Source organism: Gossypium arboreum, chromosome 4 (genome assembly GCF_025698485.1).
Source record: "Gossypium arboreum isolate Shixiya-1 chromosome 4, ASM2569848v2, whole genome shotgun sequence".
Lineage (NCBI taxonomy): Eukaryota > Viridiplantae > Streptophyta > Magnoliopsida > Malvales > Malvaceae > Gossypium > Gossypium arboreum.
In genome coordinates this window covers 116877264-116949352 of record NC_069073.1, presented here as the reverse complement: position 1 = coordinate 116949352, position 72089 = coordinate 116877264, and the positions used below count along the sequence as shown (strand labels likewise).

The 72089-nt window shown below is 31.7% G+C and overlaps 2 protein-coding genes and 2 long non-coding RNA genes across 6 annotated transcripts; all 4 read left to right on the top strand.

Annotated features, from left to right (window-relative positions):
• The first annotated feature begins 26110 nt into the window (after positions 1-26110).
• On the top strand, positions 26111-26889 carry LOC108472769 (uncharacterized). Its single transcript, XR_001869597.2, has 2 exons — positions 26111-26268; positions 26680-26889. It is a non-coding gene; the product is annotated as an uncharacterized LOC108472769 (long non-coding RNA).
• Positions 26890-44402: 17513 nt separating this feature from the next.
• On the top strand, positions 44403-46939 carry LOC108472665 (3-hydroxy-3-methylglutaryl-coenzyme A reductase 1-like). The gene is made up of 4 exons (XM_017774217.2): positions 44403-45510; positions 45589-45770; positions 45858-46204; positions 46449-46939. Exons 1-4 carry the CDS (start codon positions 44534-44536, stop codon positions 46689-46691), a joined length of 1749 nt encoding a protein of 582 aa, XP_017629706.1. The 5' UTR covers positions 44403-44533; the 3' UTR covers positions 46692-46939.
• A 14431-nt stretch (positions 46940-61370) lies between these two features.
• Positions 61371-63471, top strand: LOC108472608 (AT-hook motif nuclear-localized protein 25-like). 3 transcript variants are annotated; one of them, XM_053026546.1, is made up of 3 exons: positions 61371-61582; positions 62055-62861; positions 62980-63471. In XM_053026546.1, exons 2-3 carry the CDS (start codon positions 62057-62059, stop codon positions 62985-62987), a joined length of 813 nt encoding a protein of 270 aa, XP_052882506.1. In that variant the 5' UTR covers positions 61371-61582; positions 62055-62056; the 3' UTR covers positions 62988-63471. The 3 variants fall into 3 exon arrangements, with proteins under 3 accessions (XP_052882506.1, XP_017629642.1, XP_017629643.1); XM_017774153.2 differs by having other exon boundaries at positions 62055-63471; XM_017774154.2 differs by having other exon boundaries at positions 61988-63471.
• A 4769-nt stretch (positions 63472-68240) lies between these two features.
• On the top strand, positions 68241-69735 carry LOC128291489 (uncharacterized). The gene is made up of 2 exons (XR_008281290.1): positions 68241-68518; positions 69534-69735. It is a non-coding gene; the product is annotated as an uncharacterized LOC128291489 (long non-coding RNA).
• Positions 69736-72089: the final 2354 nt, after the last annotated feature.

The window sequence follows — 72089 nt, the reverse complement described above, 5'->3', positions numbered from 1 at the left end:
GCCAAAATTGCCCGGCCCAAGCCCAAAGTAGACAACCCAAAGTGCTTAAAATGAATAACAGTCTAAAGTTATTACAGTCCAAATCCGGGCCCTAAACAACCTAAACAAATGACCTACTACCCAACTACAACCTAGCAGGCCCTATTTGCAAATGGCCCAAACACAACCCAAAATCCCTAACCCAATTTCTATCAGCCCAATTGGCCTAAAACATTAAACCAACTCAGAAATCCTAGGGTTTCTGAACCTCCCTCACGCCGCAGCCACCACCCACATGCCTCAGCGCGCACTCTGCCCAAAGGTCCACTCTCCTTGCAAGGAAGTGGAAACTTCCTCGTCCGTTGACCCTCCATGGACCTGCAAACATGCAAAAAAGGAGCAAAAACAAAACAACACGCAAAGGCAATAGAGAAATGGATATGTATTCGACTATATAGCCAGAGACAAAATGTAAATTTTGAACACATGAATATTGAGCAACCAAAAAGCGAAAAGACAAGAAAAAAGGTTGACTGTTTATTTATATTTCTTGTTTTCATTTCATTTCATTTCATTTCGTTTTTTATTTTTATTTTTTATCTTTTCTATTTTATTACGAATCTATTTTAAACAAAAAATATAAGAGAAGAAACCTCACTGATAATCCTGAGTCACGTCGTCGGACATGTTCTTCATCGTCAAAATTGGACTTAAAAGGAAGGGGGAGGGACCTTTTCATTCGCATTTTTTGAGTTTGGAGGGCTTTGCTTTCGGACCCTCTTAAAAAGGGCCAAAAATCTGGTCTTTGCGTGGCTCCAACCACCGTCCACGGTGGAGCCACGACGATCAAGGCGACGACGATGATGGGTTAAGAAACCCTAGCACAGAAAAATTATAAAAGGAGGGGCTGCTCTCTGTTTTTTGTAGAAGAAAATGGAAGAAATGAAAAAAAAAAGTAAAAAAATTTAGTTTAAATAGCAGTGCAAAACGGTGCCGTTTTGCACCAAAGGACCAGCACTAAAACAGCATTGTATGAGCAAACCCATGCTCGACCGGACCCGATGCAAAGGGGATCCGCGCGTTTCTGAAGTTTAAATGGTATATTTTTTTATTTTAATCCTTCTTTCTTCTTGAACTTTTCAATCAAACCCTCAAATGTTCTTGTATATTTTAAATTGACCCCTATAATTTTATTCGCATGTCATTTAGGCCCTCGGCTAAAACGGTGCGCATTGCGACCTGGGATATTCTCCCATCTAGCCCTCGCGAGTTTACGCGTTTGTTGCTTTAGCCCATGGCAGCTTTTGGTATTTATGGTTATGCCCCATTATCTTTGTACTGATTTGCAATGCATTCTCTAACCTTTTAACTTCATTTTTATTTTTAAATTACTTCTGTTTATTATTATTAATTTTTTGTTTGTTTGTTTTTTTTATTTGCTCTTTAAACCGTTTAGATTTTTTCTTTTTTACATATTATTTCACTTAAACTGTTCTATGTTTATCCATTTTAAGTTTTTATATATTAGTTATATTAAAACTGCTTTTGCCTTTTATTATTCATTTTAAAATTCTTTTTACACATCATATATCTAAAGCTTTCAGTATGTTATTTTAAAAGGTGTATAAATTATTTATTTTAATTACTTTATATATTATTTTATTTTATTGTATTTTATTTTATTTTTTAAATGAATTATATGTGTTAACTCTTTTAAATCATTTTATACTATTTAGTTCAAATTGCCGTTCATGGTATTTATTTAAAAAAGAAAAAGAAAAACGTTATTATATATTATTTATTTAAAATTGTTTTGATTACTTATTTTAAATTGTTTTATATACCTTATTTTGAACTCTATTTATTTATTTTAAAATGTTTTATTATTATTATTTACTTTAATTTTTACATTATTTATTTCATACTTCGTATATATATATATTATCTATTTTAAAGTTTTTCATATATATATATCATTCCTTTTTAAAAAAAATCGTTTGGTATATTGTTGATTTTAATTTTCTTTTTTTCACATTATTTATTTTAAATTCATTCATTGTCCTTTTAAAATTTATTTTGCAATTATTTGATTTTAGTTTGCTTTCAACTATTTATTTATTTACTTTTTTAAAAAAATTTGTGTCGCTTAGTTCACTTGTCTTTAATTATTAATACTAGTGTTTAAATAATATATGTTGTGTGATTATTGCCATTGCATGTACTTTAATTCGCTTATACGTGTTCATATTATTATCATTCGTTTGTGTAATGTTTCATTCATGTATCATCGTTCTATGTCGCACTATATTTTTATTTCATATCATCACCTCATGAATCAAGCCTTGTTACATTTTTCAAATAAATCGTTTTATTTTAATCCAAACAAATAACGCACGTTGTTTAAATATTATACTCGTTATCATTCAAAAACAAAAATATTCAAAGCAAGGCAATATTTCGCGTTTCGGAAATTCAAGAAAACATGCCCTAACTTACTGGGTTTTGATTTTCTTGTTAAGCCTAAAAAGCTAAATATCCTTTTAGATTTCAAAATACACAAAGTTTCGATAAAGATTAAAGGCAAACTTGCTCCCGAAGATTTAAACGTCGCGTCCTAACTTACTGGAAGTGACACCTTACTATCTCGAGACGAGTAAGCCTGTGATGCTCGTTTCAACGTAATTCAGGCATTTTGAAATTAGCATCCATGAGAAAGGATCGTATTTTAAAATTTATTTTAGAATCTTTTCAACTTTCTACATTAAGACGTTAATTAATTGATTATGTACCAATTTTAGGCGTGACGAGGGTGCTAATCCTTCCTCTCACGTAACCGACTCCCGGGTCCGTTTTCTCAAGTTTTTGTAGACCAAAATCATTTGTTTTAATAAATCGAAATATTTTATTGAAACGACTAAATTTCTAAGTGAACCGATCACACCTAAATAAAAAGGATTGGTGGTGACTCCATTTTTGTTTTTAAATAAGTCGACGCTCGTTTTCAAAAAAATAGTTTTGACGTGTTTATTTTATGTTTTATTAACCTTTATTAATTATTATTTTAATTAATATCTTTTAAATATCAACTTATATTTTACATTTGTTTCCATATTTTTGTTGCACATGTTTATAACCATCACCATACATGTGTTTTATTCTAATTTATTTAACATTAATAATAATAATAATAATAATAATAATAATAATAATATCTTTTACTTATAATTTAAGTAAATTATTTATTAATTTACATTTGTATTCATTTTCATTATTACACTTGTATTTAATTATTTCCTTACACTTGTCACTCCTATGGTTTATTTACTAATTTAGTCCCTTGTCTTTTCTCTACTTTATAATTAAACTTTTATACTCTATTCAATTTAATCCTTTTACTAATTACTCTAAATTAAACTAAATTCACTTAATCAAATTTTAATTACACATACCACTAAACTCATTATTACTCCTAATAATTATTTTTAAACCTGGTTCACTATGTCAAAGGCCCGATAATAAACTTTTTCGGTGCCCACGAATTTTGGGTCGCTACATATAAGTACTCTTGAGGCATTTTTTTTGTAAAATTTATATTTCTGATATTGTTGTAGCTTAATTTAGCTAATCTGGGTACTAAATCTTAAAACTTTTAAAGTTTTAAAATGTTGCCACTGATGGTTTTTTATGTCAAATAACTTGATTGTAAGCTTAGATTTGATTAAAGACTAATTTGTAAAGAAAAATTTGTTAATTTTGAGTTTAGGGACTAAAATGAAAATATTTTGAATTTGACATGAAATTTCTGTAATTACTGAAATCAAAGGGCTTAAATTTCTGTAATTACTGAAATCAGAGGGCTTTAGAAGAGTGTATTTGAAATTGGATTGTTAAAACAAGGTAGAAATGTGAAAGATATGATAGTTTTGGTTTTAGGGACGGAATTGAATAAAATTCAAAACTTTATAGAAATTGTGTAAAATGAAATTAAGTTTTCATACGCCTTAAATAAGATGTTATAAGGTAATTGGCATTGACATTTTGAAATGAATTACCGTATAGATTAAGAATTGAATCAACAGTAGATAATCGAAGAAAAAGAGAAATTACAAATTAGTCCCTGACCCTTTTAACTTTATTGTTTCTGGTAAGTTCATATGGTGTAATTGTGTTTATAAATGTATTGACTATGCTTAAATCATGAGTTTTTATTTATAAATTGTATTTTGAAATGTATTCAAAATGGTACAAAAAGGATGAGAAATTACTGAATTGTAAAGAGTTGTTCTGATATGTGTATTAAGTCTGAATGAACATAGGATAGGATACAATTGGCATGTCAATAGGGTTAGTCGCCTGCTTGTACAGGATTGCACTTCGGTGCCACTGTTTGCACTTCGGTGGCTACTGATTTGCACTATGGTGCCTATTGTTCAACACTCCGGTGCTTACTGCTCAGCACTTTGGTGCCTAGTGATATGGTGTAGTTACCTACATATCCGTATTTATTTATTTGGTTCATTGGGCTAATTTTTTAAAAGAGAATATATTGACTGATTTTATGAGATGAATGGAAATTGATGTGTTTATATGAATGATGTACATGTTTAACAGTTCTGATGAAATGATACTAAATTGAATTGTACTGAATGAATTGATAGCTATATAGTTGTATAAGAAATACACACCTTGTGAATGTGAATTATTGTGATAGGAACTCAGTTAAACTAGTTGTTTTGGTTTGTCTAATTATAAAATGAGGTGAGTTTACCGTTTAAATACCTGTGAACTTACTAAGCGTGTAAATGCTTACTCTGTTTCATTTTCTGTTTCTGTAGTTGACGTTTTGTAGAACTTGACAATCGAATCACCCTTTAGCTCACACTATCCAGCTTCAATTTCGGCAGACTTTTAATTGTTTGAAACTTGATTTTTTGGCATGTATATAGGCTTGATATGTATAAGTGTCATCTTGGATGTTAATGGTTATGATATGCATGTAATACTTGTTCTTGATGGTTACATGATATGTATATATGTCTTTTTAAGTGTTTGAAGCTGTTGAATGGTCAATTTTGAATGTGAAAAAGGTTGAGTATTGTGATGTGAATGGTAGGAATGATTGGTATGAACATGTGAGGGTAACATATGTTAAATTGCATATTTGATTTGGATGAATGGTATGAATAGTACCAATTGAGTTGAACGACTTGTAATGTTATTATATTCTTATTGTTGTAATAGTGCCATTGTGGCATATTGGTTAGTTACTGTAGCGACGTAAAAATTTTAGTTTGGGGTCGCTAATTGTATGCGATTAAAACTTGAAATTGAAATTTGATTTAAAATAAACCGAGTCGCCACCGATCTTTTTATAGGTGTGATCGGACACCTTATAAATTTAATTTTAAAATGAAAAGGAATGAATTTAAGTCCACGTTAAAATCCGAAAAAAATAGGGTTCGAGTCGATTCTGCGCGAGGAAGGTATTAGCACCTCGCGACGCCCAAAATTGGTATCTCATAAACAAGTGTTGTCTTGATTTTCAAAATATGAGTTCAAAGTAATATTCAATTGTGATCCAATTCAAAAGACGAAAACTTTCAATTTTTATTTTGAGAAGGATATACCGTGTTAACACGGGCCTAAAATTCCATCCAACATAGCGATGAAACTTACGGCCTAATGTCACATCGATATATTGCCTCACTTATTTAAAAACAAGAATAAGATTTTCAAATAATGCTAAGCAAATTGATGCGAAATAAAGATAACTAAAGGATCTAGAAATATATTGAGGCGAATAACGAGTGTGACAAGAATATAAGAAAACAACAATAATACATGCAAGATTAAATGTAATAATAGTATAAGATACGAGAAAACAATAAATATACGTATATATAAAAAATGATATTAAAAGTATGTACGTAACGTGCGTGAGAAATATACATATATACATAATATATTTAATATGAACATATACAATATACATATATAATAATATACATGAAATAGTAAAGAATACATAACTAATAATATAAAAGATATATACACATACATACAAATGTATGAATAGTAAAGAAGTATACAATAAAGAACATTAAAAAATATATATGTATAATATAAATATAGAAATATACACATACATTAGAAATAATAATATGAAAGAGAAACCATTAGTATATTTCGCAAGTACATACATGCATATATATAAATAATGATTAGAAATATATAATATAATATTAGAAACACACATAAAAATAGGATATAAAATATAACTAATAATATTAAAAAAATATGTATAACATATAATATAGGAAACTTATATACATAACATGTATAAAATATATATAGTATGATATTAAGACATTTACGTAATATACATATTAGGAATAAATAACATCTAATAATATTAATAATAACATAAAAAATAATAATGGAATATATAAAAACAAATACGATATAACAATAATATTAAAATAAAGTAATTGAAATAGTACCATATAAATGTATGAATATATACATATATAATATACATATATTAATATTGATAATGATGCTAAAACTAGAAACAACAACCATTAATAATAATGATACTTAAAAAAACAATTAATATATTAATAAAAATAATAGTAACAATATTAGTAATATGTAAAAAGGAAAATAAACGAAAAAGGATTAAATCGAATAAGAATGAATTTTGGTATTAATTTAAAAGGGATAAAGAAATAAAGGACTAAAATGGACACGCGTGAAAACAACGAGGACTAAAAATGCAATATTCTCTATTACCAAAACGCGCAAGCGACGGAGGACTAAATTGATGAACGGGCAAAAACTTTGGGGCCAAATTAAAATATTAAAACCCGATCGTAAAATAGCAAAAAATGCGGAAGGGCCGATCGCGCAATTAGCCCTTCCGCTTCAAAAACACGCGACCTGGCGGATGGGTCGGTCGACCCGACCCGCATCAAAACGGCGCCGTTCTTTTGTTTAAATCTGGTACCAAAGCGGTGCTTTTTTCTTGGGCTATAAATAGCCTAAAACCCGAAAAAAAAATCATTTAAAGGGAAGAAAGAAAAAAAAGAGAGAAAGGAGGGAGAAAGGAGAGAGGAGAGGGAGAGGAGAGGGCTCCGCCGTGGGGGGCGGTCACGGACGGCCACGGACCACCGTCTGTCGTTGGCGCCGACCACTGCACGCATGTGGCGGAAAAATAAAAATCTAATTTTTTTATTATTTTTATATATTTTAGTATGTATATACATGGGAAAATAGAATGTAAATCAAAACACGAATAGATTCACAATCACCTTAGGTTTAGGTTCGATTTTCGTGTTTTGGCTTTGCCCTATTTGATATTATTCTTGCTTCTTTTGACTTCCCTTATCTCACTACTTGTATTTTTTGTAAAAAATCTATCTTTGTATTTATTTAAAAAAATGGCCGACCCTTTTTACATCAGTTTGAATGGCCTTTTATAGCCGAATGTTCAAAACTATTGTTTCTTCTATTGGCTACTGCTCTATTGCTGTTGTTGTTTTATTCTCTTCTTGCAGTTACAGAGCATGCCGAGCATGCGCATTGCAGTGTGGCGTACGAGGACTGTGGCGGTATGGGGTTGTTGCAGTGGGGGTATGGGGCTTGTTGTAGTGGGGGTATGGGGCTGGTTGTAGTGGTTGCGGCACAGAACCAAATAGGGGGGACTTAGGGTTTTTTTTTTTTATATTATTTGGGTCTTTTAGTTTTAGGTTTGGGCCTGGGGTAGTTGGGCTTCGGGTTTAGGGGTTTTTAAGGGGTTTAGTATTTTGTAAATGGGGTTTTAAATTGTAAATGGGATTGGGCTGAAATTGGCCTAGTACAGCTGCCCCTCTTTGCTCATTGTCGTGTAACGGGAATAGAGCAAAGACTAAGTGAAAGGCCAATTTTGCCTGGTCTTGCTGGGTCTTGATTTCATTGGTAATAATCTTCCTCCAGTCCGCTGTATCTTGTAGCTTTGGTTCAATCTACTGTATCTTCTGACATATGCCTTGTAACTTCAATCTACTCTTATGTAACTTCCAGGATATGAGATTTGTATCTTCGATCTGCTCTTTTATCACTTCCGTTAGATAAGATTAGTGATCTTCTCTTCTGTAACTCTAGCGAGGCAAGATCTGATATCCTCGATCAGCTCTACTGCAACTTCAAGGTATCCAAATCTGGTGTTTTCCATCAGCTTCAATCTTTAATCTTTGCTTGGCGTGTGATCTTGTGTTCAACTCATTTCCCGCAATATTAATTGACTCTTTAAAAACGGACATCAAAAACAAAAGTTGAAAATACCTCATCAAGTGAACTGAGGCTCAACTCATTTCTCGCAATATGGGTTGATTTTTGAAACGTAGAAATTAAAAGAAGAAATTAGAAGGCTCAACTCACCTCTCGCAACATGAGTTAATACTTTGAAAAGTAGATTTTGAAAAACGAAAATTAAAGGCTCAACTCACCTCTCGCAATATGAGTTGATCTTTGAAAAAAAAAAAACAAAAAATTGAAAATAGAAATTAAAAAGACTCAACTCATCTCTCGCAATATGAATTGACTTTTGAAAATAGAATTTGAAAATACCTTAGCGTGTCGTGAAGGCTCAACTCACCTCTCGCAATATGAGTTGATAAAAACAGAATTGAAAATAGAAACTAAAAGACTCAACTCACCTCTCGCAATATGAGTCGATTTTAGATTTAATAGGAATTGAAATTAACTCAACGTGCCCCGAGGTTCAACTCACTTCTCAAAAGTAGATTTTGAAAATACCTCGACATGTGAACCCAAGGCTCAACTCACATCTCGCAATATGAGTTGATTTTGAAAAGTAGAAATTAAAAGGTTCAACCCACCTCTCGTAATATGAGTTGATTCTTTGAACAACGTAAATTGAAAATGAAATTGAAAATACCTCAACGTGACCTGAGGCTCAACTCACCTTTCGCAATATGAGCTGATTTTGAAAAAGTAGAAATTAAAAGGTTCAACCCACCTCTCGTAATATGAGTTGATTTTTGAAACATAAATTGAAATTACCTCAACGTGTCTTGAGGCTCAACTCACCTCTCGCAATATGAGTTGATGAACTAAAAAGCAGAAATTGAAAATACCTCAGCGTGCCCTGAGGCTCAACTCACTTCTCGCAATATGAGTTGATTTTTGAAACATAAATTGAAATTACCTCAACGTGTCTTGAGGCTCAACTCACCTCTCGCAATATGAATTGATGAACTAAAAAGCAGAAATTGAAAATACCTCAGCGTGCCCTGAGGCTCAACTCACTTCTCGCGATATGAGTTGATTTTTGGAAAAAACAAAATTGGAGGACAGAAATTGAACATCAAAAATATCAAAACCTGTCATTTGGTAGAATTCAAGTGTCTTTTCCTTTGATTCAATGTGACTCTCATTCCAGATTTCTTGCTCTGCTGGAGTACCTGTATATGCCATGCATGATGCACATGTTTGTCTTAAATACCTTTATGCCTACATGATTATGCAGTGCTCTTTAAGTATGTTTGTCGTATGTCTTTTTTCGTCTCGATTCTTGTGATGGTCTGCATTCATTACTTGACTCTTTGCCATGTACATGTCTTCAAGCTTCACGGGTGTCGACGTTTCTCGGTGTCACTTTTTGTCCCCAATTGAACTTTGTTCCTACTTTGAGGCTCTTGCGCTTATTAAATTTTCATCCGGTAATGCTTAACATTTCTTTTGTTTAGAGCATGTCATTTCACCATTTATCATGTAAATAAACACATAATGATATGCATGAAAATGGTCAGCAGGACAAAAGGATATCTCATTTCCTTTATTTCAAATGTGGCAAACAAAGAAAGTTAACTAATGATAGTACAAATGTGCAAAGAAAAGATCGTATTCAATGAATACAAATGCTTTAGATATTCGACACATGAACACTTCACGCTCCTCAATCAAGAATCTTTTAGAGTATGGCTCATTGCGTAGAAGATTTGAGCTTTCAGAGATGCTTCAAATCTCGTAGTCTCACCGTTTGTCGTCTGATTTTAGAACGCCTTGCCTTGTAAGCGAATATTTGCTTCATTAGAACGCCTTCTTGGGTTTTCATCCTAATCTTTTATGTTTAACCAAAGCGCCCTTTTCGGGTTTTCGCTCTGATCCCTTTTTTTTTTTTTTTTTTTAGATGCCCTTTTCGGGTTTTCATCTCAAGCATAATATTTCTTCACTGCATCTGAGTTTACTGGATTCGGTAGCTCCTTCCCATCCATCTCAGTAAGGATCAAAGCTCCGCCTGAGAATGTCTTTTTTACAACGTATGGTCCCTCCCAATTTGGTGCCCATTTTCCTCGCAGGTCTTTTTGTATTGGGAGAATCTTTCTCAGCACGAGTTCTCCTTCATGGAATTCTCTTGGTCGTACCTTCTTGTTATGGGCTGCGATCATTCTCTTTTGGTACATTTGCCCGTGACAAATTGCCCTTAGACGTTTTTCTTCAATGAGGTTCAACTGATCATATCGAGCTCGAACCCATTCCGCTTCCTCTAACTTTGATTCCATCAATACTCACAGAGAGGGGATCTCGACCTCGATAGGTAGCACAGCTTCCATTCCATAGACTAGAGAGAAAGGAGTTGCTCCCGTAGATGTTCGTACAGATGTGCGATATGCAAACAAAGCAAATGGAAGTTTCTCGTGCCAATCTTCATATGTCTCACCATTTTCCCAATGATCCTCTTAATGTTCTTGTTAGTCGCTTCAATGACCCGTTCATCCTTAGGCGATAGGGCGAGGAATTATGATGCTTTATTTGGAACCGCTTTTACTTCTTTCATCATTTTATTGTTCAAATTGTGGCATTATCTGAAATGATTCTTTCGGACAAACCATACCGCAAATGATTTCCTTTTTCAAAAACTTGCAAACTGCGATCCTCGTCACATTGGCAAATGAAGCGCTTTCTATCCATTTTGTGAAGTAATCGATAACCACAAAATGAATCGATGTCCATTGGATGCTTTTGGAGAAATTGGCCCTATAACATCCATGCCCCACATAGAAAAAGGCCAAGGAGAAGTCATGACGTGAAGGGCGAAGGGCTACATGAATTTTGTCGCCATAGATTTGACATTTGTGACATTTTCCGCAAAACTAATACGCCGCTTTCCATCGTCAACCAAGAGTAACCGAGTCTCATAATCTTTCCGCCATACTGAAGCCGTTGGCATGTGTCCCACAGATTCCTTCATGGACATCTTCAAGTATCTTTCTGGCTTCGACATTATCCACGCATCTCAAGAGTATTTGATCCTTTCCCCTTTTATATAGGATATCCCCATCAAGAACGAATCCTGCTGCCATTCTTCTGATCGTTCTTTTGTCGTTCTCATTTGCTTGTTCGGGATAGCTTTGATTCTTGATATATTCTAAGATATCGTAGAACCATGGTCGTCCGTCTGCCTCTTTCTCAATGCTACAACAGTGTGCAGGGACCTCGTATATGCTCATTTTGAGGGGCATTATTTACGCTTTTTACTTGCTTTGAACATTGAAGCCAAAGTGGCCAAGGCATCCGCCAGTTGGTTCTCTTCTCGTGGGAAGTAATGAAAAGTTATTTCTTTGAATTCCTTGATTAATCCAGCCACTAAATTGCTGTACTTAATCAATTTTGGGTCCCTCACTTCCCACTCTCCACGAATTTGGTAAATCACTAGGGCTGAGTCTCCATACACCTCCAAGATCTCGATGTTTCGTTCGATAGCTGCACGAAGCCCCATGATACAGGCCTCATATTCTGCGATATTATTGGTACAGAAGAAGTTCAGTCTTGCGGTGAAAGGATAATGATTCCCGTCTGGTGATACCAGGATTACTCCAATTCCATGCCCTAACGCATTCGACGCACCATCAAAGCACATCTTCCATGACCTCTCTTTTGATAACTCGGATTCTATTTCTGAGATGCACAATAAGTCTTCGTCTGGGAAATCGAATCTTAAAGGCTCATATTCTTCTGTTGTTCGAGTTGCTAGAAAATCAGCTATTGCGCTTCCTTTTATCGACTTCTGACTTACATAGGCAATGTCATATTCTGAGAGGAGAATCTGCCATCGCGCCATTCTTCCCGATAGTGCGGCGATTCCATCATGTATTTTATCGGGTCCAGCTTTGAAATCAACCATATCGTATAGTACAACATGTATTGTCTAAGTCTCCGAGCTACCCAAACCAAGGCACAACAATATTTCTCAATGGACGAATACTTTGCCTCATAATCAGTGAACTTTTGCCGAGGTAGTAGATCGCTTTTCTTTCTTTCTCGACTCGTCGTGTTGCCCCGAAGATGCAACCCATTGAACTTTCGAACACAACAAATACAATATCAAAGGTCTTCCGGGGTTGGCGGTACTAACACCGGAGGACTAGACAAATATTGTTTTATCTTATCAAAGGCCACCTGGCATTCCTCGTTCCATTCTCCCGGGTTATGTTTTCGAAGAAGCCGAAAGATTGGGTCGCATTGGTTGGTAAGTTGAGCGATAAATCGGGCAATGTAGTTTAATCTCCCTAAAAATCCTCTAACTTCCTTTTGCGTGCGCGGAGGTGGTAATTCTTGGATGGCTTTTATTTTATCTGGATCAATCTCAATACCTTTTTTACTGACAATGAAGCCTAACAACTTTCCCGAGGTAGCCCCGAATGTACATTTGGCCGGATTGAGCTTTAGCTGGAACTTTCTCAGTCTGTCGAACAACTTCTTCAAGTTCGCTACATGCTCTTCTTCCCCTCGGGACTTAGCAATCATGTCGTCGACGTAGACCTCTATTTCTTTGTGCATCATGTCATGGAATAACGTTACCATAGCCCTCTGATATGTTGCCCCAGTATTCTTTAACCCGAATGGCATCACCTTGTAGCAAAACGTTCCCCATATTGTTATGAAAGTAGTTTTCTCCATATCCTCAGGGGCCATCTTGATCTGATTATACCCCGAGAATCCGTCCATGAAAGAAAACAATGAATGTTTTGCCGTGTTGTCCACCAACGTGTCAATATGTGGCAAGGGAAAATTATCTTTTGGGCTTGCTCGATTCAGTCATGATAATCCACGCACATTCGTACTTTTCCATCTTTCTTTGGTACCGGACTATGTTAGCCACCCATTCGGATATTTGGAGGATTGTAGGAAGCCAGCGTCAAACTGCTTTTGACTTCCTCTTTTATCTTCAACAGCATTTCGGGTCTCATCCGTCTTAATTTTTGCTAGATGGGCTTGCATTCTGGCTTTAATGGGAGCTTATGGACCACTAAATCTTCATCTAGCCCTGGCATGTCCTGGTATGACCATGCGAAAACATCTTTGTATTCACGGAGTAAAGTGATCAAACTATGCCTGGTACTCTCTGAAATAGAAGTCCCAATCTTCACTTCTTGGTTCCTCTCTTCAGTGCCCAAATTTATTGTTTCCACAGATTCTTCATGAGACAGAATCTGTTTATCGTCTTGCTCCACCATTCTTAACAATTCAGGAGACGAGACATAATCTTCAGCATTTTCTTCGGCTTCAAATTCTCCTAAGCAAACAGCCTTCTCAAAATCGATTTCAGGATTCGTAACGAGCTTATTCATGTCGTCAATATCTGAGTACCTAAAAGTTGAAATGGAAAAGGAAGCTATAGGGGGACATCCAAGTATTGGAAATAACAAACAAAATGTTATGTCATGGTAATGAGGCAAATGTAAAGATAGGCTATGAAATGAGAAAATGATCATGAAATTAGTGATAACGCGAAAAATCGTGACAAAATGCATCTTCATCGATATTCATTTAAATGATAAAGAGCGAATGAAAGCTCTTACAAAAGAATTCTATTATATCTAAGGACACAATAGAAGGTTAATGTTTAGCATTACTCTGAAGACTTATAAACTACAAGAAGTTCCTTAGTAGTCCAATTGTTCAACATAAAACCAGGAGGGCAAAGGCGTATCCTCGAGACATCTTTACTTGCACCAGCTTCTTTGTCGATGACACTTATACTGACATTCTGAAAACCCCTTTCAATTAACCCCAGCATGTTTCGTGGATCATCTTGTCCAGGGTACCACATTCCCGCAGATGTAAATATTTTTGACAAATGAGGGTACTCTATCGGTTCCCATTCTGGTTCTCGGCCTAAAGTTCTTGCAATTCTTCTCTCTTGATCCTTCTTCCACTGTCTTCTTCTTTGACTCATGTCAGGTTGAAACCCCAAACCGTATCGGGCCTTGTGGTGCACTGGCCTTAAAGCCCTAACTATTCCTTGTAGATGTCTCCCTAAACCTCTTCTCGCACGAGCTCCTCTTCCTACAGTCAACTTGACACCCATTCTGGTATTTTTCGACGGTTTGGCATCGAATTTTGTTTCCTTCAACGATGAAAGTGGCATTGACGAATTCGAGGATCGAAGGAACATTCCATCGCGTCCTTACTTACTTCCGGTATGGCGCATCAGCGAGATAGATGCGACAATGTCTTCTTCACCTCGATTGTGACCAAACAGCCATCCATGATAAATTTCAACTTTTGATGGAGGATGATGGAACTGCTCCAGCAGAATGGATCCAAGGTCTTCCCAAAAGGCGCTTATAAGAGGTGTAATGTCCATGACTTGGAACTCGACCTCATAGATGTAAGGGCCCACTTCCAAAGGGATTTCGATCTTTCCTATGACTTCGCGCCTCGTCCCGTCGAATGCCCTTACCATGGAATGACAGGGCCTTAAGTAGGACAAATCCATCGGTATTCTGGAAAGCGTGGCCAATGGCATGACGTTTAATCTTGACCCATTATCGATGAGTACGTTCGGTATTATGTAGCCCTTGCAATGAAGTCGTGATATGCAGCGGTTTCACCGATCCTCTACCATTTGGCGGTATCTCATCATCACTAAAGAGATGAAATTGTCCGCATTCGATTGTTTACCCATCTATCAAGCTTTTCGACAGATATGTTGTTGGCCACGTAAGCTTGATTTAACACCTTCAATAAAGCATTCCGATGTGGCTCAATTTAACAAAGAGAGATAGAACGAGATTCGTCTTGGTTGCTTGCTCAATTGTTCCACCACACTATACTCATTGTGCTTAATAAATTTCAAGAATTCTTGAGCTTCTTCCTCATTCACAGGTTTTTAGTTTCTTGGGCGGTGGAATTTCTTGCTCGACCTCGACTTCGTGCATCACCGCTTTCCTTTTTGTTTCAAGTCATTGCTTTTCTTTATCGGTTCAACTTCTTTAGAATAACACCGTCCCATCGGGTAAAATGACCTACTTCCCCAATGTCTTCGCCAGTGGCTTCAAGCTTTTCACCTTCGTGTAACGATGTTGACATCGTACTTCCACTAATCTTGTTTTATTGTCCTTATAAGGAAAGGAGATGGTACTTCAATTATCATTTTGGTTTCACGGCTCCTTCTTCGCGTCATAATAGATTATTAACGGTCGGTCGGCGCTATATGGGAAACCTGATGATTGATTGTCAGAGGCACATATTTCTCCACTGTCGGCCTCTTCGGCTTTACAAAAGATCCCAATCTCCTTATTGTCCATCATACTTTGCAGTAAACTTCTGAATTTCTTACAGGACTGAATGTTATGCTCCCCAATACCATGGAGCTTGCAAAAACTGTGACCTTTTGCATCTTCTCCTTTGGATACTCCGTTAAAACGACAGAGCAACCCTTTCTCACTTAGTATCTCCCAGATTCTCTGCAGAGGTGTTCGTACTTCAGAAACCCATCTTCTATTTTGTTGTTTATCCTCCTCTCCTACTGCGCTCACATTCCCTTCGGTGTGGTTTGGAAATGGATTTCCTATCTTACTGCCAGTACCATCGAATCGCAAAATGCCCGCATCGATGAGCCCTTGAACTCTCCTTTTGAAAGCAAGACAATTCTCAGTAGAATGCCCCTGGTTCCCCGCATGGTAGGCGCAACTAGCATTTGGATCGTACCATTTCGGGTATGGAGGTTTAAGGGAGGCCATGTAATGGGGAGATATCAATTGTTTCTCTAGAAGTTTTGGGTACAGTTCCCCATATGACACAGGAATAGGGGTGAATTGCTGTCTCTCAGGATTAGGCCTTGTTGGTCTTGGTTCATTTCTGGGTTGGCTTTGAGTGGGCAGAGTATTTTGTGGAAATGTGGTGACGGGCCTTTGGTTATTCATGGCGTATACAGGGTAGGACGGATGTGATGCTTGGTAGTAAGGTGTTTGAGGAGGGTAATGGAAATTCGGGGGTGGATAATTTCGAGGTCGGGGTTGGTTAGAATACGAATTGGGAATGTAATGACTCCCAGTTCCCACCATGTGGGCTTCTGGCTCTTTCTTCCTTACGGGTGCTGCTTTTCTTGAGCCTTCTGATCTTTCCATTCTGCCGCTCTTGACGGCATTCTCTATGAGTTCACCAGATATTACGATATCCGAAAAATCCTTCGTAGCACTTCCCACCAACTTGTCATAGAACGGTGCTTTCAGAGTATTGATGAAAAGGACTGTTATCTCGGTCTTAGTCAGTGGAGGCTCCACTTGGGCCGAGATATCTCTCCATCTTTGCGCATATTGTCTAAAGGATTCTGCTGGTTTCTTCTCCATCATTTGCAAGGTCATACGGTCTGGCACCATCTCCGATACATGCTTGTACTGATCGCAAAATGCTGACGCCAAGTCTTTCCAGGATCGAATCTTTTCTCTACTAAGTTGATTATACCACCGGAGAGCTGACCCTGTTAGACTATCTTGAAAGCAATGTATGAGTAGTTTATCCTCGTTCACATAACCAGTCATTTTTCGACAAAACATGACCAAATGCGCCTTTGGACATCTTGTCCCATCATACTTCTCAAAATCAGGTACTTTAAACTTTGGGGGCAAAATCAGATCGGGTACCAAACTGAGCTCTTTGGCACCTAGTGCGGAGAAGACTTCAGTGCCTTCTATCGCTTTGAGTCTTTCCTCTAGACTCCTATATTTTGCGTCATGGTTATCCGATTTCAACTTGGCTACCTCTGCTTGGGTCATCCAGATCTGAACTAGTGGATCGGCAGGACTAGCCCCGGGTTTGACGCGAATATTCCTTCCCCCAAATTAGCGGGTGGAGCAGGTGGCATAGGTCGATGTTCCAAGCCAGTGGGTTCCCCTTGAGTGCACCCTCTTTGTGTTGTATATGCGAATGGTAGAGTGAATCCTGGGGGATAGAGTGGATCCTGATCGTGGTGAATTCTTGATCGAGATTCTTCAATGTCAGGGCTCCGCATAGGTCCTTTCCCTTTAACTAGAGCTGACATCATCTCCATCATTTTGGCCATTTGATCTCTTTGCTCGAGTGATTCTTCTCGAGATCTCATTATTAGGTCTCTCGTCTCTTGTTGTGATTTGGCCAGTTGCTCTTGTAATTCTTTTTGAGTCCTTTCCATCCTTTCAATTCTCTCATTGAATTCAGCTTCCATCACTTTAGCTTGTCGGCGCGTTTTATACTGATGACGTGGTTCCAGTCTTGTGGTATTACAACTGCGAATCATATATTTTGTCTTCAGCGACCGAGTATGGGATATGCAATGTATGGATGAATGCATGAATGAATGTACGAATGTCAAAATGTTAACATGTTAATTATGCAAGGAATGCAAAAATTGGTGTTAATTTCAAGGTAGCCCCATATTTAGGCATTTCATTGATCAACATAGCCTATTACACAAAGTTTCCATTTTTCAATGGTTACACAAATTTCCTAGCCACATTGCCTTGTTTCTTTACTTGCTCTAAAAACTCTGATATGTTCGATCTTTGGCTCGGAGGGAATTGGTAACTGAGAACTTCGGCTTCATCTGATAATTGAACAACTTGCATAGCCGCTTTGCGAATTTCATTGATCAAGAAGCCGAGTTGCATTTCCTTTTCCTTGAGAGTTCCTTCATACGCGTGAATGTCCCTATCGTATTGCTCACTCTTTTCTTCTAGAGCCTTCAGAAGGTTATCTAATTGTTGTTGATGAGATTGCAGCATATTTTCTAGATCTCGTGTTTTCCTTTTTAATTCTTGATGTTCAGACTGACTTTTCGCCAATTCTGCAGTCGCTATTTCATACTCGGCGTTCTTCCTTCTTAACTCTATCAAAGCGCGCGCAGCCTTTTCCTCCTCTTTCTTTGCTTTTCCCTTCCAAAACTCCATTCCTCCTTGATATTGCTAATTTCTTCCTTCCATTCTCTGTTGTCGACTTGCCCAACCCGCTATTCTTTATAGTGTTTCTTAATTTCTTATTTTCCAAATGAAGGTCCCTTAAGTCGTTTCTCACAATCTCGGCTTCTCTTTGTACTTTTTCGCTCGGATCTTTCAACTGAATTTCAATCTTCAGTTGATAGTTTTCTTCTTGAAGGGCACTAAGGTCTCGAGACATCTTGGCCTTTTCTCGTCAATTCTTGTCTTGCCATTTCTAGCTCGACGGCATTTCCTTCGAGAAAGGATTCTGGATGGGGTGGTTTGTTGTCGAGATTTGCTGACTATTCACCCGTTGCTTCCTCCATACGTTGTAATCTTGGGTAAGGGTATCAGTATACAAGGCTAATTCCATGAAATGAATTTCCTTCCAAGATTTTGCAGTGTCTCGGACTCTCTTCATATATCTTTCACCCGTGAAAGCGAACTCGAACTGTGCTAATCCTCCAGCTATGGGGAGGAATTGTCGCAAGAGAATTGCCTTTGGACCAATAGCGAGCATATCCAACTCCTCCCCATAACCCAAGTAAAGGTACCCAATCTTGGCTTCCACATTTGTATAGCAAAGACCAAGGACGGATCCGTGGTGCTCTCCATGTTATATCCTCTGCGAAGGTTCCGAAGATCGATACCCAATGTTGCTCAAGAACTTCCTTCTACCATTCTTTCTTGAGGAAAGCTTCTAGCGGGAGAATGTTTTAGAAAACATATGGAATGGAGTGCGCTCTACCTTCCGTAAGTGACTTAAAATCCAAACATTGAGCAATCACACGCATCCGATAAATCGTCCCTCCCTTTTCTTCGACAACTACTCGGGGACCAAGGTCTCGGCTAGGATGGTTGGGACAGGTTGATTCCTTGTTTTAACCTTTCAAGAAATCGACTCATCGCTAGTTCGAGATGTCCGAGAATCTTTGGGAAAATAACCGACCATAAATGGCCAAAGCGAATAGATTTACCCTTTTCAAAGATGTCGGGATGGTTCGAGTCAAATCTCGTAGGAGGACCATGGAATGCAAATGGTTTCGTTCTTCTTCTTCATCTGCTTTTTCAGCCCATGCATCGGTCATGTCTGTCGGTCTTACTAACTTTTTCTTGAAGGTCATCGGCTTAGGCTCCTTCACATATATTTTGCCAATTGTACATTGTCGATGCGGAGTAAAGCAAGATACTCTTCTATGGTTGGAGTCATGTCTTCTTGATTGAAGGTGAAACAACGATAAGTCGGGTCCCGAACCGAACCATAGCTTGAATCAACTGTTCGCTCACACGGATGGTGATCAGTGAGCTATATCTCCATACCTCTCGGTGAAAACGTCTCTAGTGTCTGAATCCCATCGATTCCAAATTCAACCAAGTCCTCAAAGTTATTTTGGCGAACATTTACAGTTATATGTTCGGACAAATTGGCGACACACCCTTTCACTAGACTATCCCCTTTTCTCTCGAGTTTTAGAGACCAGTCCACTACCACGGTATTCTTCTCGGTGATTTGTGTAATTGACTCCTCCATCGAAACCCGTTTTTGGCAACCAACCTTTAATCAACACCTTCCTAATATGATGCCTATGATGCATGATGAAAATAAAACAAACAAACTTGGTTAGTAGACACAACAAATATAATTTAAAAACAAACTAAACTACCCAATCCAATTATTTTGCATGAACAAAGTAAATGAAAGGTAAAAGGCATTTTCCCGTGTACTTATTTTGGTGACTATAAGCGGACAGAGGTTCGACATGGCTCTAATTGGATAGCTCGTATGGTTCATTATATGCGTCTCGGTTCTAGACAGTACTTTCGAATTGCTCGTACTATCATCTGCTAAGATTAGTACGAAGCCTCGATCATAACCCATCACAGCTCACGAGTTCAATTCGAGGATTACATTTACTTATGCCTATGCGGAGGGACAAGTTAACTCACGAAAGCATAAGTCATATGTAACCCGAAAGTATTCACTAGCTCATGTCGGAGGGACGAGTTAACTCACGAAGGCGTAGTGTTTACTTTCACTTAAACGGACGGGCCGGGTAAAGAGCTCATGTTATGCGAAAATGCAAGTGCATGGTGTGTGGGGAAAAACTCATGAACCTTTACGTTTTACTTAAACCAAACCAAAATTAAAACCATAAAAATCGAAAACTAAAAAACAACCAAATAAGCAAGTTAGAAGAAACATTTACGACATGATACAAATGCATGAATTTTGAAAACGAGATTTTCGGATCACGACCAAATATTTACTTTGAACAAAGAAATTTGAAAATTTTGACAAAACGTGTTTGATTCGACTCGACTCGCAAGGCTATGTCCTCAATGAGTCGCCAAATTGTAGCGACGTAAAAATTTTAGTTTGGGGTCGCTAATTGTGGCGATTAAAAACTTGGAAATTGAAATTTGATTTAAAATAAACCGGGAGTCGCCACCGATCTTTTTTATAGGTGTGATCGGACACCTTATAAATTTAATTTTGAAATGAAAAGGAATGAATTTAAGTCCACGTTAAAATCCAGAAAAAAATAGGGTTCGGGAGTCAGTTACGCGCGAGGAAGGTATTAGCACCCTCGCGACGCCCAAAATTGGTATCTCATAAATAAGTGTTGTCTTGATTTTCAAAATATGAGTTCAAAGTAATATTCAATTGTGATCCAATTCAAAAGACGAAAACTTTCAATTTTTTATTTTGAGAAGGATATACCGTGTTAACACGGGCCTAAAAATTCCATCCAACATAGCGATGAAACTTACGGCCTAATGTCACATCGATATATTGCCTCACTTATTTAAAAACAAGAATAAGATTTTCGAAATAATGCTAAGCAAATTGATGCGAAATAAAGATAACTAAAGGATCTAGAAATATATTGAGGCGAATAACGAGTGTGACAAGAATATAAGAAAACAACAATAATACATGCAAGATTAAATGTAATAATAGTATAAGATACGAGAAAACAATAAATATACGTATATATAAAAAATGATATTAAAAGTATGTACGTAACGTGCGTGAGAAAATATACATATATACATAATATATTTAATATGAACATATACAATATACATATATAATAATATACATGAAATAGTAAAGAATACATAACTAATAATATAAAAGATATATACACATACATACAAATGTATGAATAGTAAAGAAGTATACAATAAAGAACATTAAAAAATATATATGTATAATATAAATATAGAAATATACACATACATTAGAAATAATAATATGAAAGAGAAAACCATTAGTATATTTCTTAAGTACATACATGCATATATATAAATAATAAAGATTAGAAATATATAATATAATATTAGAAACACACATAAAAATAGGATATAAAAATATAACTAATAATATTAAAAAATATGTATAACATATAATATAGGAAACTTATATACATAACATGTATAAAAATATATATAGTATGATATTAAGACATTTACGTAATATACATATTAGGAATAAATAACATCTAATAATATTAATAATAACATAAAAATAATAATGGAATATATAAAAACAAATACGATATAACAATAATATTAAAATAAAGTAATTGAAATAGTACCATATAAATGTATGAATATATACATATATAATATACATATATTAATATTGATAATGATGCTAAAACTAGAAACAACAACCATTAATAATAATGATACTTAAAAAAAACAATTAATATATTAATAAAAATAATAGTAACAATATTAGTAATATGTAAAAAAGGAAAATAAACGAAAAAGGATTAAATCAGAATAAGAACAGAATTTCAGGGCGAATTTAAAAAGGGATAAAGAAATAAAGGACTAAAATGGACACGCGTGAAAACAACGAGGACTAAAAATGCAATATTCTCTATTACCAAAACGCTAGCAAAGACGGAGGACTAAATTGATGAACGGGCAAAAACTTTGGGGCCAAATTAAAATATTAAAAACCTGATCGTAAAATAGCAAAAATGCGGAAGGGCCGATCGCGCAATTAGCCCTTCCGCTTCAAAAACACGCGGACCCTGGCCGGATGGGTCGGGTCGACCCGACCCTCATCAAAACGGCGTCGTTCTTTTGTTTAAATCTGGGTACCAAAACGGTACCGTTTTACTGGGCTATAAATAGCCTAAAAACCTGAAAAAAAAAATCATTTAAAGGGGAAGAAAGAAAAAAAAGAAGAGAGAAAAGGAGGGGAGAAAGGAGAGAGGAGGGAGAGGAGAGGCTCGGCCAGTGGGCCACCGACGGCCACGGGACCACCGTCCGTCATGCACCGCCACCGCGTGGTAAAAATCTAATTTTTTTTTATTATTTTTATATATTTTAGTATGTATATACATGGGAAAATAGAACAGAAATCAAAACACGAATAGATTCACAATCACCTTAGGTTTCCGGTTCTGATTTTCGTGTTTTGGCTGCCCTATTTGATATTATTCTTGCTTCTTTTGACTTCCCTTATCTCACTACTTGTATTTTTTGTAAAAAATCTATCTTTGTATTTATTTAAAAAAATGGCCGACCCCTTTTTACATCAGTTTGAATGGCCTTTTATAGCCGAATGTTCAAAACTATTGTTTCTTCTATTGGCTACTGCTCTATTGCTGTTGTTGTTTTATTCTCTTCTTGCAGGTACAGAGCATGCCGAGCATGCGCACGGAGTGTGGCGTACGAGGACTGTGGCGGTATGGGGTTGTTGCAGTGGGGGTATGGGGCTTGTTGTAGTGGGGGTATGGGGCTGGTTGTAGTGGTTGCGGCACAGAACCAAATAGGGGGGACTTAGGGGTTTTTTTTTATATTATTTGGGTCTTTTAGTTTTAGGTTTGGGCCTGGGGTAGTTGGGCTTCGGGTTTAGGGGTTTTTAAGGGGTTTAGTATTTTGTAAATGGGGTTTTAAATTGTAAATGGGATTGGGCTGAAATTGGCCTAGTACAGTTACTTAGTAGGTTGATATATGTATGTTTTGGATTGAAATTGTTATGTTTTTATCAGGTTTACAAGTTGTGAAGATTACTTAGGTTGTTATGTTTAATAAAGTGTCCATTTCAAGTAGAATTACTTGAATGGTCTTATGGTTGGTTAAAAGGATATGTTGGTATATGTTTAAGTTGGCTTTTTGAAGGTTTGAATGGCAAAATATGCACCATTTGAGCAAATGGTTTGGCTTGGCATGAAATAGTTACAAAATGGTCATATTTTACCAAAAATAGAGTCCTTGTCACAATGTAGAATTCTTCTTGTCGCAATGTCAACCAACAGCCTATGACGTCCCAACGTCAAGTAGTCCGACGTCATGATGTAACTCACTGCCTAACAATGTCATAACGTGGGAATGACTCGTCACAGCGTGGAGTTCAAATTTTCCAAACTTTACAATTTGGTCCTAATTCATGCCCGGGTCATCAATAGAGCTTCCGTAAGCTTGATTTAGTCTCGATTTATATTTGAATGACATCATAAGATCACGATTGAGATACAAATTATTATTTCATGATTTATTTTAATGTTTTCAATTTTGATTACAGTAGTAATATTTTGTAGCTCGGGTTTGGTGACCAGACCGAGTAAGGGGTGTTACATGAAGGCCCATCTAAAAAGTGAGAGGGTTTGGGAAAAATATATATGTCTGATGTCGAAACCATTTTTTTATCTTAGGAAAAAACGGGGATAGACTTTAAAATGAAGTATGGAGTCGCCACCAATCTTTTTGTTTAGGTGTGATTGGATCACCTAATAAAACATTTTATTCCATTTAAATCAATTTTGGTCTACATAAATTTAAAAATGAGTTCGGGAGCCGATTACGTATGAGGAAGGGTTAGCACCCTCACTACGCCCAAAAAATGGTATCAGATTGATTAAGTGCTGTCCTCATGTCTAAGATTTTAGAAAGAATTTTTGAAATATGGTTCTTTTTAAAATATTTGAGTGGTTCAAGTTGGTCATCAAAATTCTTTCGTTTCAAAAGCATACAACATCACATCTAGCACGATAGGACACGATTCTTTATACCTTTGAAAACACGATTGATTTTTGACTTCCAAAAGCTTATTCGTTAAAAATTACAAAAGGATGTCTAATGATTTAGTCCAGCGAAGAATCGAAACCCAACACAGTAGGGCACGATTCTTCGAATTTTCAAATATTGAACTTCAAATATTGAACATTGCCTTATTTGAAAATTTTTAAATAAACCATTGTAAACTAGCTCAAATTTGAAAATTTTTAAATAAACCATTGTAAACTAGCTCAAAACGCTTTAATTCTACTTGAAACAAAATGGAACAATTGATTTTAAAAAAAAATTGAAAATTACAAAGCAACATTTGTAAACCAAAAGGAAAAGAAGTAATAAATATGGGATAATATGCATGAATAACGTACAATACTTGATGCATGAAGATAATATAACCTTATTTAGCCAACTTAACAAAACAAACAATTACATATCATTAATCCAAGAAACATAGAACCACACTTTCAAACATGAACCAAGAACAATTGATATAACAATACAAAAACGAAAAAATAATGTGCAACAATAATCCATAACTTAATATAACACAATCAAGACAAAATGTACAAAACAAAATGGAGATTAGAAACCAATGTGGTATAAGACAATTTTAAAATAGTGATGAATTAATGAACACATAATATATATAATAGATGAATTGATGAATTGATGAATTGATGAATTTGAAATAATTTGTATAAAAAACTAGGGATATATACAATCATTAAAATGAATATTGTAGAATGAAGACATCTAAATAACATGCAAAGTGTAAAAACATTCGCTTTAAAACTAACAATACCCACAATAAAAGAGAATTTAAATAATATATAAAATATGAATGGATAGTAAAATACATAATAAGATATATCTTAGGAAATGAATTATACACATAGTAGATTTACAAAACGTATATGTATATAAATAGATTTGGAAGCAATTGTTTGTGAAAATAGCATGGAATTAATAATGCATATAAGATTAAATTAATTTTATCATAAACTGTATATATAATAGATTTAAAAAAACATAATTATGTACACAAATAGATTCAAAAGAAATTATACATATAAAATAATACGGGTTTAATGATGAATATAGATCAAACGTGCGTACCAATATATATCTATACGTAATAATAATTTAAATAATACATTAGATATGTAGGATTTTCCTTTAAATAACAAAGATATATATAAAATATGTGAATAGATTTAAAAGAAATTATATGTATAAAATAACATAAGATTAATAATATACATAAAATTAAATTTATTATAAATCATATGTATGTAATAATGTTTAAGAACATTTATATAAAATATTATACAAAATGTTGAAATGATATGATATAAAAATTTTGCACTAATAAATTTAAAAACAAAATACAATTATCAAGGTAATTCAAAATATACAAATAAGTAAACAAGAATTAAAAATGATTGTGAAATGAATCTAAAAAACAAAAAAACTTAATTAAAATTAAATTAAAACAAAAGGGATAATTTATAAATAAAATAATCGAAAAGAGGACCAACGTGCAATATGCGCAAATGTACAGGGACCAAAGCTGGAAATATTCCAGACCCCAAAATGCAGCACTTAGGCGCAGACTAAAATGAAATAGCACACAGACTTTTGGGGAAAATTTAAAAAAATAGATAAGATGCCAATAAGAGTCAACTGAAATGCGACGCAAAGGGGAGGAATTAACCGCGCAAATTACCCATCTGAAACAAAAGGGCACGGATCCGCTTTCAGATCGGGTCAACGCGTGGATCTTTCCCTTCTTTAAACGGCGTCGTTTTTTAATGGGTTATTAAAACCTCTTTTTCTCCTATTTTCTTCTCTAAACACAGCCAAACTTTTAATTAAAATAACTACAGCCTTGAAATCATTCTGCTAGGGTTTCCTTCTAACAGCCGCCGAACCCACTATTCAGTTTGATGGTCGACGGTGCGCAAGCAGCGACCCGGTCTTGCCAACGAAGGTCACCCATGAAGATTTGGTAAGCTACTATTTCTCCTTTTCTTTGTTTTTTTTATAAAAAAAACCCCAAATCTTATATTATTCTCCCGAAAAACAAAGAAAAAATTCGAAAGAAAAAAAACATTCGACCGTCGCCCCAAATCTCCATACTTCCTAGATACTTGGGCATTCATCAGCGTCAATTCAAGTATCTTTTTCATTTTTTTTATGCTAATGTTGCAAGCAAATTGAAAGAAACAAAAAAGAAATAAACAGATTTTTGGATCACCTTTGTATAACTTTATGATTGCTCCTTTCTGATATTTTGTATGCGTATTTCAGTGTGCACATGGCTTTTTATTGCCGAATTTACAGAATGAATAAAAAATGAAAAATTCTATTTTACTACTTTCATTTGCTGTATATTCTGTTAGCATTTCTGTTCTCGCAGGTTCTATGTTGACATGAAGACGTACAGAGAAGCAAGCTACTCGTGGGGAGGCCGTTCGTGAGAGGCTCGATTTCATGGCTAGCTACTGCACTGTGTATTCCAGAAACCTCTAGGGTTTCTAGTGTTTTCTCATTTTGAGCTCATTTGGGCCGCATGTAAATTGGGTTAGGATTTTAGGTTTTGAACTAGTGTTTTATTTCTATTTCGGGTTATGTTTTGTTATTGCATTTGGGTTAGTGTTTTGGGCCTTTATTTTTTGTAAAAGGACTTGGACTTTTAATTTATTTGGCTCATGGCTTTATTTTTTATTATTATTATTTTTCTATTTTTGGTTCTGGTATAGTTTTTTTACGGGCCCGGGTAAAATGGGGCTATTACATCTGAAAAATGGGCTTGGACAAAAAATAAGATCTATTTTCTAAATGGGTTGGGCCTCAGATAAGTTTTTTTTTTGCTCGAGCCCAACCTAAATTTGTCTAAATTTTTTTCACTGCTGTTTTGTTGTTGTTTCTTGCCATTTTGATGTTGTTTTGCTACCATTTTGCTATTATATTGTTACTATTTTGTTGTTGTTGTTTGGATATTATATAACTCTTATTTTATTATTAATTTTGCTATTATTTTACAGGCATTTGCTTACTAAGTTGCAACTATCTTTGTGTTATTTAAGTATAAAGATTTTTTAATGTACTTTTAATTTGTTGGGAAACATTTATTTTAATGTTTTTAGTGCAATTAATGTATTATATTTTTTACTTTATTTTTATATAAAAATATTAATATAGGCGGACTGGACTAGGCTCGGGTTTAGTATTTTTTATCATGGCTGGTCTTGGACAAAATTTTAGACCCATATTTCGGGTTAAACTTGGACCTAGAAAATGAACTTAAAATTTTTGTATTAACCTAACCCGAACTCGACCCAATCTATGATTAGATCTAATTAATACCCAATGACAATTTCTTTACCAACAATTCAACTACTTTTTATCTTAAAGAATGGCTTTATTTTGTTGTTGAACTTGCAAGGTTTGCATCCACTACCAACAATATTTTAGGTTTTAACCATTATAACATAGATTTTTTTTTTTTTGGGGGGGGGGGGGAAGGGGGGATTCACGTAGTAGGTGGGGAGGATTTTAGGGTTTAACAAGGTTCCTGTTTTTCATTTGAATACCAATACATTAAATAATGTGGCCATCGGAAGAAATTTAGAAGTTAACAGTCAAAAAATTAATTTATTAATTCAAAGTTGAGTAGTTCATCATGAAGGTGTGCTTTAGGGTCTTTCACTCCACAACTTTTCTTAAATGTTCAATATTTGATGGTGATACTCATCCACTTTTGACTAACTTTAATTTGCAACTTTTAAATCACATTAAATAATACTAATGCAAAGTAAACATATAATTATGTCTCCTTCTACCATATATGGTTAATATGGTTAAAATATGTTATAGATTTATGTATTCTTCAAGAATTTAGGGTGAGTTTGGTTGGACGGATGGGGTGTGGTACAGTATTGTTATAGTACGTTTAGCTTACCCTAACTGCAAGTAAACACACCGCCCATCCAAACTCACGCTTAGAATTTAGTCTTTTTATTTTTTAAATTTTAAAACTTAAGTTTGATTCTTAACATTAATAAAATTATTTTGCTAAATTTGTTGGTTTGACATTTTGAAACATATAAAACAAATACTCACTTAGTAGTGATGCACTAAAAATGACATTGTAATTAACCTAAATTTAACAATATAATTTTAACAGTATTAATAGTTATACTTAAATTTTGAAATTTAAAAAAAGCACTAAATTTAAAAAATAAAATAAAAAGACTAAATTTCAAATTTATAAAAAGTACATGAATTTATGACATATTTTAACCTATTAATATATACAAAAGTAAAGAAGTCAACTATCATTTAACAAAGAATGTCATTTGTTATATTTTATTTCTTTAGAGTTGATCAATTCAAAGTGCTAGCTATGGTAACAGTTTTGTTTGCATAAATAGTTGTTTTTTGCAAAAACTAGGTTTTGGAATTTTAAAAATTAAAAATAATTATAAAAATAATGGTATTAAAAAATAAATGATATAAAAATATCCAATAGGGACATAATTAGATTTATAAAAAATATAAATATTTTTATTTTATAGTGAGTCCAACCATGTGTATTAAATAAAATAAAATTACAATTTTTTTAAAAACCATCTTTTTAGATGAAATTGTTTGAGGCGTAAATATCATTAATTTTAAGGATATTTCATGGGTATGTGTATCTCCCAGGATTCAATAAGCACTTCTATTGAATGGTAGGAAAATAGAGAATAAAGAAGAGCGAACCAGTTAAACACTCAACTGAAATTGTAAGACGAAGACTTTTCTAAAGAGAATATAGAGAAAATTTAGAAGGGAACGTGAAAACTAGTAAGTAAATTTGAAGGCGGTCATGGATGGCATTTACGGGTACCATACATACCAAAAATAGAAAATATAACGGTTAAGAAAATATATGATATGTTTAAAACGATTTGATTCTGTTAACAAAATCTTGACCTACGACGTGTTTGATAAATCATTGAAAATTTTTAACATTTAATATTTTAAATGTGTTTGATAATCATTTTAATTTTTATTTAATTTAAAATTTTCAACAAAAAAAGTATTAAATAAGATTAGTAGGTAGGTAGCTACTTACCACTTAATGTAGAGAACATTAAATTGATTTTTATTTATTAAAAACTTGAAAAAGTTATTTACTGAAATGAAATATTCAAATTAATATATTTATCTTTCATCCAAAATCATTTAAAATAATATTTTTTATATTAGTAACATTAAAATTTAAAATAAATAATATTTTAAAATTAATATTTATTTTATCAAATAATATTAAGCATTTATAAAATTTAACAATAAAAATTCAGTACTTAATTTTCCAGTTTATCAAGCATATCTTTAATTACGAAACCAAGTGATTTTTTTAACTAAAACAGTAAAATTAAAATAAAATGTTGGGCCTTTTATCATGAATACATGCCCATCTTTTTATTTGGACTCTTCTAAGCTCATACTAAACAAAAATTATATAAAATTATTTAATATGTGTATCTAAAGAATGTGGGATATGTGTAATTTTTGAAATACATAAAAGAATCCAACAATTTAAAAAATATGAAATTGAGTTACTTAAATCTGTTCTTAAAATTTCTCGAAAATTTGAAATTCTTATTTTACCTCAAATAAGTAAATTTATTTTGGAAAATTTGAAAACCTTATACAAATGAAATTCTTTCCCAAATCTATCATATTCAAACACAATTCTCTTCTTTTATTCAATAATTATTTTTATATTTTTATTTGGTTTTCTTAGATTTTATAATTATTATATAAGTTTTAAATTTTATAATATTTTATGTTTAATAATATAATTTATTCCAAAGTTTTGTATTTATATTCAAAGCCATTTGAAACTTTATTTTTATCTTATATTTAGTAAATAGTATACCAAATGGATTAGAATTTAAGTTTAACACTTAAATTTTTTTATCAAAATTATATAAAATTTTGATCGGTAAAGTCTTAACAAGAATGTAACTAGTGCGACTCGAATCTAAACCATACTTGAGTCAATAAACATCTTAATCATAATGACAACACACGAGGTTCAACTGTATAATTATTTTGAATTATACAACCAATGATGTGGCAAGAAACTATTAAACACATTTATTATGCATTTAATACAAAGAAGATAAAATTAGAATTTGATTATCTTTTTCCATCCTAAAAGACTATTGAGGATAAGTTGAGTAATTGATGCAACAACATCTTTCACACTAACCTAACATTTTTCAACTTTGATATTTTTGGATTTTTTTTTTCAATAGTGATGCCTTTAGCTTTCATCATTGTATGATTTAAAAAAATCTTTTTAATAAAAATAATATAATAATTTAAAATTAATTTGCTTTTAGAAATATTAGAAAGTTTAGGAACTTAATTTTATTCATTTTCAATTTTCAAACCAATGAAGTATGAACATATGCACATTATGTTAATTCTGAAGAATCATTCAAACATCTTTATCGGATGTATAGAAATTACTTTAAATTGTTGTTCATCTAACTAATTAAAGATTGCATTTAGTGCCTTTGAAATATAGTTGAATGTTGTTTATTCTTTAGGAGTTATGTCAACTTCATTGGTTGTTGTTGGTTGTGTCTAGCCATTAACATTTCTATCTCCATGCTTTTCCATTAATAGATTTCTATTACCATAATTTGCTTCCCAAATCAAGAATGGTATTTATGTATGTAAAGTCTTACTCAGTCAATGAATTGACAATACAAACTCTTAGACACAACACTTGATAATGACTAGAGGTTTTTATAGGTTGAATTGGGTCTAAACATGATATTAATGTATTTTATTTTTGCCGAAGCTTAGTCCAGTCAGAAATATGGGCCTAAAATTTTACCCAAACCTATTCATATTTGTAATAAATTAACCCAAACCCATTTTATACCCGCCCATATTATTTTTTTACAATATTTTAATTTAATATATTTTTTATTTATTAAAATTTTTTATATAGTCATCTTAACATTATTTTAATGTTTACATTAGAGTAGTATTATATAATTAACATAGATTTAATTTTTATGTGTTATAAATTACATAATATAAAATATTATAAACTTAAAAATGGGCCGGCCGAGCTCGGGTTAGGCCTTGAATGTTTAAACTTAAGCCCGAATCATATTTTAAACGAGCTTAATTTTTTTACCCAAATCTTCTCAAATTTCAAACATTCCTTCATGCAAAAGGCAAATAGTACTCTTAGAATGTGAAAGTTAAAATTAAATAAATAAAGGAAGTAAAAATGTTCCTTATTTCGAACTGATAGTACTTCACTCACTGTATCACTGTAAAGAATATAAAATGTGTGTCCAACCAGTTGCCATATCAAATGAAGGATTTGATGAATATTCGATTTTTTTTTCTCATCTTCGTTTAAAGAAAATGATTAACTTTCATCCTAGGGAGTAGGTAAGATGGTAAAGGTTTTTTCTATTTTAATCAATAATCGAGGGTTCGATCTTCATATTAGGTATGAAATAGTTTTAAAATTCGTAGTCAGTGTTTATTCCTTAATAGGCTTAGAGAACGCAAAGAACTGATCACTAGACTTATTTTGGTGGAAACTTTAAGAAATAGAAAAAAAAAATAATTATCTCCAATCAATTGGTATTGTTGTTAATGTAGGAGGACGTGAGTTTGGGTGCGTTGAAACGCATTATCCTCTTATTTATGGGTTGGGAAGGGGTTATAGGCAATTCTATACGTTGTGTTAAAAAAAAGAAGATATGATCAGAATTTATAATGAGATTGTTTCAAATATATATGTTGATATTCGAATACTAATTAATTAATTAAAAGAAATTGTTAATACAATTGTAATACAAAGAAGATAAGTTTATATATTTATGAATTTTGTTTACAGTTAATAAATTTTCTTCAACATCCAACATTACACAACTTTTTTTTCAAAAAAATTTCAAATGGATTTAATTGATTGATTGGATAATATTTTAACAAATTTCAAACTTGGGTTTAAATAAGATTTGGTTGCATGGTATGATAGTAAATTTAATATTTATGATTATTTTTTGATTTATAATTAAAATTGAAAAGCAAAAATCTAAACATGAAATATTTGTATTATACTAAGTGTAGAAGCCCAAATTGCCCGGGCCCGATTTCATCAAAACCCAACCAAACCTCTAAACCCACTAAAACCCTTAACTCATGACCCATTTATATCTACCCAAACCCATTACAAAACCTAAACATTAAACCCAATTCAAAAACCCATTGAGCCCCCCCAAAAAAACCTAACCCAAAAAAAAAAAAAAAAAAAAAACGTAACCCCCAAAAAAAAAAAAGAAGAAAAAGAAAAACCTAACAAAAAAATAAAAAAACCTAGCCACCTAACCACTTTCCCACTTGCCCCATTTTTCCTCCTATTGTCTACCACCACCACCTACAAAATTAAAAAAAAATAGAAAATCATGTAAAAGATGGCTATAAAAAGCCATTCAAAAATCATGTAAAAGGGGAGGAGGGAATTTTGATCAATACAAAGAATTTATCTTCAAAAAATACCTAAAGGTGATTTTATCTTCTTTATTATTTTACTCTTATTTTTATTTTTATTTTTTTCCTTTTTCGAATCTATTAATCTATATATATACATCATAATAAAAATATAATAAATATATATATACAAAACAAATATAAAAAATTTACACACTTGGTGGCGGCGCCGGCGACGACGACGACGACGATTTGTCCATTGACGCCCTTGGCCGATTCCCTTCCCCTCCTTCTCTCTCCCTCTCTCTTCTTTTTCATTTATTTTTCAGATTTACCTTAGATTTCATATTATTTTGTTATTTAATTTAGCTTTAAATATTAATCATGTTATATATGTAATATTGTTATCACTATTATTTTTATATATTGTTATTATTATATTATATTTAGCTATATATATATATATATATATATATATTTTCTTTATGTTCCGTTTCTTACTATTATATGCATATATATCTATTATTATATTTATTATTAATATTGTTAGCATTAGTACTTTTACTTAATGTGTATGTAGATATACATGTACATATTAATAGTTTTTATCATATGTGTATATTGTATATATTATATTTATATTATATATATATTCTTAATGTTATTAGTTATATACTTCTTGTATATTTCCATGTATATATTTTATATTGTCTCATGTACATACTCGAAATATTATTATATATATACGTATTTTTAATACCATATCATGTATATATTATTATATTTATTTTATCCTATTATATTTATTATGAATATTAGTACACATATTTTATTATAGGAGTATATATATTCTTTTCTTTATATAGTATTATTTTCATATATCGTTATATTTATTATTATATTTATCATTTTCTCTATTGTTACTTACTATTTTGTTTTAAATTATTATGTATTATTTGGTATATATCGTCTTTTATTATTACTCTTATTATCATTATTAGTACATGTCCATTATATATGTAGATATTTTAATACATATAAGTACATATTCATGTAGTATCGTTAGCATATATATATATAAAATATATTTTCTATTATTAATATTTCTAATATATGTTGTATATTTTCATTTTGGTATGTCATGTATATATATATATATATGTATATGTATATGTATGTTTTATGTATATATTGTTATTTTCTATTGTCATTATGAATATATTATTTTTCTTATTATATTGGTAGTACATCATTTCTATTTTTTGTAAATATTAATATTGTTGTTTTAATATTCTCGTTTTAACATTTCATTATTAATTGCATCGTTGTTTTGTATTATTTACTAATTCTTATTTTAAATAATGTTTTACTCATAATTTTAATTTCAATAAATAAGGCAACATGCCGATTTAATATTAAGTCATTGATTTCATCGCTATGTTGGGTGAATATCAATCGACTCGTGTTAAAATGGTACGTTCTTCTCAAAAGAAAACGAAACTTGAAATTTCTCGTGTTTTGATCGGATCACGATTCAATGTTACTTTGAACTTGCAATTTTGAAAATTAAGACAATACTTGTTTAATAAGATACCAATTTTGGGCGTCACGAGGGTGCTAATACCTTCCTCACAGAATCGACTCCCGAACCCAACTTTACTTTGGCTTTTGACGTAGACCTAAATTCGGCCTTCATTTTTGTGCAAGAATAAGTTTTCTTTTCTAAAAAAGGGATGATTTATTAGGTGTCCGGTCACACCTGGAAAAAAGATCGGTGGCGACTCCCTTTGTTAATAAAATCGAAAGTTGGTTTTCAAATGTTTAATAAATCACTACAATTAGCGACCAAGCGAAACTAAAAATTTTTTTTACGTCGCTACACTAAGTATTTGATTGAGCTGATGTAATGAGTTAACAAGACATCAATCCAATTAGATAATAACAAAAATAGATCAAAGACAAGATATTGTTGCGAAAATGAGTAAATAAAATTTAAATAACAGTAACCTAGAAAGCAAAATACTAATTCGAAATAAATTAAAGTAAACCAACATCAACTTCAATTTCAAAATTGATTATGGACTTCAAATACTTTCTCACTAGATAATAAGTCGGTTAAAGTGATTAAGAAATAGTTCCAGACTGTCAATCATTCCTTAATTGTAAATTAATTGTGGGAACAATTAGGTAATTAATTATTGTCAATCGAATAATCTTAAGAGTAAATCCTACGATTTATTGCTTGATAGTCTTGTGAATAAGAAAGGACCCAACTCTAATCAATGAACTCATTTGTGCAACTCATTTAAATTAAATAACTTAATTTCATAGCATAACTTGATTGCATAACCAATCGAACCATGCTAATTTATTCTTTGATTAAAATAAGATGACAATTACCTGACAAATTATTTTGATGAACTATATATTATTCCAAGCATCAAATAACGACCCATCTTAGAATGACACCAACAACAATATTAAAAGACGATCTTATCTATCTCAAAATCAGAGAAGTGAATACCAAGGTAAATTGTATTATTTTGAGGACATTTTTACCATTTTATAATTTTTATATGGAAAAACATATACACATAAGAAGATTTGAACACAAGCCTCTATGATTTTTAACATTCACATTTTAACATTCCACCAAAGCTTCATTTGTTAATCATGTCAAATTTTTATAACTATATTTATTACATAATTTTGTTTTTTTACTTAAGAGTGAACGTTCGATTGAATCGAGTCAAATCAAGTGAAGAATTTCAAGTTATTCGGTTAACGAGTCTTATTTTATCATCTTAACTCGAGTTGAAATTTTTTCGAATCAAGTCGAGTTGTAACAACTCGTTTTTCAGTGGTGTTGGAAACTGTGGTTTCGGGGCCACCAAATTCAACGAGTAAGTTCGTAAATATTATTACTTAATATTTACGAGTCAAATATGGTTTTAAAAAGATTTTTGATATGGTAATTTATGCTATTTGAATGATTAATTAAGTTCAAGTGGTAAGACCCTAAGGTCAAGTGGTTCTAGAAAATGAGGTATCGGGATCTCGTTTCTATAAACTGAGCCGTGTAAATATTTACGGAGTGTCATTAAGGTAGTATTAAAGTTTCATTGAAAAATTTTAACGTTTCTATAGTTAATTAATTAAAAAGAACTAAATTGTAAAAAATGTAAATTTTAATCACTATTTAATTTGAGTGATTAAATGGTTAATTGAATAAAGGAAAATGGATTTAAATGGTAATTAAACCATGGTCAAAGTTTCCAAGCGGTGGTGTTATGATTGAATCCACTAGCTTTTGAATTAATTGTTATTTTAGTCCTAATTAGTTTGGGATTAAATTGTAAATAAGTTTATTTAGTTAGAATTTAATTAAATTGAACGACCAATTGTGAAATTAAACCTTCATTTGATGGTAATTATGCCATATATTTATGTAATGGACAAATATGGACATGACTTTCGTGTTTTATTTATTTATTTAACCAAGGGCAAAATAGTAATTTGATAATTAAAATAAAATAAAATCAAATCAAAATGTTTTATATTCATTTTTGGTGTCTTCTTCTTCACGAATTAAAAAGAAAAAAAGAAACCATGGAAGCTTCAAGTTTCGGCCATTTTTTTTATGGTACATGTAAGTTCAATTTAGGCCCGTTTGCAATCATTTTTATATTTTTGACATCGTTGCAACTAGGTCTAATTAGTCCGTACCATCGATTTTGAAACTATTAAAGATTGTAAATGTTGCCATTGTGAGTCTATATGATTTTAGTTATTAAGTGATGAATTTGAGATGTTGGTTGATATTTAAAAGTATTTTGTTAAGTAATTTTGATGAATTTTCCGATTAAGGACTAAATTGTTGAAATAGTAAAAATACAAGGGTTTGTTGTGAAATTATTGAAAAAATGGGCTGTAATGAATGCCATGAATATTCTGCTAGCATGGGTTTGCATTAAAAATAGTTAATTTTCATGTTTTAATCTCAGGGACTAAATTGAATAAAATTAAAATATTAGGGGTAATTTTTTAAAATTATAAAAATACTAAATTTCATAAAATAAATTGTTTTATTGTATGAATTAATAAATGAATGAAATTATTAATTTAGATCAAGGCCGAATGGAAAATCGAGGAGAATAGAAAATTACCAAAATGCCATTGTACTTTGACATTTCTGTAATTTAGCCAGGTAAGTTCGTACAATTAGAATTTAACATCAAAATGAATTTTTGAGTAGATTAATATGGTCAACTTGATGCATGTTTAGAAATAACCAAAGTTGGTATCTGTTGTATCGATCTCAATATGGCCATGACATGATATGTTTTGGAAAAGTCTTGAATAGATGTCCATGATTGAAATATGGTATGCCTAATATGATAAGGTTGGTATGTATCAATTGTGTTATGTATTGGTATGGAAACAAGTCAGCTAGTAAATGGTGTAAATGTAGTAAAATGTAGTGAGATTATTTTTGATATAGCATGGAAATAATATTGAGATTAATTAGATATTGATGGTTAAGGTTTGAACAAATGTGCTCAAGTGTATATATATATATATGTAAGTTGATGCTTGATGATTGAGGTGCCTTTTGGCATATTGGTTGTATGAACATTTGGTATTGAGATTAGTCATTCTTTGCATAATTTGAGTATGTTTTAAGGCCTTGTATACATGTACAAATTTCTTGTAGGTTTATGCTTGAAAGGGTGAAAGAAATGTCTTGGAAGTGGTCATTTTCTTGTCCACACGGCCTAAGACACGGGCGTGTGTCTCAGCCGTGTGTGACACACGGTCAGGTGACACGGCCGTGTGTCTCTTGTAGTTTTTAAAGGGTTACAAGTCAGGTTGTTACACGGCCTAGCACACGAGTGTGAGGTTATTTCGAAGGGTAGACGGCCTAGCACATGGGCATGTGACTTGGCCGTGTGACCAAGTCAGAGAGTTACACGGCTTGAAACATTTTAGGGCCTTGAGGGCTCGTATAAGGGACAGTATATATGATTTTGATTGGTTTTATTATGACTATTGATATGTTATGAAACGTTTGAAATTTCTGTCTGTTTGATCCGTAAACCTCAGTAATGCTCCGTAACCCTATTCCAGCGACGGATAAGGGTTAGGGGTGTTACACAAGTTGAGTCAAATAAATTTGTTTGAGTTAAATTAAAAAAAAAAAGAAGAAGAATAAACCAGTCATATTGAAATCTTGTCGACAATAAATTCCAAGTTAAAGAATATAAATACCATATATATTTGAAAACTATTTTAAAACAAGATAATTAGTATGATAAACTTGATTTGATAATTTACTTCTTTAAGCAAAGGTGAATCTAGGGGATGGTAGGGGCCAATTAGAAATTTTAAAATTTAAATTAGTAAACGTAAAATTATACTTTGCTCTTCTAAAGCTATAAAAATTTGATTTAATCCTTTAAAAATTATAAAGATATAGACTATTAAAATTAAAATTTTATTTCACCCCTAAAAAATTTTTGGCTTTGCCTCTGTGTTTAAGGCATCAAATTTATCATTTTAAGTTTTTTAAAATTATAATTAAGAATATTTATATTTTTATATTCTTTATTAAATTTAAATTTTAAATTATATATATTTATAAAATTTTAGGAAAAAAATTGTAAACATTTTGATTTTTTATAAATTTTTTAGAGGAAAAAATTTCAAATTTTCAATTTCCTAATTTATTTGTAAAAAGGGGAAAAAAAAAAGAAAAAATGGGAATTGTTGACTTGGCTTATTTGCGTGCAAATGCATGCAGCATGCGTAGCGTATCGCAAAGGGCATTACCAATTTTCTCTATTACTTTGAATTTCTTATTTTATTGCTATACCTAAAACTTAAATGGTTAAATATTTAATTCTATTTTAGATTTCAAAATTAGGGTTTAATTGTTTAAAATTTTTCTTTATTACTTTGAATTTCGTATTTAATGGCTATACCTATACACCTTCTCGAGGCTGTGCTTTAAATTAAATGGTTAAATTTTATACTTTTATTTTTAAAAAATTTAATTCTATTTTTTAGATTTCAAAATTAGGGTTTAATTGTTAATATTGTTAAAATTTTAGGGTAAACTATATAAATAATTACCCAACTATTAGTGCTTTCTGGTTTGGTCACTCATGTTTAAATTTTTTTTTTGTCACTAATGTTTTTGAAATTTAATATTTTGGTCACTTCTCTATTTATTAGTATAATAACAAATTTAGCTTTGAATGCTTACAGATTCTATCAATTGGTCCTAATTTTAAAAAGATCAACAAATTTAGCCCTCAACTTTATACATTCCATCAATTCAGTCTTGATTATTAAAATTTTAAAACATATCTTGATAAAAATACATGCAAATTTGTAAAAATATTTATAAATAAATGAATATATATATTTCTCATTTTCTAACATGAGGTTTATTTATAAAATTAATAATTTTATAAAAATAATTTAAGAGAAAAAAAACATGAAGAAGTTTGCTTGTAAAATTTATTTAGAAACAATCACGTGCTAATAATTAGGTGACCATTAAATTTATTAGCATAACATTTTGAAATAATAATAATAATAAAGCTTACTTGGTAGTTACATTACTTAAAAAAATAGTATTGTAATGAACCTGAATTTAATAAAATAATTTTAACGATATTAACAGTTGAACACGAAATTTAATATCTAAAAAGTAGATGGACTAAATTATTAAAAATAAAAATAAAAATATTAAATTCTAAATTTATGAAAAATATAAAAATAGAAATATTTTAACCAAAATTAAAAAAAATGTACAATCTTTTATTAAAAGGGTGAAACAAGCAAGAATTTCATGAACATCTATCCGAGCGAGTTTATTGATTCAATAAATAAGTGGCCTCATTTAATAAATCAAAATATTAAGCTCAAATAGGAGCTTAATAAATTAATTTTAGAAATTATATTAGCCTAATTATTTGTATCTATATTATTAATATGATTATTAATACAATATTTTTCTATAAAAAATTTTAAATGTTTAGTTGGGCATAATATATTGTCAATCTTTAATTACTGAATAAATTTTGACATTGCAAAATCAGTCCCTGATAAATATTATTATTAAAGTCAATGTTAGGCACAATGATTAATTAAGGGCATTACCAATGTTTTTTTACTTTGAATTTCTTATATTAGGGCTATAACTAGAGACCTTCTAAAGGCAGGGCTTTAGTCTCCTAAAAAGTATATCTAAATTTTTAGGCTAAATTGTATAAATAGTCACCCAATTATTAACGTGTTCTGTTTTGGTCACCTATGTTTAATTTTTTTTTTTATTTTAATCATTAGTGTTATCGAAATTTAATATTTTTGTAACTCATTCGTTAAATTACTAACAGAACGTTGGCATGACCTTTTTTATTAGTATGATAACAAATTTAGCTCCCGACTGTTTATAGACTCTATAAATTGGTCTTAATTCTAAAAAAAAATCAACAAATTTAGCCCTCAACTTTACAAATTCTATCAATTTAGCATTGATTCTTAAAATTTTAAAACTAACAAGGGTTTTAAAATATAATTACAACAAATAAGTCGTGGTCACGTTACTTTTTCATCAATCATGTAATGCCAATGAGTGGATATCATTTACCTTCATTGAACTATGAATTCTATTGTTGTGAAATGATGCTACATTATAAAGAAGTTATGTATCTAATGCATTAGCTTTTGGCTCTTTATCTATTTGAGCTCAAGCTTTCATTTACATCAAATTATACGAGTTACGTATACATAGTCCATCATCCATTTAGGATTAAGGTATAGTGTATGTTACACTATGGAGATCAGGAGAGAATAAATCCATAAACAGATCTATAGGATAAATTCAACTTGGGTCCTGTCCAATGTATTGTTACTCCAGACAATGACATTTATTATCTATATTATAGGAGTCATTTACTCCAATGCTCAAGACAAAACATCTCCCCAATTATACTTGATAATCAGTATAATAGTCTTTCAATTGATTTACTCAATTTAAATTAGACTACAAACAGTTTAGATTATCTATTAATATAAGTTACCTTTTCGCATTGTGATCTAAATACATCTTGCGACTTAATATTTTATTAAACATTAAATTAAATAATCAATGAACTAATATATTTTTTTTACATTTTGTTTTGCATGCAAAAATCGTTGAGGACATATATAAATAATATTAATGTATAATGAAATTTTCTTTAAACCAATCTATTTGAATATTGCAATTATAAATTGACAAATATAATATACTTTAGGACATTAGATCCTAACATCCCGAGCCTTGCAAGTATCACCAACCAAGACACCATTTTCGTGAATCATACATAGCTCTCTACGAAAGTTGGGGACAAAACATAGACACTTTAAAAACTTCTCCCGAAGAAACCGACTCCTTCAACAAAATCATATTTATTTTTATCTTAACATATAATTAATTTAAAATTTACATTTTTCCAATAAAAAGTAACATTTATTAATTAAACAATTCGATAATTTTATTTTTTTTTTTACTTTCTAAATAACAGAGAATAAATTTTAACTCTATTATTGAATTTTACACCTCTTTACTAATTTTGGATATTCCAATAAATAACAATATTAACTTTATTATACAATTTAAAAGTAAAGTCAAAGTTTTAACTCCAAGTTGTGGTCAAAGTGAAGTCTTTTGGCCAAATTGTACCAAAAAGAACAAGTAAGGCCAAACTCATGTATTTCATATGCATAGACATTTAATTCACAAAGGTATCCTATTTCTAATGTTCTAATTTCAAATAGAATACGCAAATAGGAGGCTTTTTTTTTTTTTTTTTTGATATTATTAAGTCTGAATTTTTTTTAGTTCGGAATTTTTTAGGCTTAAATTTTTTCGGATTAAGACTTTTATAGATTCAGATTTTTTTCAAATTTAGGCTCTTAAGGATTTTGATCTTTTTGACTTTTGATTGGGTCAGGTCAGGCAAACTTAAACAACTTCAAATAATTTTGAAGTTTTATAAATTATATTCGAATGTAATAATTAATTTTACTTTTACATTGTAATAGCGTGGTATAAATTCGCTTCATGTAAAACAAAAATTATATATATATTATTTTAATAGAAATATTGTATGTAACATAAACAAAAATTTTACATGACCGATTTAACTATTAATAGATGCTTACGCAACTAATAAAATTAATGAAAAGCTAACACATGACATCATGTCACATACCATATATTAAAAAAATCTAAAATCATAAAAATTTAAAATAAAAAAACACTAAAATGCACATTTGGAATGAACTAGAACAAATAACATCCAAGTTTATTTGAATCCGAACACCTTTTATCTTGTTCATTCTACATGTAGTTTAGAATATTATAATTTTTTAAAAAAGTTGTAAAATATTATAAAATTATCAAAATTATAATAGTTATCAATAATTAATAAAAGATTCTAACAAACTAAAAAAAATAAAAAATTATAAAATATAATACAAAATTATCCAAATCTTGTTCATGTGCCCTTGTATAACTCATTTTGTTCGATAGGCGAGTCCGCACATAAAAAGTAAACTATATAAATGGTCACCTAACTATGCTTATGTTCTTGTTTGGGTCACCTAACTTTAAAACATTTGAACTTAAGGTATTTATTCCTATCATTGATAACAAAAAAAATTCAATTTTGACTTTAATGATATAGCATTTTTCTAACTGGTATAATAACATATTTAGTCTTCAATGTTTATGTATTCTATCAATTTGATCCTAATTCTAAAGAGTTTAATAAATTTAACTCTTCACAATTGCAAATTCTATCAATTTATTCCTCAAACTTCTTTAAAAAAATTTGAAGAAAGAAAAAGGAAGAATCAACTTTTTTTTTTTTGGGTATCAAAGAACACCCAACAATCAGACATCAAGATGTATATTACATCATTGTATATTTTATATAATCATTAAATTTAATATAACACCTCACACCTGACCTGGTCATCAGATCTGATTATGAGATATCAAATTACATTGCCTAAGCAACTCAAACTAACTTACTACATTTTATCATATCATTTAGAATATAATTATCATTCATATCATGCAATCATCCATTTCAATCTTAATCTTACATTCATTAAGTGAAATAATCTGATGATTATATAAGAGGCAACCGACAACAGCAAATTTTAGGATATTTTTGTGACTTATGGAGAAAAACGATTAAAAGATAATTGTGCTGATAATGTGTTATAAAATAAAAGACAGAGAATAAAGAACAAAGAGAATGGGAGAGCAAAGAGAGAGCGTATTTTATTGATCGATCGGAATCATCTTTATAATACTTCTCCAAAGTCTATATTTATAGACATAAGAAGTATAAATGAAATATAACTCTACTTTTAATAACTACTGGAATTTAAAGTATATCAAAACTTATCTAGATCTTAATGGTCCACATAATAAAATATTCATAATACTTTTATCTTACATTGTCTTTTCCCAATAGAATGGATTTATATAATTATTTTTTAGTTGAAATTAACTTAGAGGTGCTTATGGCTGGGCTAGGTTAATACAAGAATATCTAGATCAAATTTTCAAGTCCGGGCCTAACCCAAATAATGAACTTACTTTTTTGCCTAAGCCTAATCCAATTTAAGAAAAGTAAACCCGGGCTCTCGACCATATTTAATTTTTTAGATTAGTTTTATTTAAAAATAATTTTTTTTAACATAATACACTAAATGCACTAAAAAATGTTAAAATAAAAGTTTTCTAACAAATACATTAAAAAATATTTATATTAAAAACACTGCTATAAATATAATAAATATTTTATTATATTAAAAACACAAATAAATATGATAAATATTTTATTATCTTAAATATAATTTTTAAAATCGATTGAGTCTTAACTCAATTAGCATGAGCATTGTTGCCAATGCAGGAGGACGTGGGTTCGAATGCGTTGAAGTACGTTATCCTCCTATTTATGGGTTAGGAGAGGCTATGAATAGTTCTAGGCATAATGTCAAAAAGAAGCGATATAATCGAACTTATAATGAAATTATTCAAAAATATATATAATTTTAAAATTTTATATTTTTGGTTAAGTTATTTAGTTGGGTAAATTTTCTTTTAGGTATTGGGTAATAGATTTAATTTTTATTGGAGTGTGGTTTAATATGAATATATATAATTATTATTTAATATATATAATTAATATAATATATTTTATAACATAATATATTTGAGCTGGACGAGTCATGCTCGAGTCACTAAATCTTATCCAATGTACGACTCATATAAAAAATAGATCTTAAATTTTATCTAAACTAATTTTTTAATCTCGTATTTTTATCTAAACTTTCTCAAAAACTTAAATAAAACCCAAATTAATTTTGGTACCATTTTTTAAATAATAATCCAACAGACTTTTGAGTCTTCTTCTCTCATTTAAGTCGCCGACTAACAAACAAAGTGCCAAATTTTCACGCGCTCTCACTGTACATCCTTTTACTGCTCGAAACGTGTCCCCCCACAACATTATATATACTCACTTCCTTCAACTCCCGCTTCTTCATCCAAATTTCCCGGGAAAAAAACCGTTTTCGGAATCAAACTGAACCATCTCCGGCTCCATCGTTTCATTCCTCTTTTATTTTCCGTTATTCGCCGTCGGGTTCTGTACCCTCCGCCGCTACCACCACCGAAAATGGAGGCCCGCTGGAGATCGTCGGCTAAACCCGTTCAAGCTCCGAAAACAACGAAAACGGTTTCTTTTGAGGAAGTTTCCGGCAAAGCCTCCTCCTCCGAAGCATTGCCTCTCTCTTTACATCTAACGAATGCTGTGTTCTTCTCGCTGTTTTTCTCTGTGGTTTATTTTCTTCTTTCCCGTTGGCGTGAAAAGATCCGTACTTCCACGCCCCTTCACCTCGTCAACCTTTCAGAGATCGTCGCGATTTTCGCTTTTATCGCCTCGTTTGTTTATCTTTTGGGGTTCTTCGGGATTGATTTCGTTCAGTCTTTGATCCTCCGACCGTCGACTGACCTTTGGAATTCCGAGGACGAAGAGGAAAATGAAGCTTTGCTTCGTAAAGAAGATGCTCGTAAAATCCCTTGTGGCCAAGCTCTTGATTGTTCGGTAACCTCGGCACCAATTATATCTGCCCAGAAAGTGGTCGATGAAAAGCTTGTGAAATTAACAACCGAGGAAGATGAAGAAATAATTAAAGCCATTGTGGCGGGAACAACTCCTTCATATTCTTTGGAATCCAAATTAGGTGATTGCAAGAGAGCGGCTTCCATCAGGCGTGAGGCATTAGGGAGAATAACCGGGAAGTCGTTATCGGGATTACCCTTGGATGGATTCGATTATGAGTCAATTTTAGGACAATGTTGTGAGATGCCGATTGGGTACGTACAGATTCCCGTGGGAATTGCTGGGCCGTTGTTGCTTAATGGAAAAGAGTACTCGGTTCCTATGGCAACCACGGAGGGTTGCTTGGTGGCTAGCACTAGTAGGGGATGTAAGGCTATTCATTTGTCTGGTGGTGCTTCTAGTGTTCTATTGAAAGATGGGATGACTAGAGCTCCTGTTGTAAGGTTCGGCACCGCCAAAAGGGCAGCTGATTTAAAGTTTTATTTGGAGGATCCTGAAAATTTTGAGACCTTGGCTGTTGTTTTTAACAGGTTTGTTTTATATATTTTTCATTTCTTGGTTGATGCATTTAAGTTCGAGCTAATGTGGGTGCTGGTTTTTTGTTTCAGATCAAGTAGATTTGCTAGGCTTCAAGGTATTAAATGTGTCATTGCAGGGAAGAATCTTTATTTGAGATTCACCTGCAGTACTGGCGATGCTATGGGGATGAACATGGTTTCAAAGGGTGTCCAAAACGTTTTGGATTTCCTTCAAACTGATTTCCCTGACATGGATGTCATTGGCATCTCTGGTGAGTTTCATTTCCATGAACAAATAATTATATATAGTTCTTCATTTTCATCCTTTGAGCTAGACCATTAAACTATTATGGATATAGGAAACTTCTGTTCCGACAAGAAGCCCGCGGCGGTAAATTGGATTGAAGGACGAGGCAAATCTGTTGTCTGCGAGGCCATCATTAAGGGTGATGTGGTGAGGAAAGTCTTGAAGACTAGTGTGGAATCCCTTGTGGAGCTTAACATGCTTAAGAACCTTACAGGATCCGCCATGGCCGGAGCTTTGGGTGGATTCAATGCCCATGCTAGTAACATTGTCTCTGCAGTTTACATTGCCACCGGTCAAGATCCGGCTCAAAACATCGAGAGCTCTCATTGCATCACGATGATGGAAGCTGTCAACGAGGGCAATGACCTTCACATCTCTGTTACGATGCCTTCCATCGAGGTAATTGACAGTGTTAATGTCCGATTATCAAATTACATATCGAAGTAAAACTAGTTATTTGTTAATAATCTTGAAACAACTTGAAGAAAAAAAAAATACAAAATTGAAATGACTTGAACCTGAATGACCAAAACCCGTAATGGCCCCTCAAACCGAATTGACACGATTGACATGATTGACAAGTCTGGTGGTATTCATGTAAATGCTGAATTATCTTTGTTTTGCTGTGTGATTTATCTATTAGGTTGGCACGGTTGGTGGTGGAACTCAACTTGCATCTCAGTCAGCATGTTTGAACCTGCTAGGGGTGAAAGGTGCTAGCCAAGAGTCACCAGGTGCAAACTCAAGACGGCTTGCAACCATAGTAGCTGGTGCAGTCCTTGCAGGGGAGCTGTCACTCATGTCAGCACTGGCAGCTGGGCAACTAGTTAAGAGCCATATGAAGTACAATAGGTTGAGTAAGGATGTTTCCAAAACTTCTTCTTAGACAAACACTTAATAATATATATAAATATATAGTATGATGAAAAGGCTTTGTCAAAAGCCTGAAAGAAAAATTAGTGTAGAAGTTGAAAATCCCCCATAGTTTATAAGTGTATCGAAAGCTAAGGATCATACACATCATCATCATCATCATCTCCTTGTAATTTACTTTGTATTTTGTTATTTTCTTCTTACTATTAAAGCAAATGTGTAATCCTAGAATTGTGTAAAATGATAGAATTGTTAATTTAACTTTTTCTTTTTCTCTTCATAGATTCTACATATTATAATCTTCTCTGCTATATTATTACTATCCTTATTCATATCTTTTAGAAGTATTATGATCTTTTTCAACAAAATTTTAAGGGTTGATATACTATTTGCCCCTCAAAATTGCACTTAATTATCACTTTACCTCAGCTGTTAAAAGGTGTTAAAAAAGATGATGGGTCGTGCACTCGACGAAAAGATAATAAAAATAAGATTGGAAACTTCAAGTACCAAATTGATAAAAAAAATTCTTTAGGTATGAACATAATATTTGAGTGCAACTTTGGGGGCAAAAATGCATTAACACAAATTGTAATTGATAGGAATGGGTCATCTGCTCAATCTAACCTCATGTTCAAATATATATAGAGAGAGGTATATCATGAGTCGAGCCAGCTAGTTTTGAATTGAATTTATACATTATATTAATACACTTTAGATTTATTTAAACATAACTTGATTTGAAATAAGAGCTTATTAAAATTTTACCTAAATGAAATTGGGGAACTCATCGCTCATGCTTCCAACCCGTGCTTTCAACCCCGGAAAGACTTCGCTGACACACACAATATCTTCGCCACCCTCCCGACTCGCGATCCCCAATGTGGCTTTCCTCACTTCGGTAAGTTACAAGGATGAATGCAAATAGCAAGGCGTTATTGTTGGAGTTTCAACACACTTTAACTGGGTAAAGTAAAAATTTCAAACAGAGCACCAGCAGCAACGTATTATACCCGGGTAAAATATGAAGGAAAAATGCTTGAAGTTCAAGCTTTTATCTATTGTTGGGGATTTTTTAGGGAAGAGCAGAGCAGAGGAAGAAATACAGGACAGAACAAGGCAGTATTTTTACTTGCTCACAAATGTGCAGCAAGGGAGCTATGGCTTCAGCTCATTTTGCTCAATTTTTCATTAAGAAAAATAATACATTTATAGAGAAAACACATTACCAAATACTACCTACTCCCACTTAGTAGCCTAGGGACTTGCTAAGCATTACTTGTACACATCAATAAGCTGAATTATCAGCTCAATCATCACCTAAACCTATCAAAAACATCAACAACTAGTTCATTTTTAACCAAACTAAACTAAATTGCAACTACAACAGACAACATGTTGTCAAAGATGCAAAGATGCATACAAGCCGTATGCACTCAACAAAAACATAACAGCAGCATGGATGGCCAATTTCCAGCACTCCTCCTTGGACTCCATGCTGCAAATGTCATTCATTCATCAAGTTTTTGAACTTGGCAGTCCTTAGATGCTTTGTTTCAAGCTGACCCTGCACAAGAACTTCATTCTCGACTTATCTTCAACCTTGGCCTCATTATCAACAGAATCTCACTCACACACTTGACAATCACAGTCTTTTGTGCCTAAATATTCATTGATCAAATGGAGTCTTCTCCTCCTTCATAGCAAATCTGACTTGCACACTTGACTATCCCAGTCTTTTGTGCCAAACATTTACTCATCAAATGGAGTCTTCTCCTCCTTCATAGCCTCGGTTGACAACACACCTTGCCTAGTTTGTTCATTTGTTCATTACTGTCCTGTTTCTTCTTACACAAACAGCTTGCAAGTATAGTTTGCTTGCCTTCAATCTACAGCTTGCACCCTCTCGAGCTTGCATTTAGATCGTCCGCCACACTTTGGCTTGCACCCACTCGGCTTGCATTTAGACGGGCTCTCACTTTGACAGGCTCGCACTTGGTTTACTGTCTTCAGCAGGCTTGCAACTTTACAACTTGCATTGAACTTCACCTTTGACAGACTTGCTCTTCACATACTGTCTTCCTTGAAACTCCTCCTTCAGCTTATCCTAAGCTTGTTTGAGAGTCTCACAGGGGTGAGTTCTCATTGTCTTCTCCTCCTTCAACTTATAGTCTCACAAATGTGAGTTCTTGCTACCTTAACAAATAGCCCTCAAAGATGTTAGACTTTGGCAGCTTCTTTTTTAACAAGTAGCAGAAGCAAAGACAAGCCTTCAAAGATGACAGGCTTCAACGGCTCCTTGCCTTTCTAGCAGTAGAAGCAAAAATTCCAAAGGCCCTTTAAGATCATAAAAACTCTGATACCAATTGTTGGAGTTTCAACACACTTTAACCGGGTAAAGTAAGAATTTCAAACAGAGCACCAGCAGCAACGTATTATACCCGGGTAAAATATGAAGGAAAAATGCTTGAAGTTCAAGCTTTTATCTATTGTTGGGGATTTTTTAGGGAAGAGCAGAGCAGAGGAAGAAATACAAGACAGAACAAGGTAATATTTTTACTTGCTCACAAATGTGCAGCAAGGGAGCTATGGCTTCAGCTCATTTTGCTCAATTTTTCATTAAGAAAAATAATACATTTATAGAGAAAACATATTACCAAATACTACCTACTCCCACTTAGTAGCCTAGGGACTTGCTAAGCATTACTTGTACACATCAATAAGCTGAATTATCAGCTCAATCATCACCTAAACCTATCAAAAACATCAACAACTAGTTCATTTTTAACCAAACTAAACTAAATTGCAACTACAACAGACAACATGTTGCTGCAGCATGCAGCATGCATACAAGCCGTATGCACTCAACAAAAACATAACAGCAGCATGGATGGCCAATTTCCAACAGCTATGCTGCGTGAAGTGAGACTGGCTGCCCTAAGTTAAGTGCTTCCTTATTCATTAATGATCTTGCTCAGTAGGAGGGCTTTTCCCCTTCTGTGCAGCCTGATTCTATCTCTGGAAATGAGGTTGCCCTCGATTGACATTTATCATCGAATATGGAATCCTCCCATGGATGAGAAGGTTGAGTTACAGACTCCGTTGGCTTTCGCAAGGAAGCATCTCGAAAGTTCCGCAATCTATGGTTGATGCCTCACTCGAACTCTATCCCATTCCCTACTTTACTTTATTCGTCCGAGCGGCCCCTCTAGGATGCGATGCGGGAAGGAAGAAGGATTTCTTTCTACCATTAAATAATTCGCAATAGTTAACCAAGCAGTAGCCAAGAACAAAGAAGCAAGCCAAGATCAATGGAGGGTCGCCCCAGTCAAAGATGTGAATTTCGAGATATTCATATATCCTTTTTATGTTATGTTTGTGATTTTCCATCACATACCGACCTAGTCCAGCCCAAATTTGACTTAAAAATAATAAAAATATTTTTATTTAAAATTAATTACGAGAATATTTACTAATTTTCGAGTCAGACTAGAAAGTTTTAAAACTGTATACTTGATCCAAGTCCAATTACAATATATGCCAATATGGACCAATTTATTCATATTGGGTCCATTTTGAAGAAAAATGATTATGCAGTAAAGTCAATTTGAGAAATTATTTATAAGATTTCTTTAATTTTATTTTTGAAATAATTGAAACATGTAAGCAGAGTAAAAGGAATATAATATGTTGCAGATTTTAAATTGCAGCTCCTGAAAAACGAACCCAATGATTTCACAAAAATGGCCAAACCTATTCAATCAAAGATTAATGTTTTTACTATAATTACTTCAAGAAAAAAATAATATTTTATTTAAATCTGATTATTCAACTTTTATGTGAAAATATTATTTATAAATAATTGATTTAAAAATTAAATTAAATTAAAAAATAATATAAAATAAAAATATCTTTATAATAATATTTGTTACTTTATAAGAAAATTAGTTTTAGCTTTTGAAATTTGGTTAATTCGTGATACTATTTAATTAGTTATAAATTTGTGTCAAACAGGTCTCTAATAAGAACTTTAACCACTGCTCGGTTAAAGTCAAGATGATATAGATATATATCTAATTTTTTTTGAAAGGTAAATTAACTCATTCAATGAATGAAACTATATAATTTAGAGAAAAAAATAACAACCACTCGTCATAGATGGTGAAGAACAAACTTCATCAATATAACAAAGGCTTTAGTCTTAGCATGAATAGAACATTATGACACGTTGATAATTGGCTTTTTCACAAGTAGAGGTGCTCATGGGCCGGGCCCGCCTGGGCCTAAAAAATAGGCCTAAAATTTTGCCTAATCCCGACCCAAATAAAAATACTAAAATTTGGGTCCGGCCCGGCCCTCCCGTATTTATTTTTATATAATTTTAAATATATATAATACATCAAAAATACTAAAAAATCAAAATAAATATTTTCCTAACAAATTAAAAATAAATTTTAAAAATATGTAGATTTACTAAGATAGATGCAACTTAACAAGTAAATACCTCTAAAATAATAACAAAATTAACAAATGCCTTTAAAATAATAGCAAAATTAATAATAAAATAAGTTTTATACAATATCCAAACAATAACAATAAAATAGTAGCAACTAATAGTAATATGGTAGCAAAATAGGGAGAAAACACCAAGAAAATAATATTCAAAAAAAAATAGCAGATTTTTTTTGTCATTTAGTGAATTCGGGCCGGGCCGGGCTCGGGCCAAAAATACCTTACCCGAGGCCCGACCCATTTTTAAAACGGGCCTTATTTTTTTTGTCCAAGCCCATTTTTTGGGCCTATATTTTTGCCCAAACCTTCCCACATTTCGGGTGGGCCTTCGGGCCTGGCCGGGTAACCCGACCCATGAGCAGGCCTAATCACAACTCAAGCACGACATATCTGGAGTGATTGCAATCACCTAATACGATAAGAAAATCAGCCCGGATGGTCCAAAGCGGCAGGCAAAAATCGACAAAAGAATCAAACATTCACTAAACTAGAGAGGATGACAATAAAATCATCCCTAAAATCACTTGTAAAACTACTATTACATGCATAAGCAAGACTAAAAAACGTGCTACAAGAGCAGACAAAAACTTTTAAATTGAAAACTTATTAAGCAATAGAAAAACAAAAAAAAATATAAAACTTAAGAGAACACGGGTCTAAATCGACATGTGAAATCATTTATTATTCTAAAATACTCTCAAATCAAAAACAGATTAAGAAGTTGACGAAAAGTCACCGACTATGCAAGAAAAATTATTGGTGGCTGGTGGAGTTTTAGCAAACGACAGACACCGTCATCTGTCCATCACAACTTGTGAAGACAACAAATATACCCATAAAATAAATCTGCAAACTGAAAATAGAGAAGACATGTGTAGTGAATGAGAAGAATAAAAAAATAAAGGGTTGATGGGAGAGGAAAAATGCGAGCGGTAACTAGTCCAAAGCTGACATCGCTGCTGAACAAAAAAAAAAGATAAGAAGCAAATGACTTAGAAAAAAAAAAGAAGAAAAGTTTTCTTTTAACACAAGACATATATTTAATATTATTAAATAATAATATTATTATATAATTATTATTCTTTTGAAAACTACTGTCACCAAACTTCCAAATAATTTTTTTTTTAAAACTACAAATATATTTCAAAAACTGGCCACTAACTTTTACTAATTAAATTTGGGGATTTAGATAAGAATAATAAATTAATTAATAAGGCAATTACATTAAAAAAAAACAAAAGAAAGGAAAATGACCATGGATGTGTCTTTCATTTTTAATTGGTTATTATTGCTAATGAACAATCTTTAATTTGTCATCTATGCAACCTTTTCCTTTTTTAATCAAACAATTTACTTCTTTAAAACTTCTTGGCCTGAAATCATGATGGATGTAATTCCAAAGATTCCTTGGCTCCAACTTTGCATTTTCTTTATTTTTTTTATTATAGTGCAAAAAATAATTAATAAGCCCAAAGGAGGTGAATAAACAAAAGGGTAAACTATAAAAATAGTCACTTTTGTTTGTTTTAGATTACATTTTAGTCATTTATATTTGAAATGTTACGTTTTAGTCATTTATGTTATCATTTTATTACAAAGTGGTCACTCTACCGTTAAACTCTATTACCTTCCTAACGACAATTTTATGTGGCAGTCCAAATGGATTTTAAATGTCAACTTGGATGCCCAGTTGCTGGGGTGAAAATAAGTTTAGTACATCCAAGTTGGCATTTAAAACTCATTTGAACTGCCACATAGAACTGCCGTTAGGAAGGTAACGGAGTTTAACAGTAGAGTGACCACTTCGTAACAAAACAATAATATAAGTGATTAAAATATAATTTAGGATAAATAAAAGTGACTATTTTTATAGTTTACCCTAAACAAAATTTTGAAAAATTTCACTAAAATTAAGCTTCATTTTTTGTGATTGTCGTTTGATCTTCTAGTTCGGTGTGTATCCTTGAAAAAGTGGTTTTGTTCCCTCTTTAGTTGCTTATTAGGTTAAGATTGTGGTTTTATTTTGGTTGTGTCTTTGCTTGATCACCTTTGGGCTTATAAGGTATGACCCCTTCCATTTGTTCTTGCTTCTTGAAATAGGGGGATATTACCTTCTTATGCTCCCCAAAATACTTCATAAACATTAGTATCATTTCTGAAGAAGGACAATGAGTTATGGTGTGTATTAAGGGATTGCGATGTCATTCGTTTCCAAGTTGAGAAATAGGGGGCTTTTAATAGCTTCTTGAGTGACTACAATTTCTTAGAAATGCCCATTAATGGGGAAAGTTCACTTGGTCGAAACAAAGATGGGATGAAGATGTTGTGATTGAAAAACACAAATATTTTCCACTGTAATGAGATGTTCCATTCGACCATTCGGGTATTAGAAGAAGGTAATGCATCGCACCATAGTCCTATTATTCTCTATCTTTCTGAAGATTCAAAAGGGATTTCAATTTTGAATCTAAAATGTCTCTTAGATGATAAATGTTGGGGGTGTTGTTGAGAACGCTTGCCGTGGACATCCTAAAGGTTATTACCAAGCGAATTGCTTTCCTTCAGAGTATGTACTTCTCTTACTTCTTCCTCAGATTAGGAAACTAGGAGCTTAAAGACAAAAGTTGATGAAGGTCGGGTAAAGAAAAGAAAGACATTGGCTCCGAAGATCTCGTAACAACTGGCTCAAGTATGGGGATCATAACTACATGAGAAATCTTATCTGGAAACTAAAAGACGAGAATGGTAATTTGATGGATGAGAACCATCAAGTAAGGTTCATTGAAAACCACTTTAAGAAAGACTTTGAGGGGGGTTCCCTTCCAATGTCTAGGACATCCTCAGTCACATAAATGCTACAACAGGAAGTCTCACAACATGATGGATACCTGGGGACCTTCTACCACTATTTTGGAATACTATCAAATGTGAAGTTATGGAGATAATGAAAGGTTTCTTTACACAAATACTGGCCCCATTCCAAAGTAAATCCAACCAGAGGAAATTAACCAAATTTGTCCTATTAGTCTTTGTAACTTGTTCTAATAAGTCATTTCATCGGTCATGGTTTCTCAACTCAAGGCATTGTCTTTCTAGTTCAATTAGTCTTTGTTGTTGTCGGGTGTTGTGGATGGAAAAGTTCTTTGGCTGCAACAATCAAAACATCTAAACTTTAAAGTCTAGAATGCCAGATTTAATTTTCTCCCTAACATCAGGAGACAAATTCAAGACACCATCCTGATTGTGCATGAAGCCTTACATGAGATTAAGAGATGGAAACATGGAATAAATGTGATTTCGGCGATTATATAGGACCAAGTCTATAACTAGGTGGAATAGGCTTTCCTAGAAAAGCTTCTTTTAAAGATGTCTTTTAGTCACTAGTAGGTCCAAAGAGCTGTAAAATGTGTTTTTTTACTCATGCTCAATTACTGTTAATGGGTAACGGGGCTAATCTTTCAAGCTGAAAAGGGGCCTTTGGCAGGATGATTCTCGCTCGCCTATCTTTTCATTTTGATGACGAACTTTTTCTCTTGCATTAGGGCCATTGAAGGGTTCCATATTTGTAAAAGATGCCCAATCTTGAGTCACTTCCTTTTCACTGATGATTGTCTAATGTTTGCCAAAGCTAATACTAGTAATTGCATAAATATTTTGATAGCGTTTAATTTATTTCAAGTTGAATTTTACTAAATCCACTCTCTTTTTTCTTTTCAAATACAAATAGAAACATTCAAGCTTCTATTTTTAATCTTCTAGTTATTCGATATATGGATAAAATTACAGGCATTAGGGTTTGCCGTCATTATGGGGTAGATGTAAAAAAGAAGCCCTTACCTTCATTCTTGCAAAATTTCATTCAAAGCTCTAATGTTGGAAGGGAAACTCTTTTCTACTAGGTTCTCATTAAATTGATTGTCATTTCCATTCCAACCTACTATCTTGCAAAGTTTCTTGCTTCTGATGACATTTCGTTTGTATATAAACTCAATTCTAGTTCAATTTTGGTGGGAACCCTCTAGAGGTACAACAAAAGGGGTTTAATGGATTTTTTGGAGCAAGTTGCCCTTGCGAAATCCTAAAGTGGCTTAGGTTTCAAACTTTCAAGCTTTTAGCAAAGCTTTTGTAGCAAAGCAAGTTTTGGAGGTTTCTTTCATCCCCTCTTCTTTATGGGGATAGATTCTACTAAAACGATACTTTCCTCATTTTAATGGTTAAAAAATGTGTCCATATTGTAATAAATATGTAACTGTTTTTTTATGTATTTGAACGATGGATAAATAAATAAAGTTAATTTCATAGTTCACTATTATATCTTTCGTGTTCCTATCTTTCATGTTTTGCATACATATCGAAATTGTGACAAACAAATATTAGCTCATTGATTGTCTAAATTCAAGCTGATGATAAGTGGCACTGTAAGACCGTTTACATTGTGAGAAAGATAACTTACTTCAGTAGATAATATAAATGAGTCTATAATCCCATAAAAGAATCAAAGCGAGTATTTGATTCAAATACATAGAAGGATAGAATGATTATTATGTCGTCTACAATTCCAATTAAGGGGATGGCTAGTCTTAGCTACTGGAGCAGTTGACTCTACGAGTAGAGACATATATATACTCATTGGAAGAATGATACAATGGACTAGACCCAAGTTAAATTAATTTTGAATCTGTTTGTGAATTAATTCACTTGTGACTTACCTAAATCCTAAGTTAGTCACTAACCATGCATATGTAACTCATGTGCTTTGATATAAGTGGAGGCTTATGCTCTAAAGATAATTGAGCCAATAACCGGTATGTTGGGTACATGACTTGTGTATGGCATGATTTTACTAGCAGTAATGGAATTCATAGCTCGATTAAAGAGTTAACAATATCTCTCATTAGCATTATGTGGATTGATAAATATGGAACGTGACCACGGGTTGCTTGTTCTCAAACGAGCAATTTATCACGGTCATTAGTTGATAGTAATATCATATTAATCATTAAGAGGACACAATAGTGACAATGAGATAAAATAAGGTTGAATTGAGCGAACGGATTTAACTCAAAGGAATTAAAGATACCATATGAGGGTAACACACATATGACGAGGTCATTGGACAAATTATTTAGATGAATTATTTTCGTAAAAAGTATACAATAAGGAATTTTCAATCATGGTACTTATTATGGACTGACTCCATGATTAAGTAAATTGTGAATTATCGGAACGATACTTCTGGACATAATTTTAATTGCTCGAGCCTAATTTTATACGTTTGATTTGTCTCTCCGCTAACTTAACAAAAGCTCAATTGGACTGCATTTCAATCAGAAGAAAATTCTACGAATTTGGAAATAATTTAATTACGTTGATATCAGGCAAATCATGTTATCAAGCATTGACAAGCTATAAAGGATATATTAAGGTATCTTAATTGCTTAATTATTGTCTAAGTTAATGGAAATATGCTAAGGGGGAGCTAATGTTAATTGATAATTCAAGCTTCCTACACTGTGTATTATTCAACAAAATTTCCTAAATGAGATATTGTTGAAAAATATGAAATTGGCAATTCAGTGCGAAAGGGAGTAGCCACTCCCTTGCCCACCAAATTTATATGAAGACAATTTCTATATTTAAGGTGTTTGACAATTTATTGAACCAATTATTTGGGTTGTTGATTATATGGATGAAATTTAGCCATTATGGAAGATTATATCACTTGAGAAATCATATATTGGCGATTGGATTGAATAAAATTACCCTTACCTAATCCCTTGAATAAAAAAAGTTGGATTAGATTGAATCTCTAAAGACTTAGCTACCAAGAATCCTTGTCTATTTTTTTCATTATTATAATATTGTATTCAACTTATAATATGATAGTTTTATAGTGGCTGTGATAGATCTTTTTATGTAAGAAAGTCCTGATAAACTCCATAGAATGGATCCCTATTGTATGAGTGCACATTGATAGTAAAACCTTTGTGTTGTGATTTTACTTGCTGAAATCACAATGGGTGAATTTAGTAGGGAGAGTATTAGTTTTCAAGGTATAAAGGTGAGAGAAATTGTCACAAGATGTATGATAGATTAAGATCACTTGTTGTAAGTGTTAAAGATAACGGATATTTATCACTAAATTAAACTCCGCAGACGTAAAGAAATTAAACTGTGTAAATAACTTCCTTATATCCAATTTATTGTTTGGTGCTTGAAAGAGTACCCACCATGTTAGGCACCAACTCAATTGTACAAATTGTTTCTTAGCAACCCTAATTGCAATGTCATAATAGAATTTGACTAAACTTTATATAATTGTACTATTAAATAAAAAAAAACCCTTTTTGGTGGCTCAAGAAAGGTACTAACAATAATTTATTTGTTGAGAAAAGAAAATTGTTAATTAATTATATATCCAAATTGCACAGCATGTTATTCCTTTCTCTTTAGAATCCCACCAACCAGAAGAGGTTTTATATTATCATAATTAAAATACTAAAACATCACTTCATAAAAAGTTATCATATTTAAATCAATATGTTCATTATGGTACCTAAAAAATCATTTTTCATTATCATGATTCGTGTATGGTGGTCATGATCATTAGAATTTTATAAATATATTAATGTAATAATTATATTTTATTTTTATTAAAGCTAATATATAATTTATTAATTTAACTTTATCGATATTATTCAGGAGCGTAATCAAGAGTTGACAAGGATCCGGTCCTTTTAAAATAGAAAATTTTTCATTTAAGTTTTTATATTTTATAAAATTTAAATTAGTAAAAATAAAATTGTATTTTGTCCCCTAAAATAATAAAAATTTAATTTAATTATTTAAAATTATATAAATATAGGCTATTTAAATAATAAAATTATATTTTTACTATAATAAAATTAAAATTTAATTTTAACTCCCGAATTTTCAATATTCGCCTCTGATATCATTATACATGTTGGTTAATATTTCTCAATGAGAATTTTGGAAACATGCTAGTGGTACATTCCTTTTAATCGTATTTAAAATATTATATATTTTAAAATAATTCACACAATTATTTATCTTATACATTTTTGACATACTTATATTTTATATATTATTGTCCTAAATTATTAGATTTATGTTAATTAAAATTTATTATAATCTATTTGACTCGCGATCGTAGAGTGATAATAAATTTGTTAATTATTATTCCTACTTTTTATAAATAAATAAAATATATCTAATGGCAGAGTTAGAAAATTTTGGGAACAGAATTAAATTATATATTTTTACTAAAATGATAAAATTATATTTTACTATAGTAAAAATATAATTTTATCATTTTATAGTCTATATTTTATAATTTTTAAAGAATTTAATCAAATTTTTATTATTTTTAAAAACCAAAATATAATTTTACTATTACTAATTTAAAATTTAATAAATTATAAAAGGCTTAAATGAAAATTTTTTATTTTAAGGGGCAGAACCCTTGCTAACACCCATTAGCTCTGCCACTAAATACATCATATGTAATTACGGTGTGGGAATTTATAGTAATAAATTTTATCTAATTGTCTTTAATTCTTTATTTGTTATATTTTGTATTAATTTTATGTTACGTTGTAATTGGTTCAACAAATAATTGTGCATTGCATTTTTAATAGTCAAACAATTAAAAAATAAATAAAATAAGTAAATAATAAGCCAAGGGTGGATGCATGTGGTCAAGTTTATGCGTATTTTATACATTGTAGAGGCATAATTATGGGGCCATCATCTATCCCTTTTATGATCTGTCGAGCAACTAATTAAATTTTATTATTTTTTATAGCATGTTTAGAATTACTTATAATTTTTCATTTAAATAGAAAGATAAATGCACGTTTCAACTTATATTCTCGTACGCTGGTAACAATGTGAATATCAATTTAAGACTTAGTCAAATCACATTTTTTGGTAGAAAAAGACAACATTAAGCGATTACAATAGATAAACCATAATTGAGAGGAGATAGACCCATTACAATCTCTTCTCAACAAGCTTATAATCGAAGCTGGTGGGACTTTAAATAAATGTATTGAAGAATTACCTATATGAACACATTTAGTCGTATGATCTGTAAACCATTAAGAGTTTTCGAGATATACTGGATATGAATCTCCCATTTTCGACGCCATACTTGATGTAGCAGTCCCAGCTCCACAAAATTTATTATTATTATTATTATTATTAAGTTTAGTATCACTTAACTAAGTGAAACCAACTCTGTAAGGAAATTACTTAAAACTTATTTATGAGTTAAATTCAATACATTTATAAAGTTGTTTTAGTAATTTAATTTTGTTTAAATTAAACTATTTTTTATTACCAATTTCTTCCAAATTTTTTTCATTAAAAATGGTAAATTAGACCTAAGGTCATTGGATTATTAATAAGTTTACATTTGGATCACTAAATTTTAAAAAGTTACAAATTAATTGTTAAGTTATTCGAAAGTTTTCATTTAAGTCGCTAGGCTATCAATTTTTTTTTTAAAAAGGTCGATCCTTGAGCTCCAAGCAACAATTCAACAACTGATACGATGGAACAATACGCATTGATGAGTTAAAGAACATACCTTAGATTCAAGTCTATCAGATGGATAATGTTGGAGATCAGAGAAGAAAGTTGTTTGGATTTTAGTTTACAGATTAATAACGTTTAAAGCTTTTTCATGAAAAACTAAATTATAGAAGAGAAGGGAAATGAGAGTTTTTTATTAGTATCGGCGGCGCAAACAAGAAACAATACAAGAATAATTTTAACAAACCCAATGACCTAAGTGAAAACTTCCAGATAATTTAATGATATTTTATAATTTTTAAAATTAAAATTTCAAAACATTACTTTGGTATAGTTGATAATCATTAATTAATTTCATTTACAAGAATGAATGATTTTATTATTATTATTATTATTATTATTATTATTATTATTATTATTATTATAGAAATGGAAAACAATAAGGATAAGAATAAGATAAGCTAGGAAGTCTGGCAAGTTCGAATGATGCGAACACTCTCACGTGTCTGACATTTTGGGCAGACGTGGATGCTGCACTTGACTCATTGGTTTCATAAATAATTTCTATATTTTTTAATTTTTTAATTATATATATTAATAATTTTATTATAATTTTTTTATCGAATATGTTATTTTTAACATAATGTTTAGAATTATTCGTAACCTTTCTTCAACTTATAAATAGAAAGATAATGCGTTTCTGCACACTCAAACTCACATCTTCCTACATTGACAACAACATACACATCAATTATTAAATAATTTAATAATTTACATTATAAAAATATTCATATATTAATGTCCTATTTTATTTGTTTATCATATCATATAATATAGCATTTTCCGTCTCTCCAATTCTCTGCCACTATTAGTTTGGTCAAAGGATTCAATACTTTAATTCGTAGGTATGTGTTACTTCTCCATGAACAATAATAATAATAATAATAATAATAATAATAATAATAAATAAATAATTAAAACCTAGGTTTTATGAATTATGTATTAAATATATAATTAAGATAATAAATAAATATTAAATATGTCTATCGGTCGCGAAGAAATTTAGTATAAGTAAAAGTATGCATTTTATCAAAAATATTATTATATTATGATTTTTAATTATTAAAATATATTAATTCAATTTTATTTATATCATATCGTTACAATTGTATTTAAGATATTTTATATTCATGCCGATAAAGAATTAACTTATTAGTAAGATTGAAGTTCAGTTCAAATTTCATATTCAAGTTTTACTTATATAAATTATATTTATTTGAATTAACTATTCATATCGATGTTTATAATGATTGATTTTCATGAATCTATTAATATAATTATTGGTATTTTATGTAACTTTAGATAATTAAATATTAGTATATATGATAGATAAGGGTGGAAGGTGGAACCAAAAATTTAAAATTTTATAATAATTTTAAACTTTGCCTATAAGATAGACTACTTGGATAAGAACTGAGTGTAGTGATAAGACAAATTATTTTCTCAAAAGAGATGTAGATTCAAATTTTGAAAATAATATTATTAAAGGGATAGCTACCAACTCGAACATAAATAGAAAAATGAAATAAATTAAAGTTTATATATTAATATTAAAAATATCACCAGGTGAACCTAAGACTGAAAAATGCATTGTAGCTTCATGCCTTGCTTGTCAACAAAGCATTCTTCTTTAGCTTTTTAAGCTTTACCCTATGAAATTGAAATTTCCTCTTCCCCTTCTCTCCCTCTTCTCCCTCTTTGCTTCACTCTTTTGTTTCCCCTAAAAAAATCCATTCAAAGCTAGAGTTTCAGACATTCAAACCCATAGATTTTGAGGTAATGAATAAAAAAACAAATCTATCATTATATAATAAACAATACAGTCCTTGAAAATTTCTAAATAAAAAAGTTCATTCGTTTTAGTATTTTTATATATGTGTGAGAGAAATATATACATATACACACAGAGTACTGTAGTTCATGAAGTGGGTTAAACTTTTTTTTTTTCGTTTTTTCCTTAATTATTATTAGTTTTAAGGATCTGGATCTGGGTTTAAGTTATATAATTTCTTTGTCGTTCTTAGATTGATCGCTTGTTTTTGAGTTAGCTAAAAAGTTTTATACAAAAAAAGGGCACTTAAAGTTCATATGTATGAGGCAAACCTAGCCCTTGTAGGGCAAAGTAGCTTCATAAACTTTTTTTCTCCTTTTTTTTATGAATTATTCTTTTTAATTTCCCAGTTTTAATGAAGGATATTCAGATCGGAGTTTAATATTAGAGGTGTTTTTGAAACTGGGATTTTTTTAGCTATGGAATCCGGTGCCGGTTCTCGTTATGTTCATCATCTACTTGGACCGGAGCTTCAGCTTCAAAGATCATCGGAACCCCAATTCAACTCGCCGGAGAAACAAGGAACAACAGATCATCCTAGCGCAGCCACTACAAGCTCTGGAGGAGGAAGTACCACTCCGGGAAGAAGACCTAGAGGACGTCCAGCGGGATCCAAGAACAAGCCGAAACCACCCATAATCGTTGCTCGCGACAGTCCGAACTCGTTGAGATCCCACGTGCTCGAAATCTCTTCCGGTTCAGACATAGTTGACTCGGTGTCGGACTACGCACGGCGGCGCGGCCGTGGCGTTTGTGTACTCAGCGGGACCGGTGCCGTCACGAATGTCACGTTAAGGCAACCGGCTGCTCCACCTGGAAGTGTCGTAACACTACACGGTCGGTTCGAGATTTTATCTTTAACCGGGACTTCTCTCCCACCGCCAGCACCGCCTGGAGCTGGTGGATTGACGGTTTATCTCGCCGGAGTTCAAGGTCAAGTAGTCGGAGGAAGCGTGGTGGGACCGTTAATGGCTTCAGGTCCAGTCGTATTAATGGCTGCATCGTTCGCCAATGCAGTTTACGATAGGTTACCTCTCGAAGAAGAAGACCCACCAACCGTTCACGAACAACAACCAGCAGCTTCACAATCATCCGGATTAACCGGCAGTGGCGGCGGAAACAACAACAACGGTGGCACAACCGGAACCGGCGTAGGCGGCGGCGGCGGCGGCGGGGTTCCTTTCTATAATTTGGGACCAAACATGGGAACTTATCCATTTCCAGGTGATGTATACGGTTGGAGTGGTAGTGCAACGAGACCTCCCTTATAAATCTTCACTATGAATCAAAGAACAACGTTTATAAGTTCTGGGTTTTGTTTTTTCTTCTCTTTTCATCATAGGATTATGAACTTGATGAACACAAATCAACGAATCATCACAAGGTCTCAAATTTTTGGTCCCTCCTTTTGATCGATATTTCAAGCAAAATCGATGACAAAATTTGTTGCTGCAACTTGAAGACTGAAGAATGATTCATCAGTAAGTCACAGATTTCTTTTTTTGTATAAAACATAGTATTTTCCATTTTATGTTCTTTTTTTCCCTGGGATTTTCTCACTTTCCAAACCTGTTTAATTTATATATCAACACACTAGAGATTTTGTTGAAACTATATATATATATATATATATATATATTTGGAACCAACAATAATTTATGATATTTTCTTCTGCATGCATGTATGCATTTTGTCATTATAAATTTGGTAGATGCATGGGATGGGTTAGCAAAAATTTTTATATTTACCATTAGAAAAGAAATGGTATGAAATTGTGATTTTACATTGTCCTTATTCCTTTTAATAGAAAAATGATAAATTAAATTTTTCTTCATAGTTTTTAGCATTTTAATTGGATTTGAATTTCGTAAGAAGAAAAAACTGAAAATTAAAGAGAAAATTTAATTTGTTATTCTCGTGAAATAAAAAATAATCACATTTTCTTCATTTTTTTTAATGACCAAGCTCCTTTGGGGAAAGTATAGCACATTACAATTGGCTAACATGCAAGCTTTCCCTTTCCCTTTAACAACAGGTTTTGCCATATGTTAAAACACCTATATAATTATGGGAAACATTAATCAAGTTTAGTATTGAATATTAAGAATTAAAACTATATTTATAAACTGAATGATTTTTAAATATTGTTGGTAAAAAAATGAAGTTTTTGATGTTTGAATTTTATGTTCGAGTTTTACTATAACGAGTTTCACTATACCTATTTATTATATATGAGTCTTCAGTTTTACCGTACATAATTATCATAAGGACAATTATGACTATAAAATAAAAATTAATTTTTATAAATTATAAAATAAATATAAATATACCTTTTAAAAATCAAAGTTTAATTAATAATAAATAGTATTAATTTTGGGGAAGGCTGCAATTCCATAAAGAAAACCCTAAAATTCCAAAAATTGGGAAAAAAAAGGGGAATAGCAACTTTTCGATTTTGTTTTGTTTTGTGCAAAAGAACATTAGAATAATTCGTTAGAATAAAATGATAGAATTGATGAAAACATTGAAAATTGAGAAATATATGGAAAATGCTTACAAAGAGCATTAGACTACCTTCATTAGAATAAAATAATATATTTATCCAAAAATTTCAAATTAACAATTAAAAGTAGGCTTAAATGGACGGTGCGTTTATCTGCGGTTAGTGTAAAAATAACTGTGATGGTGAGATTAGATATTGTAACAATACGGTAGCGTGAAATAAAAAGTAAGCTAAACGCACTTCCACCGCCCATCTAAACCACCCTAAATCAATGTACTAGTTAAAACTCTTCTCTGGTATTTGTTTTGCATAGGTTCAAATTAAGGTAGTTAGTAATGTACTAGTGGATATATCGTTTTTTATCGGTACTGATACGTATCAATATCGATCTTTCTTGGTATACCATTTTGAATTTATTGCTATTTTTGAAAAGAAATTGATATATATAATATATACAAATATCAAATAATAAGATTAAATAAATCTCAAATATAAAATACTCAAAAAAAATAAAGGTTTAGTTGAAATAGTAAAAAAATAATTTTAAAAATGCTAGTAGCATGGGTTGACATAGTAAATTTTAAGATAAAAAAAAAGACTCATCAATTATATAAAATGTTATTTAATAAGATTCACAAATACAATCTATAATCAAATAAACTCAAAATAAGAAAAAAAATTATTTCATAAATTTATCTTTGTTCTGGGATATTTAATTGATTCTCCCAATAGGCGACAACTACCGTGAGCAAACATAATGAGGAGCACATTTTTTTCCATGCTACTAATACTTGTGCTTGCTTTGTTATTCCGCCCAAGCCTAGCTGAGGAAGAGTTACGAGGCGTAAAACAAAAAAAAATGATTATTTTATTTTGGTCGATAATACTATATATAAAATATAAAAGTAAATATACGATAAATAATATAAATAAAAGGCCACTCCATTTCGGCAAAAGACCTATGGCCAAGTTTTATAGCTTTGGGTTCGCTCCCAATCATGATTTTCCTACCCCCAAAGAGTAAGGGCCCTTCCCTTTTGGGTTGGTTGTGGGCAAGGAGGGATTTGAACCCCTAAAAAAGGAACATTTCCTCTCCCCAGTCATTTCGGGTTAAGAAGATGTTAAAGTGCCTTTCTCTCTATAAGAATGATGCATTCCGAGGTGTGAAACAAGAGAGGGGATTTTATAATTAGGGTTTTGAATAAGATGACCTTTTCATTTTTCATTCTTATTACTTTTTCAATATGAAAAAGTAATAAGAATATGAGGTGTTAAGCTTTTTATCATCCTGGCATCGAGCTATTTTTCTGCAGGACCTCCCCTACAATATCGTGACAACAATAGAGTTTAACCATCAAGTTTGAGATGGATTGGTGTTGTTCCTCTACACCTAGGACACCAAAAATAGTGAACCATGAATGAAGAAAGGCGTGCTAGAAAAAGAAACACATATTGGCTAATGATTATGATGCCCTAATTCTTGACTAGAGGGGACACCAAAGGCCTTCGCCCTTCCATCCCATGGATAGATAGAGAGAGAGAGAAGAGCTTTTGGATTTTTCATGTTGTCAAAGAGTTGAACAATGAAAATAGATGGTGAGTGACTGATCAAATTGATTAGGTAATGTAGGAACAAGGTTCAAGTCTATTGGTTTATTAAGATGCCTCAGCTATACACATCACTGCACTTCCACTTGACATCTATCATAATGATAAACGGCTCGTCTCATCGTGACCTTTTCTTGAATTCTCAAAAATTTTATCACTCGATCCCTGCAGGGATAGAGAACCCCTTACTGTCTCGACTGTGCTATCGGAGGCTTTAGGGAACTAAGAATAAAAGAGCACTCATCTTAGGGTAGGCTTACTATGTTTTCAACAATTATCCACTCCGCACTTGGCTACCCAAAGTCTACCATGGGCATGATAGCTGGTACAACAAAGGTGCGTCCTTCCCAATCCTCTCATACTAGGGAAAGGTCCTTTCAATGCTCTAACGTCCACACCAAATATGGACTGAATTGTCTCATAACATTTTAAACCTAGCTCACATGCTGCTTTAATGGGTGAACAATCCAACCCTTGGGACATACTATAGCCCCAGGTGGCAAAGAGCCAACATCAAGGCGACAAACCTTCTCGTCGATGTGAGCTCTTGGAGAAGATCAGCCTGTTATCCCTAGAGTAACTTTTATTTGTTGAGTGACAACTCTTGCACTCAACATCGTTGAATCACTGAGGTCGACTTTCGTCCCTGCTCAATGGGTAGATCTTGTAGTCAAATCTCCTTTCTACCTTTGCACTCGAGGCCAATCTCTGTCCAACTCAAGGAAACCTTTGCACACCTTCATTACCTTTTGGGAGGCCTACGCCTTGTAGAAATTGTCATTTTATTTGATAGAAAGAAAAAAAGCATTTGTACTCTCATAACTCAACTCAAATAACTTTCAAAATGCTTTAAAAAAATCCTTAGGCATTCTTTTTTTGAGTGGTCTCTATCCCCTTTTTTGTTTGTCTCACTTAGAATCTATTTTGATTCTTCATTTTTTTTTTGTGAATTACAAGAGAGGGCAAAGCCCTAACAGCAACGCGACTAGTGCAACTCAAACCCAGACCAAACCTAAGGTGATGAACACCTTGACCATCTAGCCAATACACGAGGTTCTTTTGATTCTTCATTTTAATCTAGTTGTTGAGAAAATTGAAAAGGGTTTTTCCTTGTTATAGGGTCTTTTATCTTTGCCTTGAATCATTGGGTTTAAACATTACTTTGATGATATTTAATCATTTCAAAAATGACAACAACATGCCCTTTCAATATTATGCATATAACAATTCATAATTCTATAAATGCAAAATAAATAATAAATAATAAATTCCTATTTCAAATACATTTTAAATTTACTTTTTGGTACAAATAAATAATTAAATTAATTTTTTTTGTACGGACCGCTACCGTATTCCGATTGACATAAAAAATCTACTAATACAGATCGAAATTTGCATCGGAATAGAATCTAAAGTTTGTTGTTTCGACAAAGCATTCCAGCCATCGACTACCATGATTCAAACAATGTTATTCCATCCTGGTCTCCAATATTGTATATATATAAAAAACTAAAACAATGTACAAACATTTCATTTATTTTATTTTATATATATAATAATTATTTAACATACTAAATATTTTTAATTGATATCTAAAATTTAAATAATAATTAAATAAGGGACATGGAAATTTTTTAATCTAACTCTATTTTTGGAATAAAAAACATGTATTCTTTTATTTGTTGCAGTGGTCGAGTTTCTTGTGAACTTTAGTAACGTTATTGGGATTTTGATGTGTTTCTTGAGATTGTGAATTTTCTTTATAAAATTCCTTGAAATTTGTATACATTGTTGATAATGTAAATTTGGATTATAAAATAGGTTTGGTATAATTAAGTGTGGAATAATGTAATTTTTAATTACGAAAGTTGTACATTTTATAATTTTATCCTTATTTTATAAATATTTTTAAATTATTTTAAAGAAAATTAAATTTTAAATGGTTTTTAATATAAATACGAAATATTTAGAATAAAATGTAATATTTAAGTATAAAATATTATAAATTAAAAATCAACAAGATAAACTCAAATATTAAAATAAAAATACAAAAAGAAATTCAAGAATTGATGATTTCTGTTTAGGAAAAATTTTTGTAAAATATTTATAAAAAAAAGATATATAGCAATTTTTATAGTTATTTGTAGAATAAAAAAAAGTAAATTGTCAGTGTGTTAAATATTAATTTAAATTATAATATAATTTTTAAAAATAAAATAATGGTACATTTTGGTTAATGTATAATAATTACTAAATTTTGATTAATGTTATATTTTGGTCACTCAAACTATTATAAAACTGTCACTAACATTATTAGATTGTTACAAAACGGTCATCCAACTGTTAAGTGTGATTAATGAGCCAACATTTATCCCATTAAATATGCCACATTTATAAAAAAAAAATTATCACCTTCCTTTTTTTAATATTAAATTATTTTTTTTCTTTTTTCTTTTTCATTTTTCTTTCTTTCTCTTTATTCTCTTCTCCGACACCCTAGCCGCCACCATCTACATCTCCACCAATAGTGGTTGACTCCCCAGCAACTCAGACAATCAAAAGCCTCATTTTCTTGTCCTCTCTCTATCATTTGGCTTAGAATTTTTCAAAAAAAAAGTCCTTGAAAGACCCAAAATTCGAACCAAGCCTCATTTTCGACATTGACATCATCACCAGTTTTTATATGTTCTTCCCCGTCAGTGGCCACCATTCCACCGTCGAGATCTCTCAAAAATTCTTTGGATATCTCCAAGTTCGTGGTTTGCCGAAGGTGAGTGCTTCTTATAGTTGTTTTGGTTGTAATATGGTTTGGCTTGAGTCGATAAGGTAGTAGCGGGTCAGGAAATTTGGATAATAGAGTCAAATTTTAAAAAATTAAAATGTTTAAAAAATTCGTATAAATTAATGCATAATATTAATATTCGATAAATTAATTTATGATATAATTAATTGCAGGTGTATTACAAAATTATTAAAATAACTAAAAGAAAAGATAAATGAAATAAATTTCAATATTTTGTACATTTTCACGATTGTCCACAATTTTTTCTCATAGGTTAAAATCATTGAATTATCTTCGCTCATCAATGTTGTAAAATTTTAGAGTGTGTGTAAAAGAAAGAAAAGTCGAGAGAAAATTGATAAATGTTAAAAGAAAAAATTACGCATTTTTAATTTTAGCAAGATTATTTTCATATAAATTAATTTATTTTAAAAAGTAATTTTTTAAAATTGTGAAGGTCATTTTTTCAAAAAAAAATTGTGGGCTCAATTTTCTAATTCTTTAATTAAAATTTATTTTTATAAAATTATTTTATTTTTCAAAAATTTTTGTGGGGTCAATGTGGCTCCACTACTAGATAGGGTTCTAAGTTTGTAAGTAGTAGGTTCTTCGGCCAATCTTCATGGTAGTTATTAGGGATGATGAGATGGTTAATCGAATTAATTAAATTTTTATTTTTAACTATTAATTGAATCAAAAAATTTTAAAAATAATTAAATGAAACAAAATTTATATATATTTTTGTTTGTTAAAATAAGTATAAAACATATAATAAATAAATAAATTGATAATTTTCATTTAATCAAATTATCCAAACTAACCAATTAAAACTACATATAATTTGTATTATTAATTATTAAATTCAGTTAATTCATTTAATTACGTTATTTCAAACCAAATTAATTGATAACTAAACTTTCAAAAATTCATTAACCGATCTCCGACCGATTAATTGAATTAGATCGATTCGGTTGATTAATTCGATTTTGCCTGTCAACGATAGGCAACAACGGCTAAGGCTTCGTCTTGGGAAGGAGGAGAAGAAAAGAAGGTGAAAAAAATAGAAAGAAAGGAAAATAAATATGTGACATATTTAACGTATCACGTCGTGTAAACATTACTCCATTAACGAAAAAAATAATATTTCTTTTAAATATGTGGTATATTTAACAGTTGGGTGATCATTTTGTAACAATTCGATAAAATCCGTGCTAGTTACATTGTCTTTTTATCATATATTTTTAAAGCTAGTTAAATTAGAATTTAGTCCTCATGCTTTTATTTTTAATAATATGTGGACCCTTTACTTTCAAATTTAAAATTCAAGTACAATGGTTAAAGTTTTTAAAATTCTTTTATTAAATTCATTGTTGTGACATCTCAATTAAAAATTATTCACTTGGTAATCGTGTAATAAAAAATAACTTGAATTTAATAGAGAATTTTAACAGATTAACCATTCTTAAAAATCACGTCAACATTTTAATCAAAATTATAAAGTATTTAGACTAATTAATGACATTATAAAATTTTAAAAATTAAATTATGTCAAAATTAAAATATAGAAGTTAAATCTTAAACTCGAGCTTAGTATAAAACCGAAACTATTTCGACTATTATTACATCATCTAATAAAAAAAAGGCTTATTGGACACATGTCATATAATGAATGTCTATGACATATAATGACTAAATTTTTTCTTTACTAATTGAACGATTTTTTTAAATATAGAACATTTTATTAAATTAAGGATAAATTATTGTGTTAGGTATAGATTTATTTTAGGTCAAATTATGGCTATGGTTCCTTTACTATGTTTAAATCTAGATATCTATACTTTAATTTGACATTATTTGGTTTTTCTATTTTTATAATATCATTAGTTAGTCTAAACAATTAAAATTGTTAATCATTTTAATTAAATTTTTAGGCAATTTTTTTCTTAAAATTACCCATTTTAACTTATGAGACCAAAAATAAAAACTTATCATGCTAAAGTAGATAATTTTATGTATTAGAAAATTATTTTAAAAAATTCACATCAACATTTGAAACAAAATAATTACGAATACTAACTATTCGGATTACTATTGTAATTATTAAATTAGAGAACCAAATAATATTAAATTAAAATATAAATACTAAATCCTAAACGTAAACGTAGTAGAGGAATGAAAACTGCAATTTGACCCTTTTTTTTTTTCAATGACTAAAAACTTGACCGGGTGTCATGTGTCCTTTTATGTATAGAAGCAATGTTTTAAAAACGGGTTATACTACTAATTTTTTATTAAATTGATTCAACTATCAATTTAATAATAATTAATTAATTAATTAAAATTTTATAAAAGTCTAAAAACTAGTAAACCAATTTGACTGCCTAGTTTTGTCCCGAATCCTAATTTTTTACTGTTTCTGAATGATTCGCTCAAGTACTAGTTTAATAATGATTGGTTCCCGAACTAATTGGACTATACGCACTACAGGAAATTCAAGAATCCGTCGCGTTTGCCCAATAAATGGCCATTAGATCAAAGGATTAGCAACATGTTGGGAATAAAAGCCACCAAATAAACGGATTAGCCACGTTCAAAAATTAATCGCCCGCCGCGAACTTAGCGACATTTTTGGTGTAAACGTCACGCATTTAGCGAATTTAGTGGCGTTTATTGTATAGAAGTCACGAATCTAACAAATTCAATGACGTTTGTTGTATAAAAGTTGCTAATTTTGTAACACCCCATTACCCGTCTGAACAACTAAATATCACATTCGTTGCCAGAACATATGATATCATTCATTCTACACTAAATTCAAATCATACATTTAGACTCATAGCCATGTCATGATTAATATATCAATATCTTAACTATTAACCTATTTATTTATTGCAATTCATGCATCCTCTATTCCAATTATATATATACCGGTTCACATCCAAAGCATTGTAACCTCATCTAAATACTTGCATAGTAACATCAACACCATACACATACATTGTACAAACCATTATCAACTATCATACATGCCTATTTATAAAACATCTCAAAGTATGTAATAATTCTCCAAGTTTAATATAACATACAATGCTATAGGTATATGCCGACCAGATTAACAAAAGTTTCACCCACTAATGAGTGCGAGATTTTCTGCTGGATGCTGATAACCATGGGTGTGTATGATTGAGCCTAACTTGCGCACAGAAAACAAACCAAACACTGAGTATTTAACTCAGTAGTATTTTTATAACTAATATTATAACATGACATAAATTATGCAAGGACAAATAAAATAAAAATCAAAAGTTCATAAGCAGTTTAATATACTAAATTATAAGAACATAATCCTTCCATATCACATTTATAGTCATACTCACTGATTGTCACATATTCATCTTCAAATTCGTGACCTATAAACTCCAACATTCAATTAAACATTGAATAATCACTTACATTCACATAAATCATGCTTTGCAAACAAAATCGGGTTTAAAATCTAGCTTACGAAGCTCCGAGAACAAACAAGGGTTAAATTGTAACATTTTTAAAAGAAAAAGGA

Bases quoted from the DNA above. Each gene is read 5' to 3' on its own strand.
- LOC108472665 (XM_017774217.2), top strand. From the start codon at position 44,534: ATGGAGGCCCGCTGGAGATCGTCGGCTAAACCCGTTCAAGCTCCGAAA. The intron at 45,511-45,588 runs GTTTGTTTTATA...TTTTTGTTTCAG, and splicing joins TTGGCTGTTGTTTTTAACAG to ATCAAGTAGATTTGCTAGGC. The intron at 45,771-45,857 runs GTGAGTTTCATT...TTATGGATATAG, and splicing joins GGATGTCATTGGCATCTCTG to GAAACTTCTGTTCCGACAAG.
- LOC108472608 (XM_017774153.2), top strand. From the start codon at position 62,057: ATGGAATCCGGTGCCGGTTCTCGTTATGTTCATCATCTACTTGGACCG.